Below are 72,089 nucleotides of genomic sequence, written 5' to 3'. Positions count from 1 at the left end.
TATTGTACTCTGTTTAACCAGTCTGTAATTCCCGGGGCTTTGGTTGTTTTCCAGTGAATGGGTATCAGTGTTTTAGCAGCAGTGAGTAGGTGTCGGGTCAGTGATTTTTTGTAGCGGCCTAAATTGATGGGGACCAGATTAATCAGGCATGTGGCCGCATTCAGTTCCAGGGAGTTTCTGTTATGTGTTTTTTCCAGGTTCTAACTGCATCCCAGTAGGTTCGTATTATTGGACATTCCCACCATATGTGCATGGAGGTGCCTACACATATAGTTTACATCTCCAGCATGTGTCCGAGGTGGAGTGAGACCATCTCCTGGCCTTTTGTGGTGTAATATACCATTGAGTGAGAATTTTGTAGGATATTTCCTGGTATTTGGAGTTTAAGGAGCACTTGTGTGCCAGAATGCATACCTTATTCCATTGCTCATCAGATATACTGATTTTGAGATCTAATTCCCACTTTGATTTGAATTTAGTTTTGTCAGCGTGTGACGCTTGAATTAGCACTGAGTATGCAAGAGATGTGGTGTTCGCTATTGGTGATCTCTTTAAACATATACTTTCTATCTGAGTCAATGGGAGGCAGAATTGTTGCTTGTGTTTGTTGTTTACCAGGAAGTCCTTTAGTTCTATGTAAAATCAACTTCCAGGAAACAGCTCCCCCACCTCGGCTTTTAGTGTGTCGAATGTCTTGACTTTTGAACCGGACATACAAGTGTATACCAGGAAGTCTTGTGGTGTGTTATGGTGTAAGCCTGGAATGAAGTCAGGGTTATTCGTGAGTGGTGTCAGGGGGCCTGGGTTTGTTGCGATTTTTTGTGACTTTACCAGTGTTTGCCAGATTGTGGTTTTGATTAGCGGGTGGTCTATAAGTTTGGGCTTTCTGGAATGAAGCGACCATCGGAGGTAGAGTGTGTTGCGCATTGCCAAATTGCTTTCTAGTTGGACCCAATCCTTATTTAGTCCGTGGCAGTGCCAGTCTATCACTCTCGTAATGTGGGTGGCCTGGTGGTACTTTTTAAAGTCCGGCAGGCCTATACGCCCTTCACTTTTAGATAGTGTTAAGTGTCGGAATTGAATTCTAGGCTTCGTATCTGCCCAGAGAAATCGTCTTTGAATTTGACTCAATATTGTGAAGAAATGTTCTGGAATTTTAATTGGTAGAGCGTTGAATATGTACAGAAGCTTGGGAAGTACCGTCATCTTTAATATTGAGGCCCTTCCAAACCAGGAGAACATTTTTACATTCCATCTGAGAAGGTCCTTTCTGATCGTGGCAAGTAAGGGTTTGTAGTTTACATTATATAGTGAATCAATGTTACTGGTTAAGTTTATGCCCAAATACTTAAGAGTGCCTCGTTCCCATTTATAGGGGTGATTGTCTTGTAGATTTTTAAGGTGGTCCTGTGGTAGAGTGAGGTTGAGGGCCTCGGACTTTGACTGATTTACCTTAAAGTTGGATATAAACCCAAAGGTTTGAAATATTTTGTGGAGATTGGGTATCGAGATGTGGGGATTGGTGAGGAAGAACAGGAGGTCATCCGCATAAGCAGCAATTTTGTACTCTCTATCCTTTAGCGTGAAGCCCTGGATATCAGTGTTTAGATTCATTGTTCTGATTAGAGGTTCTAGGGTAAGGATAAAAAGGAGTGGCGATAAAGGGCAACCTTGGCGGGTACCATTATGGATGGATATAGGGTCCGAAAAAATATTATTAATTTTGATTTTGGCTTGGGGATTTCGATAGAGAGCCGAGATCCACGACAACATGTTATCGTTTAAGCCAATATGAGCGCATGTGGCCATCATGTAGTCCCAGGAGACCCTATCAAAGGCCTTCTCGGCATCAGTAGAAAGCAGCATGCCTTTAGTTTTAGATTTCTGTGCAAAATGGATTAGGTTCAAGGCTTTGATGGTGTCGTTGTGGGCCTCCCTCCCAGGCATAAATCCCACTTGTTCAGGGCCAATTATTTTTGCTAAAAGGGGTTTTAATCTGTTGGCCAGAATTTTAGCTAGGAGTTTGAGGTCTGTGTTAAGGAGTGAGATGGGTCTGAAGTTTGCGCAGTCCGTGTGTTCTTTATTGGGCTTGGGGATTACAGCTATATGTGCCATAAGGAAGGATTGGGAGTCATGTTGGTTCTTTGCTAAAAAATTAAAGGCCGAGCGGAGGGGCTTTATAAGAGAGTTTGTATAAGTTTTTAATAGTACTGTGACGTAAAGCCGTCTGGGCCAGGACTCTTTCCTGCTTTTAAGTCTGCAATTGCATTTGAGATTTCAGTGGTAGATATGGGGTCATCGAGCGCATTGGTGTCTTCTTTTGTCAGGGAGGGTAATCCGCTATTCTTTAGGAAATCATGCATGGTGTCCTGTTTTGTGCGCGTTAGGTGAGATGGTTTGTGTTGAGCTGGTAGTTTATACAATTTAGAATAGTAGGTGTGGAATATTGCCGCTATTTATTCTGAATTGTGTTTTAAGGTTCCCCCTTTGTCTTTTAAGGCATGAATATGGGTCGACAACGTGGCATCTTTTAGGGCTTTGGCCAATTGCTTGCCACTCTTGTCTCCGTATTCATAAAAAATGCTTTTTTTAAAAAAAAGAGAACGTTTAATCTTCATATCCAATAGTAGCCTTAGGGAAGTTCTGCGTTGTGTTAATTGGTTTTCTAGTCTGAGTGATTGGGATTGTTTATGTTGTAGTTCAAGGCTGGCTATTTGCTAGGAGAGTTTATTAATTTCATCTTCCCTTTCTTTCTTTTTCCGAGCACCCCATTTGATAAGTTCACCTCTTACCATCGATTTGTGTGCCTCCCAATTGTTTAGTGGGTTCGTGTCAGTGTCAGTGTTGTGGCTTAAATAAGTGTTGATGGCATTTTGGATGTCATCTTTTATAATTGGGTCGGTGAGGAGGGTGGAATTCAGTCTCCAATTGAATGCGGATTTGTGTGGTGTATTGAGATGTAATGTAACCGCCGTGGGTGCATGATCAGAGAGTGCTATAATGCCTATCTCCGCTGAAAGTAGATTACCGAGGTCCCTTTGCGAGATGAAAATCATGTTGATTCTCGAGTATTTTTTATGGGGTGTGGAGAAAAAGGTGAAGTCCCTGCCTGTGGGGTGCATGGATCTCCATGTATCTACCAATGTCAGTGATTGTAGTAGTGCTTTTATGCATTTGAGGGTCCTATATGGGACTTGCGTGTGACCTGTCGATGTGTCTTTGAGGGGTGTGAGGGGGACATTAAAGTCTCCTCCAAGGAGGGTGCACCCTTCTGCAAACCATTTGAGTTCCTCTATAATTTTGTTGCAGAAAGACATATGTGAGGAATTCGGAAAGTACACATTGGCTAAAGTTATAGGCGACCCTTCCCATGAGCCTTTGAGAAATAGAAATCGTCCCTCAGGGTCTGTCAGTTGTTGCGTTAATACAAAGGGAGCTACAAAGGGAGCTACAAAAGGGATACTCCTTTGGTTTTGGCCAGGGGGTTGGTGGCGTGATATGCTGTGGTAAAGGTTCTGTCAGTGATTCTGGGGATATTGTTGCCCTTAAAGTGAGTTTCCTGTATAAATACTATCAAGGGTTGGGTTTTTTTAAGTTCCCTTAATAATTTAGTCCTTTTTTCTGGTACGTTCAGGCCATTTACATTATGGGAAAGGATGGTAGGTGCTCTCCCTAAGAAAGCGTATGCCATGTTATAAGCAGAACTTAGAGAGGGAGGTGTCCAGAGATACGGAGTATTTCAGCAGTGTACACTGTACTTGCCGCTGCCGTGGGGAGCAAGCGGGCAGGGATGGTATAGGTGTAGGAAAATGATTGTGTGGTTAAGGAATACAAATAGGTGGGGGGGGGGCGTGTGGGATGATGTGAAGGTGTGAGCTAGTCTACCACCACTTGGGGGCGAGTCAGCCTGGTGTCTGACTCGTTCTGGAGTAAGGTAGTACTTCCCCTGTGGGGGATAGTGGGAGGTGTGATAGCAATATAGTATTATAAGTTGCGCTATGTAGTAGCGCAACGTGTATCAGAAAGTAGGTAACCCTGTGAAAGGTCCAACGGGACCTGGGGGCCCAAGTGTCAGGATGGTGAATATTCTCCCCTCGAAAGTAGAGTGTCTGGGACCACGTTTAAAGCTGATCTTAGATAAAGATTAATAGCATATGGTATCGAGTAAGAGAGAATGACATTACATTTAAATTGTTTTCACTCTGCCTGTCAGCATCTTAAACTCTATCAACATTGTTCAACTGTAAAGTGCCAGCAGAATAACCAAAGAGGAGAAAAACAAAAAACTGAGAAAAAAACAAAAACAAAAAAAAATAAAAACCCATTTCAAAATCAGAGATAGCTTAAACATACCAGTCTGTCGACCAGGAGCAGGAGTGTAGTACCCTCTAACCTAGTATGAGAACGCAAACAATAGATGACTCTATGCTATAACATACCCCTTGAACCTTTAGAAAGGGGTAGAGGCTCAGTGTAGGTATTTCAATAAGCCCATTTACAGTCCTGGACATGTACTAAGGGTCTCCACCTTAGGAGATTTATAGTGTCTTGCACAGGGTGCTAGAGTCATAATAACCTTTGAGGGAAGGAGGCAGTGGTAAACCGGACTATCAAAGTACTGCCGGTAGGGTCAGCAAGGTGTCCAATCTGCAAAAGGGGAAAGCGGTATTGGTGTCTTCTCCCTACCTTCTTGGCCAGTTCTACTCGTAGTAAGAGATCGTGGGTGGTGAAGGCAAGAAAATTTGCGTCAACCATTCCATAGGCTGCAAGCGGTAACGGCCAAGGTCTTTGCTTCCGCACTACTTCAGCAAATGGTGAACTGCATGTAACCCTTCCCTGTAAACAATAGAAGGGTCAGTTTTTGTTACTCACAGTTCGGCTAGTTGAGGTGGTTCAAGGTTGGTAGCAGGTAACAATTTCCAGGGGTCAGTCTTTGCATAGGTCCATATGTGGCACTGACTGGTTCCTAGAAAGTCAGAAAAAAGTGTAGAACAGCTACCGAGGTAGGTATAGCAATAAAATAGGTAGGCGTGATAGCCCGGCTTAGGGTGCGAACTGGACACATTTTGCATTCGGGTACAGGACCGGCACTGACTTGGCGCCTGTTAAAGTAAAGCAGTCTGGCGACCTTAGTGGTAAATGGGTGTCAGAAACTTACAACTGGCAGAGTCAAAACTTATGTGTAACATCTTCATGTCAATAGCCTCTTGTGTCTCTCCCTCTGGGGCTCCTAGCATTTCTAGAGGGGTATGGAGACTCGAAGCTGCTCCTATCAGAATTCCTGCTGTGTTTGCTTGATCGGTGGGGCGACTGTGCATGAGACGGTCCCGGTGAGAAACGAGGATTGTTCACTTCCGGGGGTGTACGAAACTCCGCGTACCATTCTGGGAGGTCCATGGTGTCGATCTGAAGGTATTCACAAAATTTATTTAGATCATCTGGGACTTTGAGCATATATTGTTTTCCCAGGAAATTTGCCTGAAGTGTGAAGGGGAACTTCCATCTATAATTGATTCCTTTTTGCCTCAGCACTTCCAGGAGTGGCTTCAGGGCCCTCCTGTTTTTGAGCGTAATGGGCGACAGGTCCTTGAAGAGTTGTATTACAGCTTCCTCATGCACGATCCGTTCTTTGGACCTGGCCTTTTGGAGAATGTCTTCCTTCAGGCTATAGTTGGGCAAACAGCAAATTATGTCTCTCAGATGGTTTCCGTCTTGTGCTCTGGGCCTGAGGGCCCTATGCGCCCTATCAAAATCGATAGGGGACTGTTCCGGTCTTTCTATGAGAGTGTTGAATATAACGGTAAGAGTAGGCCTGATTTGATCTTGGGATACAGTCTCAGGTACGCCTCTGATTCTTATATTGTTCCTGCGTCCTCGATTGTCTAAATCTTCGATTTGCCGGTTCATATCGATTAGGTGTTGTGAGTGCGTAGCTGCGATATCATCTAGTCTAATCAGGGCTCTGTCTCTTCTTTTCCCCGCTCAGTCTGATATTGCCAGTTGTTCCGTTAGTCGTAGAATTTCTGTTTTGATGTCAGTGATCGCTGCAGTAAAGGAGCTTTTAATGTCAGCAGCAATGTCTGTCATGGCCGCATAGGTAAGCAGGTGTTCATTCTTATTAGTGCCAGTAGTTGAGTCTTCAGAAGCTGGCAGAGAGACCTCATCATCCTCCATGTCTTCTATAATGCTGTTTCTCTGTGGAGGTGCCTTTTTGGCGTTTTTACCGTCCCCAGAGTATTTGAATTTGCTTAGGTTTGCAGATGATGTTTTACTCTGTGGGGTCCCCAAAGAGCGCAGGGTATGGTTATGTGTACTTTTCCGTGGGTGCGTTGACATAGTCAATGTGGTCTGTTTTCACGTCTCAGGTCCCCAGGTCACCAGGATGTTGTTACAGCATCATCATAAGGGCTATACACCAGGCCACTGCCCCTATTGCAAGTTCCTTAGAATATGTGGCAGTTTAATAACAAAGTGGTGTGTACATTAGTCTCAGTAGTTGTTGTGGTCCTTCTGTGGCCAGAGCAGCTGGACCAAGCTAGTCTGGACAGGTTTGGAAGGGGGTGAGTTGAAGTGGGAGTAGCAAGATGGCCGCTGGCTTTCTATCTGTAGGCCTGCTGGGATGTGTTGTCCCACAGATTGTTCCCGACCCTTAAATGTCCCAGGTCCTGTAGGGCAGGGTGGAAGGGGATACTCCCCAGGATATATGCCCCAGCGGGGGTCAGGGTGCCAGTCAGCGGTTGGTAGAAGGGGGGTGAGTGTTGCAGTACTCACTGTGTACCGGTCGCGCTGTGGGCCGAGGCTGTAGGCCTGAGACGTAGCCTGCGCTCCTTTAAATCCAGGCCGCGGTCGGGAGCTTGCCGGTGGCTTCTCAGGGCCCGTCCGGGTGCCGCGCTTCTCGGCCTCGGGTGATGTTCTCCCGGGATGCTGCGTGTACGGCGGTGGGATGCGGCGCGGAGCGGCTCATCCGTAGGCCCCAAGATGGCACCCGCTGACACTCTCAGCCTTGGGGCGGTTAGCGGTATTAAAAGTGCTCCAGCCGCACAAATAACACCGCGGTGTGCAGTACTGTGTCTGCGGCTGCAGCCCTGTGTAGGATGGCAACTCTCCTGCGTGGTTTTAGCTCCGGATGGCAGTGGATTGCTATTGCCGTCCTGGAGCTCTGTTTCTACACGTCCTCTCTCTTCCTCGGTAGGACACGCCCCCCAACACCTCTCTACTTTTTGGCCATCAAAGAAAACGCTATGTTTGGCGCAAACCCAACACATCACATCACCCAAAGAACACCATCCCCACAGTGAAACAGGATGATGACAGCATCATGCTGTGGGGATATTTTTCAGCAGTCTGGACTGGGAAACTGGTCAGGGTTGAGGGAAAGATGGATGGTGCTAAATACAGAGATATTCTTGAGCAAAACCTGTACCACTATGTGTGTGATTTGAGGCTAGGGCGGAGGTTCACCTTCCAGCAGAACAATGACTCAAAACACACTGCTAAAGCAACGCTTGAGTGGTTTAAGGGGAAACATGTAAATGTGTTGGAATGGCTTAGTCAAAGCCCCGATCTCATTCCAGTAGAAAATCTGAGGTCAGACTTAAAGATTGCTGTTCACAAGTGCAAACCATCCAACTTGAAGGAGCTGGAGCAGTTTTGCGAGGAGGAATGGACAAAAATCCCAGTGGTAAGATGTGGCAAGCTCATAGAGACTCATCCAAAGTGACTTGGAGCTGTAATAGCCGCAAAAGGTGGCTCTACAAACTACTGCCTTTAGGGGGTGAATAGTTATACACATGACTTTTTCTGTTATTTTGTCCTATTTGTTGTTTGTTTCATAACAAAATAAAATAAAAACACCTTCACAGTTGTGGGCATGTTCTGTAAATTAAATGATGTAAATCCTCAAACAATGTTACTTCCAGGTTGTAAGGCAACAAAACATGAAAAATGCCAAGGGGGTGAATACTTTTGCAAGGCACTGCAAGGCACTGTAAGTATGAGGATGTAACAGTAATGACAAGATCACAGCATGTGGATGAACCTGATGATGACCCCCATTCTAGTGTATATAGTAAGTGAGCCAGAGAAACCTGCAGCGCAAAGAAAGGTAATTAAAACTAAACATTCAAGCCTAATGTACCCACAGACTGTGGTGGGTAGTTGTACAGATTTAATGAAATGCATGTGCGTCATATGACATATGGTATATGGGTGAGAAGATTGTGCTCAACAATAATTTAAACAAAAAGGAAACCTCAGCCCGTATGGATCTGTAGACATGACAGATCCTGAGATGTGAACACTGGCTAACTAAACCCACATATAAAAATAAACATATGAGGAGACAGGGAAAAACAAACAAAGAACAAAATGGCAATTGGTGTAAATGCTGTAACTTTTGGCACCAATATGCCGTGACAGATCATGTCATGAAGGAATCGCTATGGCAGAACAAGCCACGACAGAAACACTATGGCAGAACCCTTATGACAGAATCCGCAAAGACAAAACCCCCTAAGACAAACCCACTATGACCAAACCCGCTATGACAGAACCTGCTATGGCCGAACCTGCTATGGCAGAACCGCTAACAGAACTGCTATTACAAAACATGCTATGACAGAACACGCTATGACAAAACATGCCATGATGAACTGCTGCGACGGAATGCTATGAATGAACATAAAAATCAATGACTCCCTTTCAGACACCATCCACATACATAACGGCATAAGACAGGGCTGCCCCTTATTGTCTCTCCTATTCATTTTAACATTGGATCAATTAATGCAGACTCATCCATTCAAGGTCTAAGGGTGGGTAACAAAACCTACAAAATAGCTGCAAATGCTTATGACCTGTTGTAGTTTTTTTAACTGCCCACACACTACAATACCCAACATGATGAGAGCCTTTGGCATCTATGGCTATGTTTCAAACCTAAAAATCAAGTATTTCAAATTCAGAGGCTTTAAACCTTACCTTATCAAATATACTAATGCAACCTGACAAAACCTGATTTTAACAGTGGCAAGCCTCCATCCCTAATTTATGTTGAACAACAGAAAAGAGAAAAGAATGGGACTTTGTCTGAGGCATGTAACTGAATGGATACCTTGTTCATATCATTCATAGAAGTATTTATTGCAAATCACATTGTAAGTGTCAATCTGTGATACATGACACAAAATGCTATGATACACTTGTGTGAATATATAGTTATTATACAAAATAAAATACAACATACCGTATATACTCGAGTATAAGCCGAGATTTTCAGCCTCTTTTTTGAGGCTGAAAGTGCCCCCTCGGCTTATACTCGAGTCACCGCTGTCTGACTGCTCGATCAGCGTATCGAGCAGACAGACGGCGGACATTAAAATTCAAAAGCCGCGCCTCCTTCTCCGCCTCCGCCTGTGATAGGCGGAACACTGAATTTCCCAGCAGTCAGTGTTCCGCCTATCACGGACATCCGTTCATTCTCATACTACGGACGAGTATGAGAGGATGTCCGTGATAGGCGGAACACAGGCTGCTGGGAAATTGAGTGTTCCGCCTATCACAGGCGGAGGACGGAGGCGCGGCTTTTGAATTGTAGAATGGCCGCCGAGAAGAGCGGCGATCCTGGAGCGGCGATCCATCGGCACGACACGGGACGGAGGAGGCACGGGACGGAGGAGGCACGGGACAGAGGAGGCACGGGACAGAGGAGGCACGGGACAGAGGAGGCACGGGACAGAGGAGGCTCGGGACGACGGCGGCTCGGGACGGAGGCTTGGGACACAGGTAGGCTGGACACACACACAAGGCTGCACGGACACACACACACACACACACACACACACACACACACACACACACACACACAGGGATGGATGGATGGATGGATGGATACACACACACACACACACACACAGGGATGGATGGATGGATGGATGGATACACACACACACACACACAGGGATGGATGGATGGATGAATACACACACACACACACACACACACACACACACACACAGGGATGGATGGATGGATGGATACACACACAGGGATGGATGGACGGACACACACACAGGGATGGATGGATGGATGGATGGATGGACACACACACAGGGATGGATGGACGGACACACACACAGGGATGGACGGACACACAGGGATGGACAGCCATGTCTCACCCTCGGCTTATACACGAGTCAATAAGTTTTCCAGTTTTTTGGGGGTAAATTGGGGGCCTCGGCTTATATTCGGGTCGGCCTATACTCGAGTATATACGGTAATTAGAAGTACAATTACGTAAAAACATTCATCCATTCATAAAAGTTCAATGACTTAAACAATTGCTCATGGTGAGCCAAACTTGTCTGGGCATCAGTTTGATGTATACTCGACACACAATTCATGGCTCATGCCAGTCATCAGTAGTAAAATGCTCTGAAATGTAATTAATGATATCTATAAATATGGGATACCCTTTAAAATGAGAAAGCTCTCAAAATAAAGATCTATAACTTACAATGTAGCCCAGTGGTGATGCCCAACCCACGTCCAAGGGAAAATACTCCTCTATTATATATTATTTATTTAAGGTACCCATATAGCACCATTAATTTACACAGCGATCCACATATACATCACACACTCACATTGGTCCCTACCCTCAAGAAGCCGGCAATCCAAGGTCCCCAACTCACATTCATATACTAGGGCCAATTTTGGACAGAAGTCAATTAACATACCAGCATGTCTTTGGAATGTGGGAGGAAACCGAGATACCCGGAGGAAACCCATGCAGACACAGGGAGAACATGCAAACTCCAGGCAGGTAGTGTCTTGGTTGGGATTCTAACCAGTGACCCTTTTTACTTCTAGGCGAGAGTGCTACCCACTACACCACTGTGCCGCCTTATGTAGGATTCTGTGGCCATAGGCATGCCTGGACTTCTGCTTGCGTGAATGGCCCATGTGAAATGGTCAGCCGACCTGCCCGAGCAGCTTATATCTCCAATGATGGGCAGGTCCCCATCAACATCATGAAGCCCCAACTAGGTGAAAAAAGGGAATCTATTCCATGCTTGGGCATGATGTGCTTAGCAGGGCATACAATCATGATGTTGATGCATAGGAGGCAAGGCCCTGCCCCCAGCCTGTTTAGGAGGATAGTAGGGGAAGGGGAGAGACTGCTATGCATAACAGCTCCGGGGTCAGAAAGCCATACGTCGCCCCCCCCCCCCCGGCAATGGGGCTCATCCAGGGCCAAAGGAAGCACACTATATTGTATCCCATATACTGTGTCTAATACCGCTATATTCCAGCAATAAAAGCCAGGGTGTATGACTATAGATATATGTGGTAATTTAAAAGTTTTAAAGGCAAGTGGCTCATTACAGGAAAGTGGGCGTTTTCTACCCTATTTGGCAATATACTAATGCGACCTGACACAACCTAATTATAGAAGTGCCACGTCTCCACTCCTAATGTATGTTGAACAACAGAAAGGAGAAAGGAACAGGACTTTGTGTGAGGCATGTCACGAATGGATACCTTGTTCATATCATTCATAGAAGTATTTATTGCAAATCACATTGTAAAGAGTGTCAATCTGTGATACATGACACAAAATACTATGATACATTTGTATGAATATATATTTATTATATAAAATACAACATAATTAGCGGTACAATTACATAAAAACACTCATCCATTCATAAAAGTTTAATGAACATAAACAATTGCTCATGGTGAAGCAAACCTGTCTGGACATCAGTTTGATGTATACTTGACACATGTTTCATGGCCAATCATCAAGAGTAAAATGCTCTAAAATTAAATCAATGATATCTATAAATATCTTACCAAAAGAGATGATATATTTACTAAAAGCAAATTGTCAGTTCAAATGGGAATCTCAAGCCCTAAAACAATCAGGGTGTCTGGTTAACTATTTCCCTTAATGTATTGTACGATAGAAATTTCATGCCTTTGCTAAAATCAGTTGATAAGGATCTGAGATCATGGAACAAGAACAAAAATGTCAATCCTTCTTAAGTTACTATATTTACTACAAGCCCTACCAATTAGTATACCAAATAGCTTCTCCTGCAAGTTACGATGCTAACAAACTCAATTTGTGTGGGCACATAAGCCACCGAGAATTAAACACCAACTAATTCCAAGACCCAAAACATTTGGAGGGATGGGATTACCAGACTTCCAAATATATTATTTTGGGACACACATAACCAGAATTATAGATTGGCATTGTCATAGTTCTAGCAAGGACTGGGTCCAACTTGAGTCTGATGTTACTTCAATGAAGGTATAGCTCTCCACCTGGATCCCTTGGCTCTCATGTCTGGCTGAGTGAGATTCACCCTCTTATTGGGACCACACTAAGGATCTTTCATAAAATAGTACCATTCAAGATCTCTAGTACACCAGGCCCTTTACTCTTATTAAGAAATTCAGAATTTCTTCATGGTTCACTAGAAGCCCTGTGGATAAACCTGTGATAGCTGCCCAGTTTTTCACAAATTATGAATTCAAGCCAATATCCAAACTCACTAAGCCAAGCTCAACCACCTCAAAACTTTCTGGACCTACCTACAAATACATAACTATCTCACAGACTCATGTCTTTCAGTTGAACACCTACAATGCTAAACCAGACATGCATAGCTGGTAAAGACTGTAAAAGGGCAATCTCCACATCACACTCTTGACTCCAACAAACTCCCTCTTTTTCAGGGGATAGGTTTAAGGAAAGGTGGGAGACTGTCTTAAACTGTGACATTTCTGAACATCAATGGAGTAAAGCATGCATCCTAGCACACAAATGCACTGTCAGTATGAGATTCCAAGAGGATGCATACAAGTTCCTTACACAATGCTATGTCACTTCAGGCAAAAAAATAAAAAATTAGTCATATGCCGCGTACACACGGGCGGACTGTCTGCCCAACTTAGTCCGCTGAACAGTGTTTCAGCGGACAATCCGCTCGTGTGTGGGCTTCAGCAGACTTTTTCAGCGGACAGTCTGACGAACAAAGTCTTACGGAATTTCCGTAAGACAGTCCGTTCAAACTTGGTTTTGTCCGTCCAAACTTGGTTTCAGCAGACAGTCCGCTCGTGTGTAGGCAAGTTGGACGGACTAAGTATGGCGCATGCTCAGAAAGGATTTACACGGCCGAAGGTTGCATTGCAGTGTATAGGACGTCGTTTTTCTAGTCCCGTCGTACGTGCTGTAGACGTCATCGCACACGCTTTCAGCGGACTGTCTGCTCATCGTGTGTGGTCAAGTCCGTTCATGCAAAATTTGAACGGACTGTCTGTCGGATTGTCTGACGAACTTAGTTGGGCAGACAGTCCGCCCGTGTGTACGCGGCCATATGATTCGTGCTGAAGATGTGGTCAATTTATGGGGACAGTGGTGCCCTAGGATCTCGACTTATTGGTCCCAGATCTGTGACCTAATTTACAAAATCATAGACTCTGAGTAACTATATTCTTATTGAGGAAACTAGCCACAGCCTCATATACTAGTCTAAAGTAGTACCAAGACTCTCCAGGGGGCATAGTTCTGACTCTTCTGTTAACTATACTCTGTAGGCAGACTGTCTAAGGTCCAAGATCTAATATTTAATATTGATTATAAACAAATGCTTTGCTTTTCCATATAATACAGATGGATGTTATTCAACATTATAAATACTATGCAACTGACTTGCTGTGAACATTAATCTCTTGTCCTTCCTATTATTACAATATGTTATCTCATCTAATTCTGTATCTAAAGTACAGATAATTTTATACCCATTATAACACTTTATTTACCTGCAATCAAATGTTGTTAATTGCACATTAAAGAGTGGGGAGGATTTTTTTGAGACTTTATCCACTTAAGGACCGCCTCACGCCGATATTCGGCAGAATGGCACGGCTGGGCACAATCACGTACCTGTACGTTGCCTTTAAGTCCCCGGCCGTGGGCGCACTCGTGACCTGGTCCAGCTTTGTGACCGTGGCCACGAGACCTGCGGACCCGATCGGTGCCGGTGTCCTGCGATCGGGTCACAGAGCTGAAGAACGAGGCGAGGTAAGTGTAAATAAACCTCTCCTTGTGCTTCCTAGTGAGGCTGTCACTGATCGACTGTTCCCTGTAATAGGGAAAGACTATCAGTGACGTTAGACTCAAAGCTACACCCCCCTACAGTTAATAAACACACACACTTAACCCCATACACTGCCCTCTAGTGGTTAACCCACATTTTTACAGTACTCAGCGCATTTTTAATCGCACTGATTGCTGTATTAATGACAATGGTCCCAAAAATGTATCAAAATTGTGCGACGTGTCCGCCATAATGTGGCAGTCACAATAAAAATTGCTGATCGCCGCTGTTACTAGTAAAAAAAAATATTAATAAAAATGCCATAAAACGATCCCCTATTTTGTAGACGCTATAACTTTTGCGGAAACCAATCAATAAACGCTTGTTGCGATTTTTTTTACCAAAAATATGTAGAAGAATACGTATTGGCCTAAACTGAGGAAAAAAAATGTTTTTTTATATATTTTTGAGGGATATTTATTATAGCAAAAAGTTAAAAATATTGCATTTCTTTCAAAATTGTCGCTCTATTTTTGTTTATAGCGCAAAAAATAAAAACCGCAGAGGTGATCAAATACCACCAAAAGTAAGCTCTATTTGTGGGAAAAAAAGGATGCCAATTTTGTTTGGGAGCCACATCGCACAACCGCGCAATTGTCAGTTAAAGTGACGCAGTGCTGAATCGCAAAAAGGGGCTTGGTTCTTTAGCTGGAAAATGGTCCAGGGCTTGAGTGGTTAAATGAGGCAATGAGTGGGTAAGTTCATCTGCCTCCATCCCTGTTATAGATATATATATATATATATATATATATATATATATATATATATATATATATATATATATATATATATATATACACATATATATATATATATACAAAAAACTAAATCAATTGGTTAATTGAAGGAGTTGGTTGAGACTTTGTATGAAGCACAGCTAAGAAAGTAGGGGTATAAAATAACATAATAATGGATTCCAAAAAGATATACATTAAATAAGGGAGATAACATGATTGACATGAGTAGTACCTTGGCAATTTATTATACATAATAACAACATAATTCATAAATAATTTATTGGTAATAGATGCATTGGTATATGCTACTAAAATTGTTCCAGTTCATGAAAGACAAAATTATGTTAATAATAGTAATTATTGATAATACAATTCATAGTGTTTGTATTGTTGAATCTCAGAATCACATGATTGTATGATGTAACATAAGGCTGGGCTCTACACGTTTTGTGGAGATCTCCAATCGTCAAGAGCAATTTACATAAGCATAAGTCTATAATAGAATAGAAGAATTACAAAATGAGCAGATGCTAGACACAGAGGGAGAACAGAGCGGAGGTGGAGTAGATATTTCCAAATGCTCTTACTTACGAATAAAATGGATAAACACTTTGCTACAATGTAAAGTAGTCAGTGTACAGCTTGTATAACAGTGTAAATGTGCTGTCCCCTTAAAATAACTCAGCACACGGCCATTTATGTCTAAACAGCTGACAACAAAAGTGAGTACAACACTAAGTGAAAATTTCCAAATTGGGGTCAAAGTGTCAATATTTTGTGTTGCCACCATTATTTTCCAGCACTCCCTTAACCCTCTTGGGCATGGAGTTCACCAGAGCTTCACAGGTTGCCAGGATGCTTCCACTCCTTCAAGACAACATCACGGAGCTGGTGGATGTTAGAGACCTTGCTTCCCTCCACCTTCTGTTTGAAGATGCCCCACAGATGCTCAACAGGGTTTAAGTCTGGAGACATGCTTGGCCAGTCCATCACCTTTACCCTCAGCTTCTTTAGCAAGGCAGTGGTCCTCTTGGAGGTGTGTTTGGGGTTGTTATCATGTTGGCATACTCAGCAATCTGTTTACGGGTTTTCTTGTGTGTCATCTTTAGATGAAAGACCAATTCTAGGATGACAGACCAATTTGATGCAGTGTGCAGAGTATGGTCTGAGCACTGATAGGCTGATCCTTTACAACCTCTGAGCACCTGCCCTCAACCTTTTTGGTCTACCATTGCAAGGCCTGTTCTGAGTGGAACCTGACCTGGTAAACCCCTGTAATGTCTTGGCCACCATACTGCAGCTCAGTTTCAGGGCTTTGGCAATCTTCTTACAGCATATGCCATCTTCATGTAGAGCAGCAATTCTTTTTTTCAGATCCTCAGAGTTAGTGATGGACGAACTTCCGACGGGACGTTTCGTGAACGCGGCCAAAAGTTTGCGAACCGCAAAGTTTGCAGCGGACCCCATTGACTTTAATGGCAGGCGAACCTTAAAAACCTACAGGTCATATTTTCAGCCACAAAATACTTACTAGCTGTGCATGCATAGTCCCACAACATGGACACTGACGTAACAAAAGTATTAAGTGAATTTGGGATCGACGACAAGCATTCTTTTTTTAATCTGTGAAATTTTGACAATTCAGGAGTGCATGAAGGCCATGGAGGAGAGGCAAGGCCAGGGCAGGCTATGAAGGGGGTGCAGGAGATGATCAGTGCCACAGTCAGGGCAGCTCAGTCCTGTGCCAGTGTCCCAGTGTGCCAACCTGTGCTTGAGTCCCTCCCTCTGCCCGGCCCTTACCCCCACCTATGCAGGACTCCACTGTGGTGGTCCGGAGGTGCCAGTCCAGTGCTGATCCTCAGCTATGGTGCTGGCACTGCCTTCTGATTGGCTTCTCCGCTGCTATCTCCCTCACTGTCTGAAACCAGCACGCCGATAGAGACCGAGCACTGACACCAGCACAAAGATAGAGAGCACTGACACCGTCACCGAGATAGAGAGCACTGACACCAGTACAGAGATAGAGAGCACTGACACCAGCACCGTGATAGAGAGCACTGACACAAGCATCGTGATAGAGAGCACTGACACCAGCAACGTGATAGAGAGCACTGACACCAGCTCCGAGATAGAGAGCACTGACACCAGCACCGAGATCTTGTGGGTACCCATGTGACATCACTAGACACGTCATCATTGACGTCACCTTCCCTACCACTATAATTAGGGATCTCAGAGTAGGCAGCAACACCGGGGACCAACTTCCTCCTTGGGCTGATCTGGGTACTGTCGTCAAACTGCTGAGTGGTGGTTGTTGCTGCCTCCTCTTCCTGATCCAATGCCAAGAGTGGCTGCGCATCGGCAATGTCTTGTGATGAATTGGAAAATAATTCCTGTGACTCAAGCAGAGGGTATATGGTGGTGGTGAGGGTGTTGGTGGTAGTGTCTTTGGGGGTGCACACAGCAGAGAGGGAAGAAGAGGGTGCAGATCGAGAGGATAAGGAGGGTGCAGAAGAGTAAGGCTGAGTGAGCCACTCAACCAAGTCTGGTGCGTCCTTTGACGTAATTGAACGCACCTTCTACAATTTGCCACTTTGGCTCAAACCTGTTGCTCCTGCCCTACCCCTACCACCCCTGCGGAAGGGCCTGTCTTTTCCTCTGCCTGTTATTTTTTAAATGACCCTGTGACAAACGTCTCTAGAGAAGTGCAGTATGTATGTGGAAGAAGGTATATAACACCCCGCTTCAATTTGTCATTTTGGGGGGCCACTGGTCTATCACACCAGTTATAATACTTTTTTTTAATTGCGTTTGTCATTCTTTGAAGTATAGCTGCAGAACCGCTCAGCAGTCACAATGCTGCACAGTGGAAATGCACTATACTATGCTTTCTATATTTGCAAGTATTTTATACGAGTATTACACCCCTATATACTGCACACCAAATAGTACCAGTATACCAGTCCTTAAAAGAACCTTTGTGGACCTAATAGTAGCTAGCTAGTAGCTAGTGAATTGCAGACTGTCCCTGCTCCAAACACCAAACTGTCCCTCCCTACACTGATAAACGACAGCTGCAGAATCGGTCAGCAGCACTGCATGCGGTGCACTATAATATGCTTTCTATATTTGAAAGAAAGTATATTATACATGTACAACCCTATATACTGTACACCTATACCAGTCCTTAAAAGGACCTTTGTGGACCTAGTAGCTAGTGATTTGCAGACTGTCCCTCAGTCCATACACTGATAAAAGACAGCTGGGGAATCGGTCAGCACTCAGCTCAGCAGTCAAGTATAATAGGCTTTCTATATTTGAAAGAAAGTATATTATACGTGTACAACCCTATATACTGTACACCTATACCAGTCCTTAAAAGGACCTTTGTGGACCTAATAGTAATAGTGATTAAACTGACTGTCTCTGCTCCACACAGTGTCCTGTCCCTACACTGACAAAAGACAGCTGCAGAATCGGTCATCAGTGCACTCAGCAATCAGCAGCACAGCAGTCAGCAGCAGTGCACCATAACCCTATATACTGTACACCTATACCAGTCTTTAAAAGGACTTTTGTGGACCTAATAGCTAGCGATTTGTGTCACTACAGTCTGTCCCTGCTCCACACAACAACCTCTCCCTACACTGACAAAAGACAGAATGTAAAATGGCCGCCAGATCAGGTCTATTTATAAGGTAGGGGGAATGTCCAATTGTCCATGTGCTGAAATGTCTCAATTGGCTGTCCTGTACCCCATGATGGATGTGTCATCATGGGTCAAAGTTCTTTCACAATGTAAACGCATATGTCCACCGTGCGAACAGCGCCAGAAGTCCGCCGGTTTGGCAAATCGTATACACGCAAAATTTGCCGCGAACCGCAAGGCCATCCCTACTCAGAGTTCTTTGCCATGAGGTGCCAATTGGAACTTCAAGTGACCAGTATGAGAAAGTAAGAACGATAACACCAAATTTAAGACACCTGCTCCCCATTCAGACCTGAAACATTTTTCTACTAACGAGTCACATGACATCGGGGAGAAAAAATGGCTAACTGGGCCCAATTTGGACATTTTCCCTTAGGGGTGTACTCACTTTTGTTGCCAGCAGTTTAGACATTAATGGCTGTGTGTTGAGTTATTTTGAGGGGACAGTAAATGTACACTGTTATACACGCTGTACACTTACTTCTTTACATTGTAGCAAAGTGTCATTTTTTTCAGTGTTGTCACATGAAAAGATATAATAAAATATTTACAAAAATGTGAGGGGTGTACTCACTTTTGTGAGATACTGTATGTCATTATTATGTATAATAAATTGCTGTCAGAGAAATTATACTTTTTATGTCATCTATGAACACCGTTATTTGATATTAATATAGTTTTATTTGATATAGCTTAGTTATAACAAAATGCTTAGACTTGCATAATTTGGAAATTCATGATGTTTGCAAAAAGGCTTAGGGAGTTTCTAGACAGTATCCTGTATAACAATTGTGAATGTAAAAATCTGTAACGGACATTTCAACCTTTCCTGCCATTGTTCAGAATAAAGTTTAAAATACATATGACTGGACATTTCTGTAACAGGAAAGGGGGGTGTCCGAGGCATATAAAAGAAGAATACCCTGTAATGTTAAACCAGAAATGAGGGATCTGAAAATGTAATGCAACTCATTTCTCTTGCGTATGCAATAAATGTTATCTTGTCTCGAGGACGGTCTTAGATGGTAATTTATTTCCATAACAATTTGGTCCTTTCGAGCTGGAAGTCCAAATTCCTGAGACGCACTCAATCAATTCAGTGACCGTCCACCATACGGCAAAAATTGTAAGTCCTCCGTCTCAAATTAGATGTTAAAGAGAGGCCGGTCCGCTGAACTAGTGCTTCCCAGGCAGCGACTTACCGGATCAGCACAAGAGACCGCTCTTGGGACAAGGTAAGATTTTTATTTTTATTTTATTATTAACATTTTGTGTTAGACTTGATTAGGAATTTAATGACTAAGGGATTTGAATACATACATACAATATAGAGATTGATTGAATATTTATCTGTTTCTGTTCTATCTGCTTTACCCTTGTTGAGGGGAAATAAGTGGTCACGTATTCCCCGTATAGATCCGTCTGTGGCCATCCTGGATGGGCAGACTTAGTGACTAACCTGCGTTTTGGGAAGACGCGCACAGGGTGTCCTGGCGTCTCTTGTGTGTTCTTGTTTGTTTCTCCAGGCTGAGGGAAAATAAGTAGATAAGTCCGTAGTTTAATTACCTTGATATAGGAGTATGGTCCCATCCTAATACCCGGGTGCAGATAAAGGAAATTTATCGACAAAGGACTTAGGTCCTGACAGCCTTGTAAACTGCAGAAATTCCCGTGGGGGACACATAAATATTCCTACATCAAAAAAACAAACCCCTGCTGATACAAAGGTTTGGCCTGATAGATTTCCAGGTAACAAATATAGGACATTTGATGGGCCCTGGTGCTCAATCAGCCTCATATGTTGTGTAAAACCCTGAGGGGCATATAAATACCTTTTTGTAGCAACAAATATTAATGTTTTGATAAAGTGTGGGAACAACAGTCGGGAGAAATAAAGTCTCTTTTGTAATTCTGTTCATGCTCCCTACAGTTTACTGAAATATTAATGTTTTGATAAGGAGTGAGGTGAACAGTCAGGTGAAAATATGTTTGCTTGTAATTCTGTTCTGCTCCCTACAAATGAATGAAACATTAAGTAAGAAGACAAGACACCAGTATTTTAGCAGGACACAAGATCAATAATCTAGAAGTGATATGTCATGACTAGAAAGTTTTTGAGTAGCCGTAAAAGTTATGATACTGTGTGCATCTATTGTGTCAGTGTGAGAGGACATTACAAAAAAAATAACTTTGTGTACACGTTAAAATGGGTGTGATCCATGGAAAATCTAATGGTTTGAATGATGATGCAAAGTATATGTGTAGCCCAGACAAAGAGAATGTGAAACTCTTTAAGATATGGAAAACAAAGTATAATTTTGATGCATTCTTAAATAAGGATTGTTGGGGCGTGTCCGGAAGCGGAAGTAAGTGGACGCGAATCTGAGGAGCTCCGCCGAGGCCTCCTGGTAATCGCTGAACATCCGAGCCCGACAAGCTTCTCCGCGGTTCCCCACCGCCCATCGGGGTAGCCGCTAATGCGGGGCACAACCTGTTACCGGTATTGTCCTCCGAAGCCACCGCAAGCGCCGATCTCCGGGCCGTGGCAGGCCGCCACCCGAGGACGCGGCGCCGCCATCTTGGGGCCTAAGTAGTCCGGACAACGGACGCCAGCCATCCACCGCTACCCACCCCTGGAATCCACCCACAAAATACCTGGGGCTTGGGGGGCTGTCTCCCGGAGGCTGCCGGCGGAAAAAATAACCACACTGAGCGGTATACTTACATCCGGCCGCATCGCAGAGCTCCGGGCACCATATTGCGGCCTACAGGAACGCAGGACCACGCCAGCCTTTGCCATCACACCGCCGGAGTGTGGAGCCTGCCCAGCGGACATACATCACTGCCCAACCGGACACAACACGGCCTGACCAGCAGAGTACAGTGTCCGGCAGTCTCCCGGAGCGACCATCCAGGCCCTGGATCCGGCCTCCATCTCCACCAGGCCGCAGTGAGTACCAGAACAGCACCCCCCCCCCCCCCCCCCACAGCGGACTAATTCCACCATTCTTAGTGGGAACCTGCGCCACAAACAGACCTGGGGGGCAGACCTTGGGGGCTCAGGAAGCTAAGTCCATCAGAGCAAGGAAAACCTGAGGTTCAGGCCTATTTACTGCAGACGGCGGCCATCTTGCTACTCCAAGTACACCCTGTACCTCCCTAACTAACTAGCTCAGCTTGGACTGTAATCACCTAACCCTTCCCCAGCATAACCCCAGCACAGGTGCACACCCCGCCGACAATACAGTTCTCCTACCCAAGAACTGCCAAACTCTACCATAGGGGCAGTGGCCTGGTGAACACATGACTGTAATGTAGAGAAACCCTGGTGACCAGAAGGGCCTGTGCACTGAAAACGGACCTGACACGAATATGTCCACACAATCAAAGAGAAGCACACACAACCATATTCTCCGCTCTGTGGGGACACCCCAGAAGAAGAAAAAGAATTCGCCAGCAAACCTTAGCAAATTTAAATACTGTGGAGAGAACAAAAGCTCTAAAATGGCAATGTCACGAAGAAACAGTATTGCGGAAGATATGGAAGATGATGAAGTCTCCCTTTCGGCATCTGAAGACTCAACCGCAGGACATGGCAAAACCGACCAGCTCCTTACCTACGCAGCTATGACAGACATTGCCGCTGATATCAAAAGCTCCTTTGCTGCAGCAATCACAGATATTAAAACCGAGCTAATGAGACTATCTGAGCAAATGGCAATCACGGATAGAGCTGGGAAACGGAGGGACAGGGCACTGATCAGGCTGGACGACATCACTGACTCGCACTCCCAACATTTGATCGCTATGAACAGGCAGATAGAAGACCTGGACAATCGAGGCAGGCGAAACAATATCAGAGTCAGAGGAGTGCCCGAAACGGTACCCCCAGATCAGATCAGACCAGCCCTAACTGCCATCTTTAACACTCTCATCGAACGGCCGGAGCAATCGCCCATTGAATTTGACAGGGCGCATAGGGCTCTCAGACCCAGAGCGCAAGATGGCTTACCCCCGAGGGACATCATCTGTTGCCTATCGAACTTCAGCCTGAAGGAAGACATCCTCCACAAAGCACGGATGAAGGAAAGGATAGTGCATGAAGAAGCTGAGATCCAACTTTTTCAAGACCTGTCGCCCATTACACTTAAAAATAGAAGAGCGTTACGCCCGCTTCTAGAAGTACTGAAGCAAAAAGGAATCAACTACAGATGGAAGTTCCCGTTCGCACTACAAGCAAACTTTCTGGGGAAACAGCATATGCTAAAAGTACCTGACGACCTCCAAAAATTCTGTGAGGAGCTACAGATTCCACCGGTGGAACTCCCGGAGTGGTATGCAGAATTTCTCGTGCCACCGGCGATCAACAACCCGCAATTCTCAGCAGGTCCCACCCAGGCACAATCGCCTTATCAGCTAGGCAAGCACCGCAGAAGCGCTGACAGACACAATTTAGAGTCCCCAGCCTCCTCCAAAAGTGCTAGAAGCCCAAGAGGGAGAGAATCAAGAGGCTACTGAAATGACCGAACCTTCTACAACATAATTCCTGCCCTGATGCAAGTTTCTAACAGCTTCCTAGTACGGCACCATGAACTGGAACAACCCACCTTGTTTTGTTTTGTTTATGGAAAACTCACCCACTATTCGGTTGTCACTATCCTGTTGCAATAGAGCGACACACAACTCTAAAAGCTGAAGGCTCCCCCTTTTCACCTCCCCCTCCCCTAACATGGTTAGACTTCAGTTCTCTGCGGAGAGACTATAACATTCTGCAGCAACAACGTTGACTTTTATTCTGTTATGCTTTAACTTTTGTCTTTTATTTAGGCTCTGAGAACGGCAAAGTGTTAAGCACCTAAATATCGCTATTGGTATGTGAGATGCTCCCCTACATCTCCAGAGATGGTGTATCTTTCCTGACTGCAGAACAGTGAGTTACATTGCATGAACCATTGCTGTATATTCCCCCCCCCACCATAACGTGGGGGATAGTATACCCTTGCAACTAGCAGCAGAAAGCATTAACAGGTTGACCCTGTGGACACTATTTAGTCCATCTGGACTAGGCCTCCTCCCGCATAGTCAGGGCTAACTACCGAGGGACTAGGCTACCCCTAGAATACACGGAGATGCCTGAAACTAGTAATGCAATCCGGAAGAGTTGAAAGTTGAGCACTTTCTCACTTAGGCTTTGGGTTAAAATATGACGGAGTCTTGTTTTTGCTTGAAAATTTTTTCCCTTTTTTTTTTCTTTTTTTGTGTGTGGTGGGTTTTCCTTTTTCTCTGAAAGTTCTCGTTCTACAGCTTGGTGCCTAGGCCTTAGCTTCTTTTGAATGGTTTATAAAGTGTTTATATTGTTAACCTCTCTAGCAAACCGATTAATGATAACTTGTCCATCTCCCTCCTCCCCCATCACTCAAATACACTATAGCCTACTATAGATGCTACTGACTGGTTTCAGATACCTTACTTACAGATGTCCTCTTGTTGAGGATTAGACATAATGCACTAAACCGGACCCCACCTCTGGTCACCTACATCGCTGCCACAGAGCAGTCCAAGGAAACAGTCACAGTTTGACTGCTTGTTGGTCACCTCCCACTAACCCCCAAAGGGAAAATACCAACGCATACGCATATTGGTTGAATCCCAAACAGACCCACCACCGACTAGTGGCTGGTGGGTACTTTTCTTCATATACCTTACATTCTTAAGTCTTTCATTCCCTTTTCTCCTCTTACCTTACCCCCCCACCCCCTTTTCCCACTCCCCCTCCATACCCCACGCACATACGCGTTCTCCTCTTCTAACCCACAGCACCCTACCATATCACGCTATACCACCTACAACTCCTGTGACATTCATTCACGGAAGTAGCTTTTTCAGACCTCTTCCATCCTAGACCAACGGTCAAGATGGCATATGCTTTTCTAGGGAAAAAGCCAACTCTTGTCTCACATAATGTGAATGGCCTGAATATTCCTGAGAAACGGTCTAGATTGTTAAGAGAACTTAAAAAAGTGCGTCCCTCTGTGGTATTTCTACAAGAAACCCATTTCAAGGACAAAAATATTCCTAAACTCACTGACAACATATACACCAAAGCTTATCACTCAACCAATCCCCTTGCCAAAACGAAAGGAGTGTCCATTCTACTGAACAAAGACGCACCCTTTGAACTAAAACACCAACTTATTGACCCTGAGGGACGATATTTGTTCCTGAAGGGCACCTGGGAGGGATCCCCTATAACACTTGCTAATGTGTACTTCCCGAACACCTCCCATGTGCCATTCTGTGGCAAAATAATCGAAGAACTTAAATGGTTTGCGGAGGGTTGTGTTCTTCTAGGTGGGGATTTCAATGTACCTCTTTCACCCCTGAAGGACACCTCTTCTGGACACACCCATGTCAGTTACAGGCTCCTTAAACAAATGAAAACACTACTGCAATCATTGACTCTGGTGGATGCGTGGAGATCCATGCACCCATCGGAGAAGGACTTCACCTTTTACTCCGCACCTCACAAACGATACTCCAGAATTGACATGATCTTTGTCTCACAAAGAGACTTGGGTAACTTACTTGCAGCTGAGATTGGCATTATTGCTCTTTCTGACCACGCACCCACGGCTATCTCAGTTGAACTGGGTGCACACCGCAAACCCGCATTTAATTGGAGACTTAACCCTACACTCCTTACTGACCAGATAGTGAGAGATGACATTCAAAACACAATTAATACATACTTTCGCAATAACATTGACGCTGATACAAACCCACTAAACAATTGGGAAGCCCACAAGTCAGTGGTGAGGGGTGAACTGTTAAAATGGGGCGCCAGGAAGAAAAGGGAGAGAGAGGGTGAAATTACAAAACTTTCCCAACAAATTTCTAACTTGGAACTACAACATAAACAATCCCAATCTCGCCGGGTAGAAGAGCAACTGACTGAACGCAGAAAGGCACTACGCCTCCTGCTGGATCTCAAAATCAAAAGATCACTCTTTTTCAGGAAAAATATTTTTTATGAACATGGGGACAAAAGTGGGAAACAACTAGCTAAGGCTCTGAAGGAAGCAACATTATCTAGTCATATCCATGCTATAAAGGACAAAAAGGGGACACTGCAATACAAATCTAAAGAAATGGCAGACCTGTTCCACGATTACTATGCTAAATTATACAACCTACCGGCCCAACACAAACCGTCCCACATAACTCAGACAAAACAAGAAGCAATTAAAGACTTCCTGGAAAACAGTAACTTGCCTTCTCTGGCAAGTGACGAGGCAAACAAATTGGATGACCCTATAGCTATCTCAGAGATCTCAGACGCAATATTTGATCTAAAAACAGGTAAAAGCCCTGGACCGGATGGCTTCACGTCCCAATATTATAAGACTTACACAATTTCCCTTCTAAAACCTCTACAGGCGGCCTTTAACTTCCTAGCAAAACACAGAAACAACTCCAATTCATTCTTAATGGCACACATAGCTGTTATCCCGAAACCTAACAAAGACCACTCCGACTGCGCAAATTTTAGGCCCATATCACTCCTAAATGTTGATCTCAAGATCTTGGCCAAGATACTTGCCAATAGATTGAAACCCCTCTTGGCAAAGATCGTAGGCCCTGAGCAGGTAGGATTCATGCCAGGTAGGGAAGCCCGTGACAATACCACTAAGGCACTGAATCTTATCCACTTTGCTCAAACCTCCAAAACAGCCGGCATCCTGCTCTCCACTGATGCAGAGAAGGCTTTCGATAGGGTCTCCTGGGACTACATGATGGACACTTGTGCCCACATTGGATTAAAAGAGAACATGCTATCGTGGATCTCAGCCCTCTATCGAAATCCCCAGGCCCAAATTAAAGTAAATAACACACTCTCAGACCCCATCTCGATCCACAATGGAACACGCCAAGGATGCCCCCTATCACCACTTCTCTTTATTATCACTTTGGAACCCCTAATAAGAACAATCAACCTACACAGAGATATCCAGGGCTTCGTAGTAAACCATAGAGAATACAAAATAGCCGCATATGCGGATGACCTTTTACTCTTCATCACCAACCCACATATATCTTTACCAAATCTTCAAAAAGTGTTTCAAATCTTCGGGTTCATTTCTAATTTTAAAGTGAATCAGTCGAAATCGGAAGCACTCAACCTTACATTACCACCTGATCAATTTAAGAGGCTGAAAGACAACTACCCTTATAAATGGGAACAGACCACACTCAAATACCTGGGAATAAACTTAACTAACAGCCTTGACACTCTATACCACTACAACTTTAAACCTTTATTATCCACAATAACTAAAGACCTGCTGAGATGGAAACCAAAGAAATTCTCATGGTTTGGCAGAGCGTCCATCTTGAAGATGACGATACTGCCGAGACTATTGTACCTATTTAATGCTCTACCCATAAAAATTCCGGAAACCTTTTTTAGCACTCTCCTTAAAGCACAGAGGGCCTTCCTTTGGGCAGATAGAAAACCCAGAATCAGTTTCACTCTACTAACGCTTCCCAAAAGTGAAGGAGGCATGGGTCTTCCTGACTTCAAAAAATATTTTCAGGCTGCACACATCACCAGACTCATAGATTGGCACTGTCATGGCCCAAACAAAGACTGGGTCCAACTAGAAAGCAATCTAACCCTACATAAAACACTTTACTATCCATGGTCTATACACTCCAAGAAGGACAAACAGATAGGACACCCACTGATTGAAAACACAATCAATATCTGGCACAAAGTAGCGAGTCTTTACAAGATCGCATCCGTCCCGGGTCCGCTGACACCGCTCACCAATAATCCTGCTTTCCCACCGGGTATGCACCATAAACTACCACATGATCTCCTCATTCACCACTGTATAACAAAATCGAAAATCAAAACATTTGAAGCTCTTAGCTCCGAGGTGGGTGAGGCATTTCCTGGTCTGTGGTTTTACATACAATTACGGGACTTTGTGGTGAACAGTAAGCACAAATCTAAATTTAGCCTCCCGTTGACGCAGCTGGAATCTATATGCTTAAAAAGATCACCGGTAGCACACACCACGTCCCTTGCATACTCATGGCTAATAAGTACGCCCCACGTAGATAATAATAACCACAAGAAGAAGTGGGAACTTGACCTTAAACTGAAAATTTCTGAAAAGCAATGGGAAAAGGTGTGTATTTTGACACATAAATGCTCATTAAGCTCCAAATATCAAGAGATTTCCTATAAGGTCCTCACCCAGTGGTATTTGACACCGCAAAAGACCGGGAGATGGTCTCATCCAGCCTCGGATGATTGCTGGAGATGTAAAACTTGTGTAGGCTCCTTTATACATATCTGGTGGGAATGCCCTCTCATCCGCACCTACTGGGACGAAATTAGGACCTGGATAAAACATATAACAGAAACTAATCTCGAGCTAGACGCAGCAGCGTGCCTGATTAATCTTGTCCCAATTACCTTGAGTCGCTACAAAAAATCACTCTCTCGACATTTACTTGTGGCTGCTAAAACACTCATACCCATCTATTGGAAAACCCCCAAAGTCCCAAGAGTTAGGGACTGGTTAAATAGAGTGCAATATATTTATAAAATGGAGGAAATAGTGGCAATGAAAAAAGAGAATAGCACTTCCTTTAACAAAACTTGGCAACCTTGGCTGGCTTTTACCCTCTCTTCAGATTACCAATCACTTATGAGCTGAACTTCCCTTCCCCATTATTCTCAGAAGAACAGGAAATAGAAAGGAGAAACAGAATGATTGAGCTATACATGCCTCTATTAGATGTACACTTACCTTAAGGAATCGAATCCCAGTGCGATGGTGCCCCTCCCCTCCCCCCCCTCGACTTCCATCCCCCTTTTACCCTGTACCCTCTTACACCCTCCTTCTAATACACAATTTACCCAGTGGTATCTTTAGTTTTCACTTTAGCTATTGGATAATACTTTATCTTTTGTTCTAACTGTGTTATTTGGTTACAACACAAACGCTATCTATCTGTATCAATGTATGTATACATACCACTGTTGACGACATTTATAATTTTATGTTAATTGTAAACCTGACTATATTCTCAATAAAACCTTTGATTGTGAAAAAAAAAAAAAAAAAAAAGAAGGCATGAACGCTGACCTTAACTGAGGCAAGTGAGGCCTGCAGTTCCTTGGACGTTGTTGTGGGGTCTTTTGTGACCTCTTGGATGAGTCGTCGCTGCGCTCTTGGGGTAATTTTGGGTGGCCGGCCACTCCTGGGAAGGTTCACCACTGTTCCATGTCTTCGCCATTTGTGGATAATGGCTCTCACTGTGGTTCGCTGGATTCCCAAAGCTTTGGAAATGGCTTTATAACCCTTTCCAGACTGATTGATCTCAATTACTTTCTTTCTCAATTGTTCCTGAATTTCTTTGGGTCTCGGCATGATGTGTAGCTTTTAAGGATCTTCTGGTGGACCTTACTGTGTCAAGCAGCTCCTATTTAAGTGATGCCTTGATTGTGAACAGGTGTGGCAATAATCAGGCCTGGGTGTGGCTAGAGAAATTGAACTCAGGTGTGGACAACCACAGTTATAGTATGTTTTAACAAGGGGGGCAATCACTTTTAGGACAATTAGGACAATTTAGGACAATTCTGCAAAGATGAGTGGGCCAAAATTCCTCTAGGATGCTGTAAAAGCCTCATTGCACGTTATTGCAAACGCTTGGTTGCAGTTGTTGCTGCTAAGGGTGGCCCAACCAGTTATTAGGTTTAGGGGGCAATCACTTTTTCACACAGGGCCATGATGGTTTGGATTTTTTTTCACCTTTAATAATAAACACCTTCATTTACAAATTGCATTTTGTGTTTACTTGTGTTGTCCTTGACTATTGTTTAAATTGGTTTGATGTTCCGAAACACTTAAGTGTGACAAACATGCAAATGAACAGGAAATGAGGAAGGGGGCAAACACTTTTTCACACCACTATATATATATATATATATATATATATATATATATATATATATATATGTATATATATATATATATATATATATATATCTGTGTGTATATATATGTATGTATATAAAACAAAAAATATAAAATAAGGAAACAGAAGAAATTAGGTCTTCCCCAGGTAAAGAAATGGCTTGAGAAGGCTAATCGTAGGTTAAAATCATAAAAAGACTATGTTTTTAGACAAAGAGGAGGACAATGATATGACCGTCCTCTGAAGTTTAGTTCAGCAAGTATTGACTAAACAAAAACGCAACAAACCAAATGCACCTGACAGCCCCTACACACCCTTTAGAGGACTACCCAATCCAGTCGCTGCTCCCTCTCTGGCTTCACCACCTGCTCCCAATTCCTATACCCTATTGCAGACCTGCAGTCCCCACCGCCGTATGGGACAGAGGTATGCAACAAGCCACCCTGCTGACCCCCGGCAATACCAAATTCAACATAGCTCAATTCAGGGATGGTATCATGGGAATGGTTGCTAGCTACCATCTCAATGGGAGGGAAATAGAGCAGGTCACCAGACAGGTCTTGGAACCTGACTGGCATCATGTAGTGGGAAATTGGAGTGGATTAAACAACCAGGGAGGGGTGTTGCCTCAGGATGATGCAGCACTTAAAAAAAAAAAAACATGAGAGATGCTCTTATAGCAAGGATAGAGAATAGATGGATACGTCAAGCTGACTAGTCCATTATAAATCAGTGAATAATTTCATTGTTAGGATGAGGGAGATTTTCAATAATCACTCTGGAATAGAAGTCCCAGTAAATCAAGTGAACGATAGCCCATACGAGCAACAGATAAAGAATGCAATCTTGAAAGGGCTGCTTGCACCTATATCAAGTTTTGTTACCAAACACATGATTAACCATAGGATCTGCAGACCCTAGGAACTGATCCAGTATGCGAGGCATGCGGAGGGGCACTTCCAACCAAAAAAAGAAAGTAAAGAAAGGGAAGATGTTTATGATAGGTGAAGGTAATAATGTGTATGTGGTTGAGAATCAGAACAGAAGATTGGGAAACACATTCAAGATTATGAGGGGGGAGTGTTTCCTGCATGGTAAAAGTGTGTCTGCAGAGAGAGAAGCAGATGGAAAGGATGGGAAAGAATCTGAAATTTCGGATGTGTGTAATCTTGAAACTTGCTTGCATGCTGAAGCCAAGCCAGAAATAACGTTGGTTGCAATGGGTAGTTGGGTAACATTTCTCTGTGACGCTGGGGCTTGTAGGACCCAGATACACCCACTGGATATGCCACCAGGGGTAAAGGAAAAGGGTTTAGTATATGTAAAATCTGAAAATGGGTTGGTGCACCAGGAGGCGGTGAAGGCCTTACTGCGGAAATCCACAGACAGCTAAAAAGGCTGTAAAATTGTAATTTCAACTAAATGTCCTGTTAATTTGTTGGGTAGAGACATGTTGCATGCTCTTGGCCGTGTGAAAAACAAATCACAGCCCTGGATAATGAGCCCCAATACTGATACAGCTTGGATTTGTAAACTGAGGGATTAAAGATGCCCAAAACCCTGACAGAAATAATTGAAGAGCCCATAAGGGAAGGGTACAAGGTCCAGATGAACCTCTATTGCACCATGTACTACAGAAAGACCTCTGGGCCCGATAAGTCCTATGAGAAACAGTTAATGAGTCTCACTAATACTGAAGTGCTTTTAAGATACCTGTACTGTGATAAGGAAGGAAATAGTGTGGCTACTTGTCTCCTACCACAGCCTATTCTGCAAATATACAGGCAGGATACTGTACCTCATGTTTCGGTCACCCGGAACGCCGAGGTATGATGGCATGAGCTACGAGAGCTTATTACAGACTGGGTCCAACTAACAGATGAAGAACTAAAATCCTGAGGCATTCGGAGGTACAGATTAGCGGGGTTTGTTGAATCTACAACCAGAACTTGCGTGATTGAAGTTTTGACAAAAGACAGTGACTGACACCTTTTGACCCAAGGGGAAGGGTATGCCTTAAAAGACATCCCCGATTTCTTGTGATCAAAAGGAAAGACTGATGTAGGACTAATTAAGACAGTCAGTTCTGCTTACTTATGTACAAGGGAAAACAAAAAAGGGTACACATACACCAGGTTACCCCAGAGATATTGTGAAAATCCAACTATCTTCTCACAAGAAATGTTCAATAATTTGTCTCGAGTTGTACCTCCCAGTGAAAGGCAAATTCTGTTGTATGTTAATGACATTCTGGTAGCAGCTCCTTTGGAGCGACAATGTAAAATTGACACCTTGGCTCTGATGCATTTCCTCACAGAACAAGGTCACAAGGTTAGCAAACTAAACTACAACTTTTGAAAATCAAGGTGAAATACCAGGGTTACATTATATCTCAAAAAGGCAGACATCTGGATGAGATCCGAAAAGTGGCCATCCTTCAAGCAACCCAAACCATGTAAAAAAAAAAAAGAAATGTAATTTCTTGGCATGGTAATTTTTTGTAGAGCATGGGTAGCTAATTATGCTACGGAGGTGGCGCCTATTTCTGATCTCATCTATGGTACACAAATGTCTGCAAAAGGTTCCATCCAGTGGAATGTGCAAGCGGAGGATGTATTTACAAAGGTAAAGCACCTCATTGTGGGTTCTACTGTGCTTAGCCTGCCCAATTACAGAAACCCTTTATCAGACTGTAGATTGTAAAGAGGGGTACATGACTTCTGTCCTCACACAGGTTTATGGGAACAAACACAAACTAATTGCATTTTACTTAACTAATTTGCCCCAATGTGTACAAGCTGTAGTGGCAGCCTCATTGGCCATACGATCATCTGCATTGATAGTATTGTTCCACCCCTGATACTTAAAGGTCTCACATGTTATTTCAGTGATCTTACTAAAATCTCCAATTTATCTCCAGTCAGGCATGGTGACAGGGATCCACATGATTGTATAGCTCAAATCGATGAATGGGTATTCCCTAAGAAGAGTCTCACTGATGTTCCCTTTCTAGATGCTGACATTTTCTTTTTTGTTGCTGGGTCTTATAGAAACAACGATAGAGGAATGAATCAAACGGCTTATGCTATAGATACATGATCAGGTCTTTGAAGCTTTACCCCTTCCCAGTTCCTATTCTGCACAACAAACTCAAATTATAGCCCTGTCTAGGGCCTGCAGTCTAGGGGAAGAAAAAAAAAGTAAAAAATATATATATATTTATTCTGACAGCCAATACGCTTTCTCTACTATACACATATTTGCCCAGCAATGGAAAAATAGGGGTATGAGTACGTCCACAGGTAAACCTATCACACGTAGAGACCTCATTCTTACCCTTCTAGAACATGTACAAAAACCAGCAGAAGTGGCTATTTGTAAATGTGCAGCACATGGAAAGGAAACAGATCCAATTACCCTAAGGAATGCACTAGCAAGCCAGCAAAGGAAGCTGCTAAAGGAAAGCAAATAACACATATGTAATACAGATCTCCAAGTAAATGATAAGGTACGAAAAGCTATTGATGTGACATGGTTATCAGAAATGCAGACAACATCACCAGTAGGTGAAAATCAAAAGTGGTTATCCAAAGGGGCAAAACTGGTCAATGGTATATACACCTGTACAGAAGGTAAACCCAACTTATCTACATCACTGTTCTGGTATGCTGTGTTATTGAGTCATGGGTGGGCTTATACCTCAAAAGGAGGGATGGTACAGGGTGTACACAACATAAGGGTTTACAAAACTACTAAAAAAGATTTTGTCTCACATGTCCGATTTGTAACAGATACCATGCACAAGGTGACCTAAGACTCTTAAGGGGTCATTTCCCACAACCCCCTTATCCCTTTCAAACAATATGCATGGATTTTATTGAATTGAACAAATGTGAGAATAAGTACTGTATAGTTATTGTTGACAGGTCAAAGTACCAATCAAAGAGGTGATTCCACGTCAAGGGATCCCCTCTCTGATTTACAGTAACCATGGCTCCCATTTTGTAAACTAAACAATACAACAAATTGATACATGGTACAATATCTGAGCTACTAGGGAGAATCACTATTTAGGTTATAACCCCTGGTCAGAACACCCCAGCCCCAGAGCCAACTCCGTTTCAACTTAGTCTTTCCTTGTTTAAAACATATTTTACCTACAAGGAACAATTAAGTATAGAAACAGTATTTGGAGACAAATATGAATGGATAGAATGGGTCAGATACACAACCCAAGCGAAGGGGTTAAGTGATTGTATTGTTGTACAAACCCAAGACCACAACTAACCACCTTTCCTCTCCCTGAAGAGGAAATAGTCTTATTATACAAGTTAAGTCTGTTTTCAAAAAATATTACTGGGTTAGAATGTGTAAATGAGAAAAAGAGCTACCCTAAGACTAAAATGCAAAGTGTACCCCCTTCAGTACAAGCACTACCAGAAAATTGTACTTGTTTCTTTAACAAAGATAAGGATGGTACAAAGGTTGGCACTCTATCTCCTGAATACTGTATAACTACAACATCAACTACAGACATTAAGTACAAACTAAAATGGTTTCAGGAGCAGAAAACAGTAACTGGCTGATGTTTGGGGGCTGTGTGGGGACAAGCAACTAAGGCCCAGACTGCCACCTAGATGGGAGTTGTGCCCTTACCCGTTTGTTGCTTCCCTTTTATATTGTTCCTATGACTAACAAATTGATGAGACTACCAGGTAAACACTATTTTAAGTGACTTAAGTGTCCAGGATCATTTGGCAACCGTGTTTCACAAGGTGTTCCGGATGAATTTAAAGCGCAGAATCAAGTAACAGCAGGATTCACCTCACTCTTCCTATGGGTACAGCCCAATAAGAACGTTGACTGGACTACATCTACTACAACCAGCAGAGGTTTGTGAATTACACCAGAGATGCTATCAAAGGTATAGCAGCACAATTGGATGCCACCTCTTTGACAGCGTGGCAGAACCATATAGCATTGGATACGTTGCTGGTAGAAAGGGGCGGGGTATGCAAAATGTTCGGCACCTTCTGCTGCACTATTATTCCAAACAATACGGCACCTGATGGAAGTATCACTAAGGCCTTATAAGGCCTACAAATCCTATCTGAAGAATTAGCTGAGAACTCTGGTGTAGAGAACCCCTTAACAGTACTTTATGAAAAAAGGTTTGGTAAGTGGGGTGATCTCGCAAAAAGTTTGCTCATATCTATTGTCATGGCAGCCACAGTTCTTATGCTGTGTGGATGTTGCTGTATTCTCTGTATTAGAGGAATTCTTCAAAGACCGATTGACACATCTTTAACAAAGACTATGCTTTTTCAGAACAACACTGAACTATACCTGGAACCTGATGAAGATGAATTTACAGTCCTTTCAAAAGACTCATCTGTCGAAATGATAATACCTGGTACACCAAAGAACTTAGATATTTGAATTATTGACATTATAAGTATAAAAGGAGGGAGATGTCAGAGAAATGATACTGTTTATGTCATCTTTGAACACCGTTATTTGATATTAATATAGTTTTATTTGATATAGCTTAGTTATAACAAAATGCTTAGACTTGCATAATTTGGAAATTCATTAAGTGTTCGCAAAAAGGCTTAGGGAGTTTATAGACAGTATCCTGTATAACAATTGTGATTGTAAAAATCTGTAACGGACATTTCCACCTTTCCTGCCATTGTTCAGAATAAAGTTTAAAATACATATGACTGGGCATCTCTGTAACAGGAAAGGGGGGTGTCCGAGGCATATAAAAGAAGAATACCCTGTAATTAGGGATGAGCCGAACACCCCCCAGTTCGTTTCGCACCAGAACTTTCGAACGGACCCCAAATTCGAACGAACTTTAGAACCCCATTGAAGTCTATGGGACTTGAACGTTCGAAATTAAAAGTGTTAATTTTAACGGCTAATATGCAAGATACTGTCCTAAAAAGGGTTTGGGGACCTGGCTCCTGCCCCAGGGGACATGGGTCAATGAATAAAATGTTTTTAAAAATGGCCGTTTTGGCGGGAGCACTGATTTTAATGACGATTAAAGTGAAAAAAAAAAGTGAAATATTCCTTTAAATATGCCTGTAAAGTGCCCCGTGTTTCCCGTGTTTAGAACAGTCCCTGCAAAAAATGACATTAAACGGAAATAACACCATTTAAAACTGCTTGCGGTTTTAATGTTATATCTGGTTCCTGCAATATGGTTGAAAATCATTGAGAAAAATAGCATGGGTAGCCCTCCCTGCCCATTACCAGCCTATTTGGGTCTTGTACGCATATTAAGGGGAACCCTGTACCCATATTAAAAAAAGGAAATGCGTGTGGCCCCCCAGACCCTATATACTCAGAACAGCAGTATACAGGCGGTGCAAACAAGACAGGGACTGTGTAGGTTTGTTGTGTTAAGTTGAATCTGTTTGTAATTTTCAACTGGTACATTTTTAAAGTGTAGCTCCAGTCAAAAAAACTATTTTTAAGCTTTTTGGAAAATATAGGGAAGGGTTATCACCCCTGTATAATTTGTTTTGTCGTTCATCTTTTTTCATCTCACTTGCTGTTGTCTCCTTCCGTTTGCAAGTAGGAGATGTTTGTAAATTGGATGTTTGAAAGTAGGGGCCTGCCCTATATGCTCTGCAGAAATGGCGGAACAAGGTGTTGGTTTTGCCACAACATTGTAAGCCCTCAAAGTGACTCTTGGTGGGCGCTGGAGCGCCCTGCTGTGAACGATTATATCAAGAATTGTAATTACATGCCATTGTTGAACACTGGTAGAAAAATTGACCTTTGGTGGTTGTGGTGCTGGTGCCACAACACTATAAGTCCTCACCGTTACTCTGGGTGGGCACAGGAAGGGGCCCTCCTGTGAAATATTATATCAAGAATTGTAATTACATGTCCCTGTTAAACAGGGGCAGAAAAATTTGGCCTTAGGCACTGCTGCTGGTGCCACCACACTGCAACCTCTGCCATATACTCTAGTTTTATTGCAGGAATTAGCTCTGCTGCAAAGCATTGCATCAAAAATTGTAATTAAACGCCCTTGTTAAACAGGGGCAGAAAAATTGGGCCTTAGGCATCACCCAGAACCAGAAATGTTCTTCCAACATATCAGCGGAGGAGGAAGAGGATAGACAATCAACATAACAGGACAGTCACTCAGCATCAGCATAGGCAGTCTTGAAGGGATGTGATATTTCAAAAAAAATTATTCTGTTACATCAGCTTCAGGTGCTTGGTAGCTGTGGGTGATCCAAGACTGATTCATCTTGATGAAGGTCAGTCGATCAACTGATTCGGTGGACAGGCACACCCTGTGATCGGTAACAAAGCCACCAGCAGCACTGAAGGTGCATTCCGAAAGAACGCTGGATGCAGGACAGGCCAGTAGCTCAATTGCATACTGTGCAAGCTCTGGCCAGTGATCCATCCTCAAGACCCAGTAAGCCAGAGGATTTTCGGTGGGAAAGGTGTCCAAGTCTGACCTTGCCCCTAGGTATTCCTGCACCATGTAAATCAGACGCTGGCGTTGGGTGCTGGATCCGATCATACCTTGGGGCTGCGGACTAAAAAATTGTCTGAAAGCATCAGTCAGACGGCCACCTTCTCCACCGCTCCTTCTGACTGATGCCTCAGCAACACGTTGTCCAGGACCAGGAGTTTGTAATCTCCCAGTCTCTGGGAACGCGTTGCACAGACCTTTCTGCAAGGCCTCCCGGAGATGTCTCATCCTCTGCTCCCTCTGCGATGGCAAGATAAGGTCGGCAACCTTACCCTTGTACCGTGGATCAAGGAGAGTGGCCAGCCAGTAATGGTCCCTCTCCTTGATCCGAAGAATATGAGGATCCTTCCGCAGGCTTTGCAGGATCAGGGAGGCCATGCAGCGTAGGTTAGCTGAGGCATTCGGTCCGGAGTCCTCTGGGTCACTAAGGACAACATGATCCGCAGCTACCTCCTCCCAGCCACGTACAAGTCCACGTGTTTCTTGGGACTGTAAATCATCCCTACAAGACTGCTGCTGTTGCTGCTGCTGATGCTGAGTGCCAGCCTCCACCTCCATGCTGACACAATCATCCTCCTCCTCCTCTTCCTCCTCCTCATCCTCTTCCTAAATCCTTAACCTCAGAAGAAAATGCCCACAATGCAGTGGTGAGAAACCTCCCTTCACTGCCTCCCTTACACATTGACACCAGGCCATCAGCAACCCTTTAAAATATTCCAAATCTGTGACCCACTGGGAATCAGTTAATTCATTTGTAACTGATCGCCACCCATTAGTCTATTGCAGGTAATTGGAAGAGCAACGCTTCCCCATCTATGCAGCATTTGCTCTCTATTCTCAACGATCAAGAATTTTAGAGTATATGTTCAACAAAACTCATCTAAACCTTGCCAAATTCTCTTTACCCTGACTATCTAGGCCTCACATTCATCAACGCATTGGTTGATAATCCAATATGGCCTATTGTCCCTATTCTTAGTACAACCATGACTCACTGTATCAAATAGATGTATTTTACCCATCACTTGGAGTATCAAAACACATAGACCCCTTTCACACCAGGGCGTTTTGCAGGCGCTATAGCATTAGAAATAGAGCCTGCAATCCGCCCTAAAGAAGCTGCACCATTGTATGTAGTGTGAAAGCCCGAGGGCTTTCACACTACAGAGGTGCGCTGGCAGGACGTCAGAAAAAAGTCCTGCCAGCAGCTTCTTTGGAGCGGTGAAGGAGCGGTCTGCTCCCCATTGAAATAAAAAAAATAGCAGCGTTTTTTGGCTTGTGACTTTGGCTTGTGTCAAAGTCAATGTAAGAACCCCTGCACAGCACAAACTGTACGATGAGTACGTAGCTGAAACATGTTTGGATGACCAAGAATTGGTTGCGCCAGCGTCACCAGTTCTCCCACATGCCTTTGCTCCGTGAGATCCGCGAGAATAATCCTGATCATTTCTGGATTATTCTCAGGATGACGGACCCTGTTTTTCACTGTCTGCTGGCTTTGCTGTCCCCTTATATCACCAGGCAGGATACCTGCATGCAGCAAGCCATCACTCCGGAGCAGATGCTCATCGCCACGTTGCGCTACTTGGCGACAGGGAGAAGCCTTCAGGACCTCAAGTTCTCTACAGGCATCTCCCCCCAGGCTCTGGGGATCATTATTCCAGAGACCTGTTCTGCCATCATTCAGCTCCTGCTGAAGGACTATATTATGTTAATTTTTAACCTTAAACATCACACTCTATGTATTTCATGATTGCTAATGTCTTGCATTTCTTTCCTCATTCCCTAATTACCATCATTGCAATATGCTCTAATTCATATGCTCTGCCCCTTTGTCCTCATGCGGATTTGCCTCACTAACTTCCCCACCATGCTCTTCTTGGCCCCTAAAACTATAGTCTAGTCACTTGACAATGTCTTTTGGCAGCTCCATAGTATTGGTTTCCCCTAAACACCCCCTAAAATCTCTACAAATGTGATGTGTGTGCTTCAATTCATGCAAAGTGACCTTTTTATTGTTTTTTGGAGTTGTGCCAAACTCATTAGTAACCCCCCTCTCCCCAACTGTTACCTCAGCTGATAGCAATCTTCTATCTGATGACTTGACCCAACCCAATACACACTCTAAATACCTTTTTCATGATAACATTTATGGAACAATTCACCAAAGCATGTAGTGTAAGGGCCTGCCTCAATACTTTCAAATGCTATTTTGATTTTTTTAAGACATTAATTTTCTTGCTATGTAATAGCAGAATGTCAAAATGTGCTTCCATTTTGTTATTATGACACTTCTTACCTGTCCGGTGGGCTGCCAATAGTGTAACTAAGGAGGGGCTTCACAAAGTATCACACATTATTTAGGCATTCAGCTCTCAATCAAGTGGAGAGGGTTACCTCTCCTAAACATCCCCCCTCATTTTTTATCAAGGGCCCATCAGATGGGGGGATGGGGGGGGTTAGGACTCTCATAAGGGGACCTTATACTTTAGGCTTTAAATACTCATTTAAAAAAATGTTATACTAATTTTGTCCAAAAATGTGGGTGTCTAATCTGCATGCAATGTTGATTTGTAAAATTACTAGTTTTTTTTCTTGTGTCACTACACAGTGTCCTTCAACGCAACAGGAATGGCAGACTGTGGCCTCCCACTTTGCCATTTTTCGTCAAGTTGTGCCTTTTTCAGCAACAGTGCAAACCCAAGTTCAGAGCGAGATGAGGGGACAGTCTCTTCTTCAGCTAATCTTATTATGTTGTGGGTCTGCTACACACACACCTTCTTTTTGTTAACTAATGTGTAGTGCATTACTGATCTAAATCATGCTCATTTTCAGCACCCTGGCAGGAAAATGGCATGATTGTCCAAATTTACACATCACTGTGGGTGCTTTTTACTAAAGGCACATCCACTATGCACTACAAGTGCACTGCAAAAGTACACCTGAAACTGCACTTGGAGTGCAAAGTGGAGTTGCCTTTAGTAAATCGCACTCCTTCTCAGCACAAACTAAAATTTCACTACAAATACATTTTAATCCCAATGAAAAAGGAAGCCACACATTGTTGAGAATTCAACTTTTTAATACAAGCACATTCATATGTGCGTTTAGTAAAGGTTTTTACATCAAACCAAGATATTTTGGGTATCCAAAACAGAGTTTACACAAAAAAACAAGTAAAAAATAAATATGATTAAACAGGCATGTATCAAACCGTAAAATACAGAACACAGGAACTTACAAAGTTCAACTTGGAAAAGTGAAGACAATATCAGACATGAGTATGTACAAACTGGGCTGATATTGCCTTCATCACATGGGGTGTGACCCCTGAAAAATACAAATTTGGAAGATGCACACAGTGTGTCAACGTGTGCTATCTCCTATCATGGGGGATCAATGTACATGCTTTGGGGCTGCAACCCCTTCATCTCCGACACTTTCCACAAAACGTACATTGATCCCACATGATAGGAGATAGCGCATGTTTACACACTCTGTGTATCTTCCAAATTTGGAATTATGCAAAATACAATTTTTTTTTTTTTTTTTAATCAAAAATAAAACCCTATCGAGTTTTTTCGTTTTCACACTCTCCCCAAAACATCAATGATGTTCTTCATTTTATTTTTAACATCATTGATGTTTTGTTGTACAATTTCCAAATCCCTATTGCACCCCATTATCTCCCCGATCAAGATCTGGGCACTTTCACTGGTAAAACGGGAATCTTCCTCCACATCACCTAGAAAAAAAAAACAAACACACCATGTAATCCAAATATGGTGATATACATTGCTGAGCTTACCGGAAGCTGTGTTCTCCGACACTCACCTGTTGTGGTGACAATTTGGCCAACCTCCATGATCTCTCCTTCTTCCTCCTCCTCCTGCTCCTGCTCCTGCTCCTCTGTTTCTTCTTTTGGAAGTTGCCCTTCTTTGGGAGGGGTGTGGTCCCTGGTGTCCTCATGGTCCCTGGTGTCCTCATACTTGCCGAGTCTTCTCTCCCCTATGAGAATGTAAACAAAGATTAATTAGCACACAGAGGGCATAAATAGGAATATGAAACATTGCTTGGAAGTGTTGTACAATTGTTTTTTTGGGCCGAGTTACAAGGTGAGAACATTATTGGGGCCACTTTGTTAAGCTGGAATACTTCCCTGCAGAACGATGTTTCATACGAACGAACGAAACCATGACCTTGAAAGTGGCCATTTTAAAATGCACAACATGAAATCAAAGCACATGGAGCATGTATGCAAGCAAGAATAATCATATGAACACACGACAACTACTTACTTTTTTTAAGAACACGCTTGATCCTTATGTACTGCTCGTGCTCCCTCAGTTTCAGGTCTGACCAGCGTTTCTCAGTTGATCCTTGGATCGGCATACCCCAAAATTCTTCTGAAGACTCTTCACAACTTTATTCATGATCTTGGCCTTTCTGATATTTGGGTTTGGGTAAGGTCCATACTTCCCATCATAGTCGGTCCTGTTCAATATGTCGACCATCTCCAACATCTCTCCAAAAGACATATTTGAGGCCTTAAATCTTGTCTTCCTGGATCGGGACGTTTCAGGCTCCGGGCTTTCCTCACCCTCCTCCTCGTTAGTGGAACTATTATTGCGCACCTACGTTCTCTCCGCCATGTGCTCTCCCCACTGCGCGGGAAGCGAAGGGGCGGGAAATAGTCTGGAAAGAACGTCAGGGGCGGGCGGAGTTTCATGCATGCGCACTGTATATAAAACGCCACACACGTGTATCACCCGTACGATCTGGGAGGAGAGTGTGAGTCACGGACGCGGCGAACGTGGAAACGAAGGTAACATTTTTAACTTTGTGCTTCACTAGACTAGACTGCTTGTATCTAGGCCGCTGTTGGGACAAGATTAGGAGGGATTTTAATTGCATTATTAGTATTTGAGGGTTTGTCTTGTGTTGTGTCTTGCAGACAAAATGGACCCATTCAACAATCCCAACTTTATGGGGCTATTCCTCGAGCTCTACATGGAGATGCCCTGCCTGTGGCAGTTCCACAACAAATTTTATTATGACAGATCAAAGAGGAACGCAGCACTGGAGAAACTGCTTGCTTTGGTGCAGATCAGGGTCCCCACGGCAGACATGACATATCTGAATCGCAAAATTGTGGCCATGAAGCTTACATATTTCAGGGAGAGAAAGAAGCACCTGGAGTCCTTGAGAGCAGGAGATCCAGATGCTGTTTATTACCCCAGGATGGTGCACTTTGACAGGCTGCATTTTCTGGTAGACCAGGGGGTACCCAGGCCACCACTCTCCAGGCTTCCTCCAAGACATCCTTCACTCCCAGCTGAGGCTTCTGATGTACAACCTGGGCCTTCCAGGCAGCACCATGTGGTGGGGCCCAGCTTGAGACAGGTATTGCATTGTTGAACATATTTCTTGTGTTACATTTAATGATGTTAACTAGATGTTCTTATTGATCAGTAAGTTGAGATTTCTCAAAGTGGTTTACATCTCAATAGACAGTAGTGACCGAAAATGATTGGGACGGGAAAGAAAAATGCTGGTGTCAGAATGATAGTCTGGTACGTGAGAGAGGGGAGGGGCCTGACGGCGGCGCTCTCATGAGTGGATGGAGGAGGTCCCGCTGAGCCAGCTGGAGCCGAGCGCAGTGAGAGAGCGCGTCACTCCGTAATGAAATCAGTCCTTCCCCACTGACTATGCTCCCCCGCCTGCCCGTCCGCCCGCACGCCCACCCGCCCGTAGTATGCGAATCAGGAACAACCAGGAACAGTGGAGAAAAGCGAGCCAGTGAGACCTGGAAACGCTCTCTGACGGCGGACGGTGACGAGGAATTTTACTGGAGACGGCGGAGTCTCCCCCGGACCCCCTCCTCCCCCCCTTCTGCTCTCCCAGGCGGCGATCACCCCGCGGGTGACGGAATTGAGGAGCCTGAAGACAAGGTCAGATCGTACCTTTTTTTTTCTTTCATCATGAACACTCATGCTAATGGACTATTGATATAATATATCTGAAGAAGATTAGAAATATAATTAATATACCGCCTGGAGCCCGGACCCAGGAAGGAGCTGTGTAGAAAGCATAAGAAGTACTGGTCTTTCCATTTCCTTGTCTGTTATTTCCCCTGTGATGGGATGCTCCGAAATGTTCTTAAACAGGAAATGATCTGTACTCTCTTTTTTATTTTATTTTTTTCTGGCTTCATTGTATTGCCTTGACACCCATTGAACCTAATTAAAGGGATACTACCACTCCACTAAAAGCTACGTTTAAAGGGGCCTGCACTTCAGTTTATATATCCAATATATTGTATAACAAATGCTGCAACTTAAAGCTGTGACGCTGATTCAAAAATAAAAAAGGGGGAAAGAAAGATCACTTGTGGACGAAAAAAAAAAAAAAACTAAATTGCTTATTATGGTTATAAAATCATGATGACTGAACGATACGCAGTATTGAGAATTGTGAAACATTGAGTGATTTTTTCTCATAAATAACACACCAACAGTGGGTCACACTATTGTATCGCTTAATTTGATCTAAAAGTGTAACAGGCCAGGATATAAAGGGTGGAGTATCGAGTAGTGGAAAACAGCAGGTGACATGCGCTGAGAAAACAGTTGAATATTTATATTTATGATTATATGCTGGTGGAGAGGACTTTAGGAACTGATCCCCAAAGTTTTCTATATGTCTCCCTGGGAAGATAATTAGAAAGGTTTAGCTCCGCCCCTTCTGCCCCGCTCTTTTACCTCCAAAATAAAAAGGGAATCCTGGGGAAGAGAAAAATAAAAGACAATATGAGGGGAAGAAACCCCAAAACGAATGACCCTAAAGCTTCGAGGGAGAGCTTAAACACAAGCACGATTCAGAAATATCTGAAGGAAACAAGTCAAAAAAGCCCCGGCCTAGAGAGAAAATCAAAAAGGGGTGAGAGAGAGGAAGAAAGATACTGGAAAACCAGAAGGGGTACGGGGAGACACCTCCGGAGAGGAGACGGATTCAGACCTGGAGAACAGAAGAAGGGAGTTAAGGGATTCCTCTCAAATACCAACAAAAGGCGAAATGCTAGATATGTTTATGAAACTTGAAAATACAATTAAAGCCGAGATCTTAACAGTAAGGACGGATTTGGGGCATCTGCTGAGGAGAGTAGAGGAAGTAGAGGAGCAAACAGGAAGACAGGCCAAGGAAATATTGGATTTAAAAATGCAAGCAAAAAAAATGCAGGAGGCACACAGGGAGATCCTATATAAGATGGAGGAACAAGAGAACCAAAATCGACGCCAAAACCTGAGGATCAGATCTTTACCAGAACAACAGGGAGAAGATCTAGGTGTAAAAATGGGAAAGATATTTAACCCCATATTGGGAAGAGAAGAAGGTGCAGAGTTAAAAATAGATTGGGTGCACAGAGTGAGGAAACCCCCGGGGTTAAAGGAAGAGGTACCGAGAGATGTGATTATAAAATTCCATCTTTATGAAGATAAAGCCAAGATCTGGAGTAAACTTAGAGGACTATAACCAGTTCAATACGAAGGGGTAACGTTACAGGTTTTCATAGATCTGTCTTCAGGAACTTTGGCGCGGAGAAGAAGATTAAAACCTCTATTGGAACAAATGAGACAAGCAAATATAAGATATAGCTGGGGGTTCCCGGCAGCCCTCTTGGTTCAGAAAGAGGTAAGAACCATTAGGCTAAAGTTCTTAGATGAACTGGAGGACTTTTGCAATAAAATAGGAATATCAACCCCCATGATCCCTCTAGATCCATGTGAAGTGTAATTACAATGGATGATGGGAGATGGGGGGAGAGTATGAGGTTCATTTCATGTTCTGTTTTCTTCTCTACTGACAGAGGGGGGGAGTGGGGTGGGGGGCGTGGGGCGGAGGGGACGGACTGATGGAGGGATTAGGTGGGGATTGGGCTCCATCACTCTTTGCCTGTAGAGGGCGACTCCTTCTCCCCGGGGGGAAGGGGAGTGGGGGGTACAGAAGGGGGGCGCTGCAGTTAGGGTCAAACCCCGGAAGATAGGGCTTGCAGAAGGAGTTGATCTCATAATGCAAAGCAAAGGCCAGGAATGGGTCAGAGGGTGGGAGAGGGAAGGGGTGAGGGGAGGGGGGAACTAGGAGGGAAAAAGGGGAAAAGATACTCCTTGCAGTTGAGGGGAAGAGGGGAGGAGAGGAAAAGAAAAAAAAAAGAGAGAAAAGGGGGTTCAAATGAGTTGTAAGATTAAAAGGTGCACATTAAACATCTCTTCGGGCAGTTTCGGATGACAGAGATAAAGTTTGTGTCATATAATGTAAAGGGTCTAAATTCCCCTGATAAGAGATATAAACTCTTAAAGGAATTACAGCAATATAAAGCAGAAGTGGTGTTTCTTCAAGAGACCCACTTAACGCAAGACACAAACGTTAAACTGTATTCCGATAACTTCCCGAATTGGTTTTATGGAGATTCGCCAATAAGGAGGGCCAAAGGAGTGGCGATTGGGTTTGAGAAATGTACAAAATTCAAGGTGATCGACAGGTTGACCGACCCAGAGGGTAGTTATTTGTTCCTGAAAGGAAAACTCGGGGACAGGACCTTTACTCTAGCAAATGTGTACAGTCCAAATAAAAACCCAGTAAGATATTTGAAATAAATCCTGAGGAGACTTGAGGATTTCAAAACAGGAGATGTAATACTGGCAGGTGACCTTAATTTTTGTATGGATCCACCACTTGATAGTACGTCTCGTGCAAAGGGGACAAGTGGGAAGAGCTTGAAAACAATCAAACTCCGATTGAGACAAAGTCAATTGATAGATGTATGGAGGATACAACATGAAAAAATAAAAGATTACACTTTTTTCTCCCCAGTGCACGGGACGCACTCTAGGTTGGACTACATGATGGTTGAACATAGACTGTTGGAGACCGTATTGGAAACAAAGATAGGAATAGTATCCTTGTCAGATCCCTCCCCGGTGACAATGAAGATGAGGATACCTGGAATACATAGACATCCGTTTACCTGGCGGTTAAATGAGGACCCTTTACAGGACAATAAAATCACAGAAATAATACAGAAAGAAATAGAATTTTATTTCTCGACGAATGACACCGGTGAGGTGGCAGGCGCCTCCCTATGGGAGGGACATAAAGCCTATGTTAGAGGTATCCTCATCTCCATAGGGGCAAGAAAAAAAAAGGAAAGAACAGAGGAAAGGGAGAAATTGATGATGGAGGTCCACAGATTGGAGCAGGAGCACAAAAAACAAAGGGACCGACAACAGGATCTCTTTCATCAATTGATTAATAAGAGAGAGGAGCTTAAAGACATCTACGACCGGGAAGCAAGAAGGGTATTAGAGGGGAGAGCTAGAGAGAGATACTATGGGGAAAATAAAATAGGTAAATATTTAGTGAGACAGGTGAAAAGAAAGAGAGAGATTAATTTCATTGAAAAAATTCAGGATAAGAATGGGAAGATTGTCCACACTTCTAGGGATAATTGCGGAAGTATTTAAACAATATTATGAAGCTCTGTACAATGTAGGACAGAAAGGGGAACAAGGTAAAGGGAAAAAGGAAAAAAACAAAGAATTCTTGTACCAAGCTAAATTACCACGATTACCAGATTGTGATAGGCAGAACATGGATAGACCCATTACAGAAGAGGAAATTCATAATGCATTAAAAGAAAGGGCATCAGGAAAAAGCCCGGGCCCAGACGGGTTCATGATCTCCTACTATAAAAAATATAAGGAAATTTTAGTTGCTCAATTTTGTAAATTTATAAATGGATTAGGTACAAAATACGAAATGGGAGAAGAAGCCCTGCGAGCTGCAATAACGTTGATCCCGAAGGAGGGCAAAGACCATTCGCTCTGCTCTAATTATAGGCCGATAGCCTTATTGAACTCAGACATAAAGTTATATGCTAAAGTTCTGGCGGCTAGACTAAAGGAAAAAATGACAGAACTGGTACATCCGGACCAAGTTGGATTCATACCCGAGAGAGAGGGTAGGGACAACGGGGTGAGGGCACTGCTCCTTGTCCAGGCCTTAAAAAACAATGAGTCTCCAGATCTATTCCTGTCAATGGACGCTGAGAAAGCTTTCGACAGGGTAGACTGGGGACTCAGGTTAGAAACTCTAGAAGCGATGGGTGTGGACCCGAGGATGATCCACTGGATTAAAGTTCTATATAATAGTCCGCAGGCGGCGGTAAAGATTAACGGAGAAACATCTACACAGCTTCAAATGGGAAATGGCACCAGACAGGGGTGTCCATTATCACCCCTTCTGTTTGCGATATCTCTCGAACCGTTACTGGCCTCAATCCGAAACAATCCAGACATAAAGGGGATTAGGGTGGGAGAGGAAGAGCACAAACTCGCAGCCTACGCGAATGATGTGCTCTTCTTCATCACAAACCCTAGGATAACGATTCCGAACTTGCTAAGGACACTGGAAAAATTTGGTAAAATATCAAATTTGAAGATTAACCTTGGCAAGTCCGAAGCTTTAAATATTAATATCAGCAATCAGGAAGAGGAGAGACTACAAGCAGAATTTCATTTCCCCTGGCGTAAGGAGATTAAATACCTGGGAGTTCTACTCTCGAATACTACTAGGAAAATATACATGAAAAATTACATTCCATTATTAGACGAAATAAAGAGAGAAAATAAAAAAATCTCATCCAGCCCCCTCTCTTGGTTAGGACGGATAAACGTGGTTAAAATGATTTTGGTCCCGAAGATCATATATAAGTTCCAAATGTTGCCCATTTCACTCCCTGTGGCCTTCTTTGAAATATTAAGAAAATTAATTTCGAAGTTTATATGGCAACATAAAAAGCTGAGAATTGCATTTGCGGTATTAAGGAGGGGGAAAAAACAAGGGGGGCTGGCGGTCCCGGACTTGAAAAGATATTATAATGCAGTGGTTCTCTCACGGGTGGTGGAGTGGGCGAAAGAAGTAAACGATAAGAGATGGGTTAGTTTAGAAAATGTAATATGCCAAGCACAATTAGGGAGATTAATATGGAACCCGCCACAACATAGGACAATGGGTCCTAACACACACGAAATAACACGACACGTATTTAAAATCTGGGATCTAATTCATACACAAAATAAATGGAGGTATAACTCACTTTTGATTTTTTTTTAAAGAAAATGAATATTTTACACTAGGAAAACAAGAAATAGGGGGGAATTGGATAATAAAAAATAATGCACAATTAAAAGATATATTAGTGAAGGACAAACTAATCACTTACCAAGCACTAAGGGAGGATACTGAATTTATGAGGATTGATGCTTGGCGGTTCCTCCAGTTACATCAGTTTGTTGCAAAATTGCCCCAACCAATACGAAGCGAAGAAGAACTAAGGCCCTTTGAATGGCTCTGTCAGAGAGTAAAATCAAAAAATAACATAGGCCTAATTTATAAAATACTCTCAGAGGGGGACGAACTGGAGGAAAAACGAGCTGGGGTCACAATGTAGCACTCAAATTAGAAAGAAAATATTTAAATTAGTTCACTGCGCGGTGGGGGATAATAAACTGATAGAGACGAATTATAAATGCATAGCAAGGTGGTACGCCACCCCTGACAAACTGAGCAAGTTCGGAGTCGAACAACCCTTGGATTGTTGGCGGGGATGTAAGAAAATTGGGAATATGGGCCACATTTGGTGGGACTGCCCCATTATTAAAGAATATTGGAGGAGGATTATTGACATAATAAAAGTTGTAACAAAAAAAGAAGTAAGAGAAGACCCATGGATCGTCTTATTCCATGGGACAGACGAGCCAATAAAACAATATAGATCCACGGTAATCCCCATATTACTTGATATCGCAAAAAGCTTAATTCCGAAAAAATGGCGAGAGAAGGAGAGCCCTAAAATACAGGATTGGATCTTCCGAGTAAATGAAATACAACATATGGAATGTTATGAGGAAGGGGGGGAGGAATTAACAGTAAAAGAGGTCGGGTGGGGAAATGGGAACCCTGGGAAAAATTTCAAATATCATGGCGATTTGTGGAGGAAATAACACAATAGCACCAAGGATAAGCAACTCCTGATGGAAAAAGATGATTTAATTATGAACCCCAGGAGAAACTGGCGAGAAACTGGCAAGGAAGGGTAGGGAGGGGGGGTGGGAGGTGGGTGGGGAAAGATGGAAGGGTATTTAAGGTTCAGAGGGAGTATGTTTAAATTAAGAAAGTATTAAGAAATGTCTGTAAATGGGAATAATGTGTTTCCTATTATTTTTATATTGATGGAAAAATAAATAAAGATTAAAAAAAAAAAAAGAATGATAGTCTGTTCTATTTGGTAAGAGTCAAATAGCAAAAGCCAGGAGCACAAAATGTGATTGATGATCAAAAAACGAAAACTATGTCCCCTTTTCATACACAGGAAGACCTCAGTCGGGGGGAGGCTGTGGCAAGTGGCAGCCAGGAGGTCCAACAATGCCCTCCTTCTCCTCCTGCCCCAACTACAGGAGCTCAGCCACAGCCTGGAAGGATGCCTGGTGGGAAGTCACAAAGGAAGACCAGAGAGTGATGGCCTGGGATGAGTCTGGTGTGCCAGAAGATGCAGCCTCTTCAAGATCACCATCCTGGGGACAGAAATGTCATCTGAATTTCCTGCTCTCTAGGACTTCAGGAGCAGACTTCTCTCCCTGAGATATGTACTCCTCAGGCCACCAATTTTTTTATATGTCATTTAGTCATGTCTGCCCTGGCGGCCAAAGGCTGCACCAAAGTTAAGAAGTTTCTCCAGTGCTGCGTTCCTATTTTTATTTTCGAGCAAACAAAATAAATTTTATTTTTGTTTGATTAAATACTTGTGTAATGTGTTTTCCTTCCAAAAGTAGAGTTTATTTGTGAGCAGGCAGGTACATTTCCAAAATACAAAGTGAACTAAATAACAAGGGGTACCAACACTAAACAACCTCCTGTAGATTAAAAAAGAAAAAGCAAATCTAACAACAACAACATTATTGTATTTTTAAGTTTACACCCAAAAATAAAAAGTAAAAAAAAGGAGAAATGAGCAGTGTCTTTAAAGGAGATTTTTAGGGAATCCCCCCCCCCCCCAAAAAAAAACATCCAAAAAAAAACATTGTGTAGATGTGACTTAAACTAAAATTGTATTGCTGAAATGGTTAAAAAAAGAGTAATGAAATCCGTTCAGGAGAAGTGTGTGTGACTATGAGCATCAAAAGAAGTTGGTTCTTGCAGCATTATAAAGAACAAGAGAATGCGCTTGATGAATGATTTTTTAACATTGCAGCGTGACGAATGTGCTATATCGCTTACGAGCAGTAGTTTTACCTGAACGAGCGCTTCCGTGTCGGAATTTGAATGTGAGCATGCGTGGTACTTGGTCCGATGAAAATGCTCTACACATGATCGGATTAGGTCCGTCCGGCCCAGTTGGTCTGGAAATATTTCCAACATGTTGGAAAATTGGGTCGGACGGAGATTCGGACGGAATCAGTCCGATGCATACCCCACACAGTCGGATTATCTGACGACACGGTCCGATAAGACTCATTCCGACAGATTCTCCGACCGTGTGTACAAGGGCTTAGAGTGCAACTTAACAGCAATGACATTGTTCTTTCTTTCTTATTGTCCATGATCCATTTTCTTCCTTGTTGTTTGCATGTCCTAATACTGTAGTTTTCTTACATGTACTTTGGAACCTTTTGAATTCTTTCTCTCCTAAAATAAAGAAATATGGTTAAAACAAGTGTCCCTTTTTGAAAATGGTGAATGTTTAAAAAGTGTTTGTTAATGTATTTAACATATAAATTAGATGTATCTATGTAAACATGTATGTACTATATGTCTTGCTCATTTAGGAAACTACAGATTGACATTGTATGCTTGCCCTTATCAATCTGTTGTATTTCCTTTGTTTTATGTTGCTGTGGGTGCTCTCCACAGCATTGTTTCTGTCATTTTGCTCTGCCCCTCATTCCAGCTTGCTGTGTCCATCTTGCTCTGTGCTTGTTCCCTGCATCCTCCCCTAGTGTCTCTTCTTGCTAGCTGCCATAGTCTTTCCTTTGGTCCTTGTATCCTGTGTGTACCGTGAGTCCATCCTGTGTGTGCTATATCCATGCCACTAAGGGGCCCCATCAGGGTTGCCATCCTCAATAAAACCAGGGACAGTATGTAATAATCAGTTTTTAAAAAAATCCCAAGATTATAGCTGCCCCCGTCTCCAGTACCTTTTCAGTGTGTGTATGTGTATTCTGTTTGTGTTCACTGTGTGTCTGTGTGTGTATACTGTGTGGCCCCATAATCTATTGCCTGGGGGCCCCATAATATTCTATTGCCTGGGGGCCCCATAATCTCCTATTGCCCGGGGGCCCCATAATGTTCTCCTATTGCCTGGGGGCCCCATGAGTTGTCAGTCCACCCCTGTGCACAGGTGTGTTGAAGAACCGCTACCTTGGGGCTGCCTTGCAGTGTAACATCCACACCTCCAGTGGCTCTGTGAAGACCAGACAGCTCTTTAGATAATATGACTCTGGCACCCCCCCCTACTTAATTTGCATGTGGTCACACTGCTTCTGCACCTTCCAGGATCCATACCCTGGCATGCACATTTAATCGCCCCTAATGCTCTGCTAGACCCAGAGTTTTAAAGTCCTATGTGTTCCAGTGCTCTGATCATAGCAGATGACATGTTTTGCCATGAGCCAGAATACAGCCAGGGAACATTTCCCTGGTGAAGGGCTGTGACCTATATTTTTTGCATTGATATACTATATGTCCCCATGGCATTATCCAGCATACTTCAACTTCCATGAGGTTTGGTTGCTATGTGCTTTGTGCAAGGTACATGGCTGTATTAGCGGAATGTTCAATTTCTCAAACATAGGTCAGTTCACTCATTATTACTTATTACATGGTAATTTATAAAATGCATCCAGAACTGTACATTCATCCATGTACTAATGTAAATTCTGGGACACGGCTGCTGCATGTCTCAGCCTGGTTGTACACAGCTGCACGGAGCACCTGTCACTTCCCAGATAAATAAACCTGGACCTCTGCATGAATGTTGAGATCTATACACTCATGTGAATGAGGGCTTTTGTAAAACACTTTAGCAAAATCCAAACTCACATCAACCATTTCTTTGTCTAAGCCCCTATAAAAGGAAAGCAGATTTGTTTGATAACTTCTGTTTTTTTCCTAAATCCATGCTGGCTTATGCTTATGATATTATTATTTAGCAGATGCTCTTGTGTATTCAGTTCTTTACCAGTCCTTCTGCCACATAATGGAAGTTAGGCTTACAGTCACTTTTTTACTGTATGAAGATTTTGATACATTTTTAAGTGTAATTACAATGGTTGCTTTGCCTGAATCCATTGGTATCAAGCCAGTCATTAGTTTTTAAAAAATAGAACTCATAGATACAAACCATCTGGTCTAGGTGCTTTAATTATATGTATTGTGTGCAACTGCTTCTGGGCCATATCAATGCTGAGCCATGGTAGTACATTAGAAATGTTTTATTTGCATTTAAAATCATCCTTTTATTGTACATCACTACCATCACTTTGTCCACATGGAGCTAAAGAGCATATTTAATAGATTTGCTTTTTTTTGTTAGATAATGTTTGTGCTCAGATCTAGTCTTTTTATTGTTAACCCCTTCCTGCCTATTATCTGTATATAAACATTATTGCAGCAAGTACTGGGAAAACATTTCCAAACATGTAATGTGTGCACCTGTGTTACCTTCAGGAGATCACGCCAATTGCCAGAAAAGAACTCCAAGCTGCAGTGAGGGGCCTGAAGGATTTATTTGGTATTAACTCTGTGTGATCACCAGTGAAATCATGGACATAATTAAGGCTTGGTCTACCCAACTATAGCTGCATTGCAGTGCAGGACATAATTAAGGCTTGGTCTACCCAACTGTAGCTGCATTGCAGTGCAGTGCTGTGTTTTCTTTTAATGATACCCATGCACACTACATTTTAAAAGTTTAATGAAACAGACAGACAGAAAATGCAGTTAAAAAAAATCACACCTTTTAATAAAATGGTAAAAATGGTACAACTGTTTAATGTAGTCAAAACATAGCCAGGGTTCGGTAGACAAATCGGGTAGTAAGAACAAGCCAGGAAATCAGGAAGCCCAAGATCAGCATAGTTAGAAGCAGCAGACAGGATCGGGAACCAGAAGCGATGCCAGCCAGGCAAGTCTTCAACAGGAACACAGCAGATAGTCTCTAGATATATTGAAGAAGTCAAAAGCAATTGATGAAATGAACCAGGCAGTTTAAATAGCCAGAAGGGGCTGGCTGTGGGCTTGACTGACAAGCAGGAGATGATCAACAGGTGAACCACTATGGAACGATGAGTACTGGCAATTAGCCGACAGCTGAGCAACCTGAGCACCAAGAAAAAAGAGCTGAAAGCCCAGCCCTGGCAGTACCCTCTCTTCAATGACCCCCTCGGAGGACCACCAAACTTGAAGTGAAAACATCTATGGAAAGCATGGAGGAGGACAGAAGCATGTATGTCCGAGAATGAGACGCAAGAACGTTCCTCTTGACGTACCCTTTCCAATGAACCAGGTACTGTATATGCCCATGGAACCTATGGGAGTCAATGATAGACTGTATCTCATACTCCTTATGGTTCTCAACCTACACTGGGCAAGGACGTGTTATCGAGTAGTGAAGCGGTTGCACACCAAAGGTTTTAATAAGGAGACATGAAAAACATTTGAAATACGCATGTTAGAAGGATGGTCGAATACGTAAGCCACTGGGTTGAGCTTATGTAGAATACCTAAATGCCCAATAAATCATGGTGCCAGTTTCAGTGATGCCGTGTACACGCGATCAGACTATCCGGCTTTCCGAACGAGCGGACTTGCCTACACACGACCAGACTTTTCCGGCGGACTAGGTCCGACAGACACAGACGGTTGCCCACACACAAAGTAAAGTCAGTTTATTTTAAACGTGACTCCAGGTAGACAGGACTAACGAAGGAAGTCAATGTCGCATCAAAAACGGCATCGGGTCTCCCCAAAGTCCATATCAGACCCTTATCCAAGCACGTAGCCCGGCCAGTCAGGAAAGGGGGTGGGAATGAGTGAGTGCCCCCCTCCTGAGCCATTCCCAGGCCACGTGCCCTCAACATGGGGGGTGCTTTTGGGAAAGGGGGGCCCTGCGGCCCCTCACCCCAAAGCACCTTGTACCCATGTTGATGAGGACAAGGCCCTCTTCCCAGCAACCCTGGCCGTTGGTTGTCTGGGTCTACGGGGGGATTATCAGAATCCGGGAGCCCCCTTTAATAACGGGGCCCCCAGATTCCGGCCCCCACGCTATGTGAATGAATATGGGGTACGATGTACCCCTACCCATTCACCTGTGGGAAAAAAGTGTTAATAAAAAAACACAACACAGGTTTTTAAAGTACTTTATTAGACAGCTCCGAGGGTCTTCGGGGGTCTTCTCACCAGGCTCCTCCACTATCTTCAGCTCTTTTGACACTCTTTTGCTAGTGGATGAGTCTGGCTTTCTTCTTTGTCGTCGCCGCCATCCGGGGGTCTTCTTCTGACTTCGGGGGTCTTCTTCCAGCAGAAGAGCAGAAGATAGCAGAGGAGCCCAGCGAGAAGACACCCAAAGACGGAAGAAAACCCTCTGAGCTATCCAATAAAGTACTTTAAAAACCTGTGTTGTGTTTTTTTTTATTAACACTTTTTCCCCCCAGGTGAATGGGTAGGGGTACATCGTACTCCATACTCATTCACATAGGGTGGGGGGCCAGAATCTTGGGGCCCCCTTATTACAGAGGGCTCCCAGATTCAGATAAGCCCCCCGCCTGCAGACCTTGACAACCAACGGCCAGGGTTGTCGGGAAGAGGCCCTTGTCCTCATTAACAAAATTTCCCCAAAGCATCCCCCATGTTGAGGGCACGTGGCCTGATACAGCTCAGGGGGGTGCTCACTCGTCCCCACCCCCTTTCCTGACTGGCTGGGCTGCGTGCTCAGATAAGGGTCTGGTATGGACTTTGGGGGGAAGCCCAGGCCGTTTTTTCAGTGTAGGGGTTCCCCTTTAAATCCATACAAGGTGACGGGGCTCGCGACGTGTCAATCTCGCTGATGGAGGAGGCGACATTTAGTTCCTTCGCTAGTCCCATCTACCTGGAGTCACGTTCAAAATGAACGGACTTTACTCCGTGTGCGGGCAAGTCCGTTCATTTCAAAAGACCGGAGGGCTAGCACACAGATGGGCGCATTGTCCGCCGGACTGCCAAATCTGACTGACAATTTTGAGTCAAGACTTCTTTCTAAGTCCGCCGGACTTTTGGGAAGAAAAAGTCTGCCAGAGCCCACACACGGATGGATAGTCCGATCCTGTGTACGCGGCATGAGGAAACATGGAGTCTGAAGTTACAAGATGACAGCCAGACCCTCTCCCCAACCTGGTAGAAAAGCACAGATAGGTGTCTACAGTCAGCAACAAATTAGTCATGCAACATGGATGGTTGGAAACCATAATTCACCATAAATTGAGACAATCGGGAAGCGGTATTGACGGGTCTATTGTGAGCAATCTCCAACTAAGGTAGGAGGTCTGACTAGTTGTTATGGTTGTCAGATATATAGCAGCGTAAGAACTGCTCCAAGGCTTTGTTGGCTCGTCCTGCAGCCCCATGGAATGTGGGTGATACACAGAGGAGAAGTGAATTCCTAATTATGCACAAAAGGCTCACCAAAACCTGGAGACAAATGGGCTTCCCCTGTCAGAGATGATAACCTTGGGTACCCCATGTAACCGAAAGATCTCCCAAGCAAAAATTAATGCCAGTTCTTTGAATGTGGGCAACTTCTTCAGTGTGACATTTTGGAGAACCGTTCAACCACCATAAGAATAACTTTTTTGCTCTGGGAGTTGGGTAACTCTACAATAAAATCCATAGATAAGTGGCTCCAAGGCCTCTTTCCATTGGGTATGGGTTGTAGGAGGCCCACTGAAAGGTATTGTGGTGTCTTACTCTGTGCACACTCGAAACAAGCAGCTACTAAGGCGGTTACATCAGCATGAAGACTTGGCCACCAGAATTGTTGAGAAATAGTCCAAATAAGTTGATTCTTCCCTGGGGGGCCAGCAGCCTTAGGAGAATAGTAAGTCTGGAGCAAAGCAGTGTGGAGATTCTCAGGCACAAAGCAGCGTTCAACAGGTTTGTCAGGAGGTGAAAGGATCTGAGTGGCATGAATTCTGTCACCCAAAGGTGAAGTGAGACTGGTTGCGTACAGTAGCAAGAATGCAATCAGGTGGTATTACTGGAACAGGCACGACTCAATCGTGGAAGAAAACTGTTGTGATAATGCCTCAGCCTTTACATTCTTATCACCGGGTGAGAATGTAATCAAAGCTTGACAGCCCACCATGCTCTTCTGGGAGATAAGCGTTTGGTCTCAGAGAAGAATGTGAGATTCTTATGGTCAGTCAAAATGAGGACCGCACAGTGGTACCTTCGGGGAGATGCCTTCATTCTTTAAGAGCTAAAATGATAGCTAACAATTCTCAGTCCCCAATCCTGTAATTGCATTCCAAGGGAGAAAATTTCTTAGAAAAGTAGCCACAAGGATTTCCTGGACGGATAGGACAAGACTTCAAGAAGTGACCTGCCTGGCCACAATGAAGGTGCAATCTCTCCCTCCTCCTAAAGGCCCTCTCATCCACAGAGAGACCTGTGAAGCCCAACTGCAGGAATTCTACTTCACTGGCAGACTTGGTACCAGGAGGCATGGGGAGGCAAGGGTGGGACTGCAAAGCTCAGGGCCAAACGTACAAGAGGCTTCCACAATCACTCCTTAAAGGAAGGTCTCTCTAGGAGTCTCTTGAACCTGTGTTCACATTGCTACTGACCTGTATTTTATAAGTGCTGAACTATTGTTTTGTACTTTAAACTCAATAAACTTTACATGCTAAAATTAAAAAAGAAAAAGAAAAAAAAATACATAATTTATTGTGAGTACAGAGACCTCAAATAGCTTTTGATACAGCACTATATGGTTGAAAATTACACGTGCATATGTTTACATTTCAAGGCATTCCCTAGTACATTGGCTATAATTTCCCAATCGACATTTATTTAAACACTTTTATATTCTTTTTTCTTCTTATTGCTATACAGTAACTTGGATTATGTTATAGTAGTAACAGGTGGTCTTTATGGAGACATCAGGGATCCTTTAGAGCGGCCACGAGTATGTGTAGATCAAAGACCGAGACCCCCCAGTCTACTTGTTTACCTGACATCTATTACAGGACGTAAACAGCTCAGAATCCCACCTCTCAGAGCTGAGCACTTTCTGTGTCATTCTCAGTAGAGGGTTGGGAAAGGACATTTCTGATCTTCTCTATCCCAATGTTCCATCTTGAACCTGCCTCTCCGGAGCAGTCCCAGGTTCAGGAAGGACAAGATGAGCCCCAAGATCAGGAGAGTGAAACACATGCCCAATCACCTACCTGCCTGATCGAATGCCTATTCACATGTAGAAATAATCACTTCTTGTCCTGGCTGGGCTCTCAGCCCTTCCTTCTCTGTGCTCAGGTTGCTTAGCTGTTGGTTAATTGCCAGTACTCATCGATCCACAGTGGCTCACCTGTTGATCATCTCCTGCTCGTCAGCCAGCCCCTTCTGTCTATTTAAACTGCCTGGTTCATTTAATCAATTGCCTTCTCCTTTGTCAACATATCAATGTTCAATCAATGATATCAACATATCCCCAAGAAATTCCCTTTAGAGGGATTTCTTTGCACTTCCTGTTTGGTTATTGAACAGGAAGTGAAGGAAAATCTCTGCAATGGGAGGCAGATGACAAAAAAAAAATCTGACAGGGCTCTATCCAAAATGAAAAAAAAAAGTTTTGCCTATAGTTCTACTTTAAAGATTTATATCTTGCATGTTGCCACTGTCTGTAATAGTACTAAGAATTAGCGTATGGGTAAACTAAATGTCTTTAAAATGTTTTGTTGCCTTGATGAATCTGTGATACTTTTCCTGACCATAGGAGGTCAGGAAAAGTATCACAGATTCATCAAGGCAACAGAACTTCCTGTCCAATAGCCAAACAGGAAGTGCATGGAAATCCCTCTAAAGGGAATTTCTTGGGGACCCCCAGGTCACCAGAACTAGTGTCCCCAATGGAAAATTTCCCCCTATTACTTTTATGGCAGCAAAGCAAAATTTGGATTTTTGTTTTACTTTCCTTTTTAATGATAATGGTAAAGAGGACAAATAGATAGGGTGAATCTCCCTAATGGGGGCACAGGCAGCAATAAAAACTGATAGGTTTGAAAACCTCTGCACTCTATCCAAAACGAAAGAAGTGTTTTGCATTTAGTTGTACCTTATTTTGTGGTGCTAAATCCTCAAAGAGAAGGAGGATAGGGAGGAAAAATAAGGAAGTGGGGGAAAGTAGAAAGGAAGGGGAGAGAGAAAAAGGGCATGAATAGTGTGCCTGCTTATGGACAGTGTTCATGTCATGGGGAGCATGACATATCTCGAATGAATAGGAGAAGAAACACAATTAGCCCTATATCATTAGTCTATGTGCTTTAATCCAGGTCCCCCAAATGTTATATATTTTTTGGGAGAATATTTGACCAAGGTAGATACATTTGTAGAGAGGTAGAGCTTTATTAAAAGTGGATCTTCATGTATGGATTGTAGGCGAGTTAGGTAGTTTCTATTTAAGAAAGATAGAAAGAAGAAAGCATTTTAGCAATCTGTTCAGTAAAATCATTATTGTAAATCTAGCTTCAAATGCTTGGAAAAACTGAAGAAACCAAAAAAAAATGGCTTTATATTATGATGTATTATGTATAGACTAAATTATATTTTCATCTAAGGTATTATTTTAACTGGAGAAGGTCATTTTCTAGAAAAATGTTTTAGGCAATATGGTTCTTGCTATTATGCATTTTCTTGCAAGATGGAAAGGTTTGAATGATATTTTATAGACATGTGCAGACTAGAATATTTCGTTTCGTTTTTTCGTTTTCGTCCGTAAATTTTATTTATTTAGTTACTCCCGAAATTCGTTTTTATTTATTTCGTTTTTCGTGCAAAAATTGCATTAGTCCGAAAATCCACATGAATTACGGTCGAATCTGTCTTGGAAGGCTTATGGTATCTGTCGAATGGATAAAGAAGATTCGATGGAGCTGCTAAACTATATAGCCTATAGGCGGAGCATTCGATTGCCGAAATGTACGATTGCAGTGTCGTATAGTTGCGACGATCCCGTCGAATATTATTATAAACGTGCAACGATCCCGTCGAATATTATTATAAACGTGCAACGATCCCGTCGAATATTATTATAAACGTGCAACGATCCCGTCGAATATTATCATTATTTTTTTTTAATTTACTTCCCCCACCCAATTCCAGTATCGTTTCTCTCTGTCGATTCTGTTCTCTCTATGTCGAATATTTACTCTCTGTCGAAGCTTTTCTATATAATAGGACTAATAGAGGTAAACGAAACTTAGGCACATTCGACCACAGGTTCAATAGACATATGGAGTCACGTCGAATCTCCTATTCTATATCGAACGGTCACTTCGAATCTCCTATTCTATATCGAACTGTTGTAACAACGAAAACGAAAAAAAGCATTTATTTATGTCGGATCTTTCGTTTTTCGGAATCTGCACTTTCGTTATCGTTTGTCAAAACGAAAACGAAAATACCTGAAATTCAGACGAAAATGCATTCGGACGAAAACGAATGCACATGTCTAATATTTTATCAACGTTTTTCACGAGGCTTAAAACATATAAGTTGTTAATATCAGGATGTTGAATGTGAAGTTTCAACTGCAGGCGACACCCATTTTGGTATTTAAAGCACGGTGAGTGACGTCTCAGGAGAGCCTCCATTCCCAGTTGATGCCTTGTACAGGAAAACACGTTGGGTGGAGCTGTATTCTGTAATGTCACCACGCACAAGCCTGTAGGATGAGGTCTACAGCTGTGTCTGTTTTTTGCCTTCTTATGTCCAATTTCTTGTAAGTGCAATAAGATACTTTTTATAAAAGACAATTTTTACATACTTCACTATGAAGTTTCTCCCTTCTTAAAACTTTTTGTGCAAGAGAGCACTTACAGCAGGATGATAGGTGGAGCCGGGAGTATATGAGAAATATTTTGTATCCAGGCAAACCTTACTTACCCAAGCAAAGCTTACTTACCCAAGCCTCAGCGTTATAATATCGCAGCTGACTTAAATCACAACAAGCGTGTAAGATCCCTATCCTATGGGATCCATTTCTTCTGGTAAGAGGTGCATAATTCCTTTTGTGTGGGAGAGAGCACCGTAAAAAGCATGGATGTGTATGAATTCACTTAAAGAGCACTTTATGGGCACTTTCTTTACCAGATCTTTTTAATTACACTTAAGTGGGGACTTTCTTTTGTTGAGCATTTAACACTGTAATTTTCTTTTAAGTTGCGCACTTATCTGCCTTATATGTAGTAGAGATTTCTGCACTGTACATTGAAGTATTAACTGGTGGAGTAGAAGGTATAAATTGTCAGGTGTATATCGAGAGAGGTCACTCTCCAAGGTATCTAAGGTAGTGAGAGACCCAAGTAGGGGAGGTATGTAGTGAGATGGTGACACCCCTGAGACACAACAAGGTATTATTAGCATATATAAATAGTTTTTAAGTCTACCACAATACTATGCTCTGCATCTAAAGCCCAAAGCAGCATAGCAAGGGGTTCAAGTACTAGTGCTAAAATTGAGGATAAAGCTCATTCCTGTTTCACTCCCCTCTGCAGTGTAATGGTGGCAATAGGGTCCTATTGTGTGCACACAAACTGAGTGCAATAATTGTATCCAAGAGAACAATTTAGGACAAAAGACACATTTATGCAACATAGTCAAGAGGTCCATGTGACTGAATTGAGAATTCAGCATGAAGGAAGGCCATCACCTCAAAAGTTCCCCTCTTGCCTCCCAAGAACAGTAATTAGCTGTCATTGGTTGATCTATGAGCCTTACCGTTCATAACATCTAACTGGTCTCCAAGGGTTCATGTCAGGATAACCCTATTCAGCTGTATAGCCAGAATATTTATAAATATAATCAAATCAATATTTCAATTTGTGATCGGCCTATACAAAGAGCATAGGTTGGAATTTTAACCCGTCTTTAGAACTACAATTATAAATGTCTCTAACATTTATCCAGGATTATTTGCCTTATAAAGTTGTGTACTTTTTTCCAGATATTTTCTAGAGGTTTGCAGTGGCATAATATATGACATAGGGTGGCTCTTTCAGCATTGCATCTTTAGCAGGTTGATGAAATGTTAGGGTCAATTTTGTGTGACTATGAGGGGGTCCTGTACCAAAAAGATAACATTTTACAATTTGTCTATTGTATTTTTGTCACTCAATTGAAAAATGACCTTTTATATCTGAATTATTTGTCCCTCCTGTTCGTAATAATAATCAATTCAAACAAGGTGTGCATGCCCACACACCAAAAAACCTAGAAATGCCGCCTAAAGAATGTTAGGACTTTATTAGTTTGATTTGATGGATATGTGCATTTTCACTTATAGTGAGGGGTGCATTTAAAAAAATCCTCTCAGTCTATTTGTCTCTATCTGCACTGCAACAATTACAGGGAGTATATGAGGAGGTATCAGAATTGTACTATCACTGAAAAAACCCTCCCTTTTCAAAGGCACAATTTCCTAGACCCAAAAGACTGTCCAATTTTGCAGTGTACTAACACTCTTATACCTGATTTAGGGAGCATAGGAATCCAAACAGCCTCCCCCTCCCCACCAAATATATCCCCATGTAAAAAGTGATCATGCACCAAAATCCTATCCTTATGAAACTTAAATACCCTACATGTTTCGCTCAACAATAGAGATTTGTATGGGGTGCAACAAATAAATCATAACTGCTCAAAGAATAAAGTGCTGTAACCACCATATGGCAAATGGCGACTCTGCTTCTATTTATAGACATTTTTCTGTTCCATCTAGTGGTTTCTTTTATGGAACATCTTCTGTCCCTTTAATTAGATTATTTTTTATTTTTGTTTATTTAGTATATTAATTAACCACTAGGCGCCCGCGCTATATCTGAAAGATGGCTATAGCAGGGTGCTGAATTGCTCAGAGGGTGTCCCTGGACATCCTCCTGTTTACTTGAACCAGTGCGCCGCCGCAGGCACACATCAGGGAAAATCTTTGTTGGCCATATCTCTTGGACATGGCCAATCACAGATCGTGCTAAATGGCCAATCATAGCAGCCATTTAGCACTCAATCTGCATGTCCAATGAGAGATGATCTCAGCCGACAGCCGCTACAGCTTGTGAAAGAGAATGTGCGTCCTATGGCCACGCCCTACGCGTTGGAGGCTCCAGAAACGCATAGGGCGTGGCCATAGGACGCACATTCTCCTTCACAAGCTATAGTGGCTGGCAGCTGTTTAAATTCATTGGCATTTTTAATACAGTGTTAAATGTGAGTAATTTTCTTTTTAATAGAAGCTTTAATGAAAGCTTTTTACACTATGGATATTCCTCTCTTTCATTGAAAACTTTAATGAGGTATTTTCAACGGATGAAAAACAAAACTCCCAGGGAGACATCAGGCAGTGACACAGGGGCTTACACTGTGAAAGCAAGTCCACCCCTGCAGGGGCAGGGTATCTGGTGAGGGCAATATAATTACTCCATATTGGAAATACGCATCGGGAATTTTCTTAAGTCGTGATTATACCCTTTCTGCACAAGTTACTTGCAAGATTTCTTTGGGATTATTACTTGGACTATTCATTTTTATTTCAGCTCCATTAATACTTATTGCATGTTTAGTGGACAGTTTCACATTTACGTTACATGTACTTGTGCACAATTTTTGGCTGTGTACATTTTAATTTGGATATATATTTATATGCATGTACATTGATTGGAAATATGTATATATATATATTTTTTTTTTTTTCTCATTATCACTACACTAACATAATTTTCTAAAAAAAAGTCACTACCACCACATTAATTACCATCTAACTGATTCACTCCTAGATTTAATATAATGAAGCATATGTGAAACTATTAGGAGTTTAATATTATCTTTAGATTATTATTTTAAGGTTGTGAAATTATGTGCCTTTAGGGTATAGTGCCAAGTCTACTCCCCCTTTCTTTCACAATATTACATGACTGAGTAATTGTCATTCAAAGTGTGAGAGCAACAAAAGCTGAAAAATTGGTCTGGGCAGGAGGGGGGTTTAAGAACCCAGTAGGAAAGTGGTTAATGCCGTCTGAAAAATGTTTTCACTCCCATAAAAGTAACTTTTTCCTGCACAAGTCCCAATTTCGGTCTAAACACATCTCAGTCCAAAATCAATATTATAAATAAATAACTTTTATTTTTCAGATGCTATAAGATACTACTCTCCCGCAAAAGGTAGGTAGGTGAAGCCTTCATTGATTCCATATGGGGCATGTGATCCCAGTCGAAAGATCCATTTGGCTTCTGTTTTTAATAATCTCTTATCCAGGTCTTCTTTTCTCTGACCCAGTTTGATCTGCTGGACCACCCAAAAAGGCAATCAGCTTTCCCAGTATGCTTTTGTAACATATGTCTCGCGATTGGTCTGTGCTTTTTTAGTTCCACATCATTTATATGTTCCAGAACCCTACACCTCAGTTAGTGAATCATCTTGTCAACATATAGAAGTGGACAGGGGCATTTTGCTACTTATATTATACCTTCTGTACTACAGTTGTAAAAAGATGTAATCAATTTTTTTCTCCATCTTTTGGAATGATAAAGTTATTTACTGTAGGCACATACAGTATCTACATGCTTTACAATGGCTGCATTTAAAACTATCATTTGGTTTCTCTGGTAGCCATGTTTCAGGGACCTCATCATATGGAGATCTTTCCTCATAATGGCTGTGAACCAGCATATATTTGAGGCTGCTCCTTTTTGTATAAGTGAACTGTGGTCCTGATGGTAAAGCACCTTATAAATCCTGTAGGACATGCCAGTATCTTTTTATGATGTTATAAATCTGGCTTGATTGTCTACAATATGTGCCTATTATTCTCGTGCTCCCTGACTGTTCCTTCATCTTTGGGTTCAACAGTTGTGTTCTTGGTATGTCCTTCATTTTTTTATAGGATCTCTCCAAATCCCACAATATATACCCTCTTTTGCTAAATTGATTGAACCGTTACAAACTTTCTGTTCTAAATGCCTCCTCTGAAGAGAAATTCCTTCTTGCTCGCATGAACTGCCAAATAGGTATCCCTCTCTTAATTTCGGCTGGATGATGACTTGTCCAATGTAATAGGCGATTGGTTACGGGGGTTGCAGTATATCTGTGTATTGATCATACTGTTCATTTCTTTTATTACTTCCAAATCAAGGAAATTAGGGTGATCCTCATGGATTTCACTGGTGAAGAACATCCCAAATAATGTTGTTGTTTAAACACGTCAAAAATTCTACAAAAGGTTGTTTTGGGGCCCTGCCACAAAATGAAAATATCATCTAAAAATCTTGCCCACAAACATTTCTGAAGTGTATCTCTCCAAATCTTCCTGGAACATTAGAGTTTGCTCCCATCATCCCAAAAATAAATTGGCATACATGGGTTCACATGCAGTAGCTGTGCCCCTCTTCTGTTGGTATGTTTTGCCATTAAAAAGTAAAAAATTATGTTCCAACAGAAAGTTGAGTAATCTTAAAATCAATTGTGTATGCTGTTGGAATACAATGCCTCTGGTGTTAAGGAAGTGTTCTGTCAGAGAGGTTACCTGACTGGATGGCGGCGGCGCGTGTTGGCACTCGTGTTCCTGTGTGCATGGCTGTGTGCAATCCTGTGGGCACTCGTGTGCGTGTGCTGGCTTACCCTGGTGCGCATGTTGGTACGTGTGCGTTCCTGTGGGCATCGTCTCGTGTGCTTCTGGGGGCGCTGGTGTGTGTGTGGGTGTTCGGGCATGTGCGTGTGCGGGTTCGCGTGCGCCTGTGCACGTTGGCACGCTCGCATGTGCACACTGTTTGGTGCCAGCTGGCCTATTTAGTCTGGCTGAACCCATTGATCAGTGCTGCCTGATCAACAGCTCCCCGTGACCTTGCTCCCTGAACCTGAATCCGGCTTGATTACCTATTGACTCGGCTTGCTCTTCTGACCTTCCTGGATATCCGTCCACACCTGACCTCTGGCTCGTTTTTGACCTTGCTCCTGTCTGCTCCCTTGTACCTCGCTGCCTGCACGTTGCTGAACCCGGCCTGTACCTGGACTTACCTTATCGGCTCCTGCTCAGTATCCGCTACCTGCATTCCTGCTCTCCACCTAGCTGTCTGAAGACCCTTCTCTTCCAGCATAAGGACTCACCTACCAGGCTCTCATACTCCTCCGCACTCCTGAGCCACCTGTCTTCTCTACCAGGGGCCGAGAGTTGAAAACGTAAGGGAGACCACCCTCTGCCCAAGTGGACTCACCAGTCAGGTAAGTAGGATTTGTTATGTTCACATGCTCTAAGACCCAAATCATGATTGAATGATGACATCTTCTGGTAAGTTTAGACTTGAAGCCTTGTATAGTATTATCAGAGTCACCACTTCTGGTCTGCGTGCATAGAGGAGTGAGAGGGACTGAGTGTGTAGAGGTGATGGGAACTGAGGGTGTAGAGGTTTGAGGGGGGCCGAGTGCGTAGAGGTTTGAGGGGGGCCAAGTGCGTAAAGGTGGGAGGGAGCCAAGTGCGTAAAGGTGGGAGGGGGCTGAGTGCATAGAGGTGTGAGGGGAACTGAGTGCGTAGAGGTGTAAGGGGGTCTGAGTGCGTAGAGGTGTGCGGGGGATTGAGTGTGTGAAGCCTGAGCTGCCCAAATCACCCTCAGCCCCCTCCGGGTAACACCCCCCCCCCCCAGCAGATGGACCGATTTGTGGATAAAAGCGGCTCTCACTCTCAAACAGCCCTGACGGCACCGCCGGCCATGGCCACAAATGAAGGCCCCGGTCTCAGCCTACACGGAGCCTCTAGTTGACACTCAGGTGGCAGACATGGAGATAAGCGGCTGCTCAGCCTCCCATCCCACCTCACATGCCTCATCGTCACAGGCCTCAACCCCACCTGCCTCTGCTCCCCAGGCCACTTCTCCACACGCCTCCATTTCACATCAATCAAGAGACAGCAGCATGGAGCGCATAGCGCAGGCTGTAGCAGCTCTCCTGACCCCCATGATAGCTGCCTCTGTGGAGAAGGCAGTAAACGCAGGGATGAAACAAATCTAGGCCCAGCTAGGGGACATTCCATCAGGCTGAACAATTTAGAGTATTGCCTATCTAGTGTGGAAGAGGAGCTATACCAGGCACAGGCCACGTAACAATCACAGGACAAGACCAACCAATATATCATCCAAAAATTGGATGATTTAGAGAATAGGTTCAAAGGGAGTAACCTGCGTTTTGTAGCTATCTCAGAATTGCTTCAAACACTAGCTCTCTCTGATTTCTGTGTCAGGCACATTTCTGAAGCCCTAGGCCTTCCAAGTCTCTGCACAGTGGAACGGGTCCACAGCATGGGGTCCTTTAACGCCAAACGCAAATTGCCCTGACCCATTATTGACAAATACCTGAACTATTCGGATAAGGCCCTCATTCTACAAAAATTCAGACAAACCCGTTCTCTCCAAATTGACTGAAAGAGGGTCCTGATATTTGATGATTATTATCCAGAAATGGGCGCTCAAAGGCCTCACTAACAGCGTCCTGCAGGGGGAGCTGACCTACACAGTGACCCCAATGCGAAAAAAAAAGAAGTTCACACCAATGTATAATTTGTTTTGTTTTCATGCACAACATCAAACTACCTCACACCAAACACCTGCCAGGAGAACAGTATCTGTCCTCCTAATACAGCAATTACCGCACATTATCAGATTGATAGATCTACAACCTAAGCCCAAATCCCTCTATCGACCCCTCCAATATGAAAGTAGTCTCTTGGCATCTCTCACAATCTCCACCAGCTACACCATCCTCAGGGAGCCCGGAGAAGGCAAGATTCAAGGCAGATGAGAGCTGAGAGCTCACTCTCAGATTCAGGGGATGACACCAGGGAGTTACCAGACTTCATAGACTCATTCCCTACTAATGGTCAGCCATTACTAGACTGCTGAAAGATGTTAGCGTCTCCGAGGGGCTTTTTTCACTTGGATATGATTTCATGTATCCACAAGTTTAGCACTGAGCTCCGGTCTGTGTCAGACAAAGTGTCCCACATAGAACACAAGATGGGAGAGTATGCCGCCAAAATTAATGATCGGGGTAGACACGAATGAGGGCAGGGAGGATTAAAGCCAAAATGGTGGACATAGAGGACAGATCCAGGAGGAATGTGAAGATTGGAAGGGTCCTGGAAACTATCAAACAACAAGACCTGCAGAACTATATGTCCCAGCTCTTCACTGCAATGTTATCAGATATGTCTGCCTTAGAATTCACTGTGGACAGGATTCACCAACTCCCTAAACCCTCCTACCTATCAGATAATATACCATGGGATGTTATCCTCAGACTCCATTTCTATCACAAGAAAGAGAGACTTATGACAGCCTCAAGACAGAAAGACCAGATCCCATCACCATATTCCAGCCTGCAATTTTATGCGGGCTTATCTCAATACACCCTACAGAAATGCAGGAACATGAATACTATCACTAAGTTGATTGTCACAAGGGAGGGCAAGTTATTTGTGATGGACTCTGTTGTCAAGGGCATGGCGCTACTGAACACATGGGGGATTATTCCAGAACCCCAACCATACCCATGCCAGGGAAGTCCCACCACAAGTTCTGAAACTGAATGGCGTACAGTAGACCGTAGGAATGCCCGCACTCATAACTGACCCAAAAAACACGGGCAAAAAGCATGACCTATAATCCGCTTGAAAGGAATTACCTCTGATCCCAAAAGTTTGTTTGAACTTCTTACCCCCCAGTTAAACCCTGAGTGGCTACCAGTCACACCCTACTACCCTTCTTGCTAGTTTGCAACCAGCCACAGTTATGTTGACTTTTTTTCTTGTAAACTTTTTTTTTTTTAATTTTCTACCCTATCAGTCAGAAGTACCATTTCAATTCCAAGAAAACTCGGAACAACATTCAAGTGGATCCCAGAGTTTGCGGGACCTCCCGATGAATCATCTCTTGCCTTCCCATGAGGTAGGATCTCACCAACTTCTTGACTATTAACTCTAAAGGCCTCAATCATCCGGCCAAACGCAGGTCCTTATGGAGAAAAGCCCTACAACAGAAATGTGACATATTATGCACCCAAGAGACTAATTTTCACAACAAAGCACCCCCAAAGTGCACTTACCCAAAATTAACATTCATTTACTATGCCAATGAGGTAACAAAGTAAAAAGGATTGATGATAGTGGTCAGAGACACAATAGCCTTCCAACTACATCTACAACTACAAGAACATCATAGACCCACAAGGTCGCTTCATAATATTGGTGTGCAACATCAACTCTACCACTTTCACCGTCGCAAATGTATATGCCCCCAATTCTGGGCAGACCAATTTCTCCATAAAATTATGAAGAAGATAAGCCTGATCCAACAGAGTTGGTGATATGCGGGGACTTTAATATCACACCTGACCCAACCCTGGACTCTACCTCCAATCCAAAATGCTCTCCACCATCCTTAACACCTTTACTCCATAAATATGAATTGTTTGATGCCTGGAGATGCCTCAATGTTAATGAGAGAGACTACTCTTTTTTCTCACAGCCATAGATCCTATAGCAGAATAGACCTCTTCTTGGTGGATAAACAGTTGCTGTTCAAGTGTAAGCCCTTGTACACACAGTCAGACATTCTGACAACCAAATCCGTTGGATTTTGTCCGACGGATTTTGTCTGAAACTGTTGCATAAACATGGTCAGACAAAGTTGTCGGAAAATCCGATCGTTCAGAACGTGATGCTGTTATTTCATTACAACGGGACTACGTTCAGGCTAGTAGCCAATAGCTTTGGTCTAGGAATTGGATCTGAGCATGCGTGCCACTTTGTCCGATCGGAATTCTCTACACATGATCGGATAAAGTCAGATCAGATCATGTTGTTGGAAAATTTTATAGCCCAGCTGGAAAACTTGGTCCGTCTGATACTCTGACGGAAACAATCCGATGGAGCCCACACTGTCGGATTATCCGACAACATGGTCCTATCGGACATTGTCTATCGGAATGTCCGACCGTGTGTACAAGGGCTTAGTCTGCCAAAATCCACAACATTACTTGGTTGGTTCGTGCCTCAATGGAGTTATCAGTGGGGGCTTGTCCACCCATAAGAATATTTATATTTGGAGATCTAATCCCCAACTCTTCCAGCATGAGCCGACCAAGCTCTACATTGAATGGCAGCTTAAAGAGTTTGTTCCAGTCAACCAAGAATCGGTCTCACACCCATTCACTGTATGGAATGCCCATAAGGGGTTTGTAAGAGGTATTCTGATAACAAAGGGTGAGGGTTAAGAGACTGAGGCAACAGCATACCACGAAAATCATAACCCAAATTGCAATGTTGGAAAAACAAAACATGTCCAAGACATCCCAATCATTGATAGACCAACTCACACAACTCCAAACAGAGCTCAGACTACTACTTCTGAAGGACTTTGAAAAAGCCTCCAAAAGACTCAAACCGACATACTACACAAGTGGCAATAGAGCAGGGAAGCTGCTAGCTAACCAGCTAAGAGGTCCCAGATACAAGACACAAATTCAACACATTATACACCTGAAAACATCAATAAAACACCAACACCCTCAAGCCATAGCTGACACCTTCAGCCATTACTACGGGCTCATTATACAACCTTAAAAACAAACACTCTACTATACCACAACCAACACGAGAAATCATAGAAACATTCCTGTAAACAGTTAATCTACCTAAACTGACTACAGAACACCTCCACATTTTAAACTCCCCTATTACAGAAGCAGAAGTAAGTCACATTGTACACTCACTACCACTCAAATCCCATGGCTTCATAGGGGAATACTATAAATCCTTCAAGAAGTTCTGACCCCACGTTTGGTGGAAATATTTGGCTCTGCTGTTGCATCTTTGTCATTCCCTCCAGAGATGCATAAGGCCATTTTAATTGCACTACCTAAGCCAGGTAAGGAACCAGACTCTCCACAAAACTTTAGGCCTATACCCTTACTTAATAATGATAAAATTTATGCAAAACTGTTGGTTACTAGAATAATGGACATCCTACCGACAATTATAGAGGTTGACCAGTCAGGATTTACTAGGGGGAGACAGACGTCGGATGCCACCAGACACCTGGTCAATGTGTTACACATAGCTAACACACAAAATGCCTTCTCTGCTCCTTGCGTTGGATGCAGAGAAGCATTTGATAGGATACACTGGCAGTTTCTCTCCCAAGTGCTAAGTAGGTTTGGCTTTAGAAGTCATAAAATATATCAGTACAGCGCAAATACAAAGTGATACAGAAAATATCATAAAGTGAAAAAAATATAAATAAGAAGTCCATATAGTGAAAGAGATATTTCAGAAAGAGTCCACTTGTGTAATGTATCTTCAATCAATAAATCAAGTGACGATGTGATCCCTTCACCATTGAGCAAGTTGAACTCTCACCTCAACAAGTGGACCTCTGATAAATCAGATAGGTCAAAAACGCATGTTCCCATCAAGGGTAGATCATAAGATTACAGCAGACCAAGCGGGAGCATTTCCAGGTAAAGTTCTCCTCCGTATCATCAGATCAATGTGATATCATATAAAAAAGAACAGGCAAATCTAGTGCTCTCCGTTGATGTAAATTTATTAAACAGATAAATAAAAACAAATACCACTCACATTTAGAGGCACTGATCTCCAGTGCTGAGTGCTCAGATAAAAAGTACCATGCATGGATCAGTGTGTCAGCTGGCGGATGACGTCACGACGCAGGTCACGTGGTCCGTACGCATTGCGTCCCAGAAAGTAGGCGGGACTTCATCAGCGGTGACGGAATGACGTCGGACGGCCGCTTTTATACCAACACACCGTTAGAGAACCAATAGTAGGCGGAGTTGTGCGCAAGACAGATACCCTAGGCAGCACATATCAAATGTGACACCGGAACATACATCTGCGTTCACTCCAAACACAGGAAGGAGAGAGAGAGTATCAAAAAATAAATATGCTAAAGAGACATAAAAACAAAACCAGAGGGAAACAAAATAATAGTCTGCTAATTGGCAACAGGATAACATCCTTTAAATATTCTCACATCAACTATGTGAGATCCAGAAAAAAAGGATATTGCCTAAAGAAACAGAACAATATAATCCCCTGGTAAGTCAAAACTAAAGATCTAGTAAGTAAGCCCGCAATGCCGTTGACGTCATCAGAAAGCTACACTGATCCACACATGGGTTGATAACAATAAGTACCAAAATATAACTCAGAGCTAAAAATGAGAACAAATAAAATAAATAATAAATTTAAAAATATAATTAAATGAGAATAAAATGAAAATAAAATACAAATACAAATATAAAAGGAAAAAATTCTAATGCAATGAAAACAATTCAATTATCTGTCCGAAATGAAACAATTTAAATCAAAATCCACGTTTAGACCTCTAGGGGCAAGAACCCTTGTCTCATGGATCCAATAAGATTCACGTTTGCTTAGTTGGCGTATGAAGTTACCTCCACGCCAATGTTTGGTCACCTTCTCAATCCCCCAGAAACTCAAACCTCTGGGATTCTGAGAGTGCACCAATTTGAAATGGCGAGACACATTATGGGTTTTTAAACCCTTTTTAATATTATTTACGTGTTCGCCCAACCTCACGTGTAG

The sequence above is a fragment of the Lithobates pipiens genome, unplaced genomic scaffold (assembly GCF_037356315.1).
Source record: "Lithobates pipiens isolate NorthernLeopardFrog02 unplaced genomic scaffold, aLitPip1_a1.2 Scaffold_18, whole genome shotgun sequence".
In the NCBI taxonomy this organism is placed as follows: Eukaryota; Metazoa; Chordata; class Amphibia; order Anura; family Ranidae; genus Lithobates; species Lithobates pipiens.
The sequence above is the reverse complement of the archived record's forward strand: the minus strand, read 5'-3'. Positions refer to the sequence as shown.